Source organism: Trichoplusia ni, chromosome 22, assembly GCF_003590095.1.
Source record: "Trichoplusia ni isolate ovarian cell line Hi5 chromosome 22, tn1, whole genome shotgun sequence".
NCBI classification, from domain to species: Eukaryota; Metazoa; Arthropoda; class Insecta; order Lepidoptera; family Noctuidae; genus Trichoplusia; species Trichoplusia ni.
Window position 1 is genome coordinate 4396013 of NC_039499.1, and position 72089 is coordinate 4468101.

At 35.6% G+C, this 72089-nt stretch overlaps 2 protein-coding genes and 1 pseudogene across 4 annotated transcripts; 2 read left to right on the plus strand and 1 right to left on the minus strand.

The window, feature by feature from the left end:
* The window catches only part of LOC113504669, a 20154-nt pseudogene extending 15111 nt beyond the window's left edge, over positions 1-5043 (plus strand).
* Positions 5044-6787: 1744 nt separating this feature from the next.
* LOC113504600 (ero1-like protein) lies at positions 6788-18819 on the plus strand. Of its 2 annotated transcripts, none has more exons than XM_026886987.1 (2): positions 6788-8429; positions 18631-18819. In XM_026886987.1, the coding sequence occupies exons 1-2, from the start codon at positions 6985-6987 to the stop codon at positions 18680-18682; spliced, it is 1497 nt and encodes a 498-aa protein (XP_026742788.1). In that variant the 5' UTR covers positions 6788-6984; the 3' UTR covers positions 18683-18819. The 2 variants fall into 2 exon arrangements, with proteins under 2 accessions (XP_026742788.1, XP_026742787.1); XM_026886986.1 differs by lacking the exon at positions 18631-18819 and adding an exon at positions 14952-17247 and having other exon boundaries at positions 6790-8429.
* A 3447-nt stretch (positions 18820-22266) lies between these two features.
* On the minus strand, positions 22267-44252 carry LOC113504598. Of its 2 annotated transcripts, none has more exons than XM_026886983.1 (9): positions 44142-44252; positions 33814-33978; positions 30523-30688; positions 30014-30162; positions 29799-29928; positions 27471-29715; positions 27246-27393; positions 26714-26849; positions 22267-24796 (listed from the first exon to the last, which is right to left on the minus strand). In XM_026886983.1, exons 1-9 carry the CDS (start codon positions 44229-44231, stop codon positions 24615-24617), a joined length of 3411 nt encoding a protein of 1136 aa, XP_026742784.1. In that variant the 5' UTR covers positions 44232-44252; the 3' UTR covers positions 22267-24614. The 2 variants fall into 2 exon arrangements, with proteins under 2 accessions (XP_026742784.1, XP_026742785.1); XM_026886984.1 differs by having other exon boundaries at positions 24630-24834.
* Between the last annotated feature and the right edge of the window lie 27837 nt (positions 44253-72089).

Sequence of the window (72089 nt, forward strand, 5' to 3'; positions counted from 1 at the left end):
TTTTATGCCTTCGATGTTCATTCACGTTCTTGTTTTGTTCAGTGGCGTGTGCTGTCGGTACCTTCCTGGACGCTGCTAGTGACACCTGCAAGCCTTGCCCGCAAGGCACTTACCAGTCTGAAGCAGGCCAGGTCCAATGTACTGCTTGCCCGACGATCGCCGGACAATCTGGAGTGACCCAATCCACTGGAGCTCGTAGCGCCGCTGACTGCAAAGGTATGGGCACATGAATGGTGGTACTCCAGATATTTTAGTAGAAGATTATAGTATGACAAATGTGTTTAACCAGTTTAAACTGAACTGTGTTGAAGATGGGAAATTACATAGAATCTTTTTGTACTTGTCCTAAACATAGCTTTAATTAGTTGTATCACAGGAAAAAAATACTTGGCGTGATGGATGGTTGTTTAAAACTTACCTTTGTTTTGTAGAGAGGTGTGCTGCTGGTAAATTCTACGATGCTGAAGCAGAACTGTGCCGTCCTTGCGGTCACGGTTCCTACCAGCCTCGCGAGGGTGCATTCTCCTGTCTCTCCTGCCCCAGAGGACAAACTACTCGAGCTACGGAAGCCGTGTCGGCTGCTGAATGCAGAGATGATTGTCCTTCAGGTAAAATCTAATGTTTAAATTTATATTCTTTGCTTTTTATAAAATATAATTAGTATCTCATATAAACTTATAAAATCACTTAAATGTATGATAAAAATGAAAAAAGAATAGAATATTCTTCTTCCTTCGTTATAAACTATTCTTAGCAACTGCACCTATAGCCGAGTCATTGAGGTTACCACGCCAAACCCACCGTACGCGTCACGTAGGACAAGCATTTGTGTGATACACGAATACTTGTAATGAGTCTGGGTATTGTTGTGCACGTGATCTGTCCCCCGCGATGCAAGGAGTAAGTTCCTTAGTGCGGCAGTCATTTATTCTATATACCACTAGCAGTTGCCCGCGACTTCGTTCGCGTGGTAAGCAAACCAGTAGTACATCATTTTGTACTATTGTCAATAGTATTAGCAGCGTACGCAGAAATAGGTTTCCGATTTTACACCTTAGGTTACATTATCGAAATTTTCTTACGTTACCCTAATATTTTTCAAAATAAATTATAGCCTATGTTCAGCGGGGATAATGTAGCTTCTCAACAGTGAAAGAAATTTTTGAAATCGGTCCAGTATGTCCCAAGCCTATTCAAACAAATCTTTCCTCTTTATAATGTTAGTATAGAAAAACCATCGTATACATTTTCTCCGCAACCTCTGTAACTTTACCGTTGTCCCCAGGCGAGCAGCTGAGCAGCGACGGCGGCTGCGAGGCGTGCCCGCGCGGCACGTGGCGCGCGTCGGGCGCGGGCGCGGCGTGCGCGGCCTGCCCGCCCGGCACCACCACGCCACAAGCCGGCGCCTCCTCCGCAGACCAGTGCTCGCTGCCTGTCTGCAGACCTGGTGAGTGTCTTCATAACTACATTCAAACTGTCTGAAAGATAAAATGATCCCTTTGATGGCGTGTTGGGATACGATCTTATAGTCTGAAAAACTAATTTGAGCTTCAGATAGGTAAACGGAAACTGAAAGATAATTAAATGAAAATATAGGAGAACAAAAAATTGATGTTTTCTTCTTCAAATTGTTTTTTTAAAAGCATAGCAAAACTTTGGTTTCGCATTGCTAAGCATTTCAACAGAGCGACACCCAAATTTTCTTTTATTAAATTTAAAATAAACTACAACACCAGAATTTAATTCCTTATCCCGCGAAAGTCGATTTCTTTCTCCCGAAATATAAATACAGACCGAGACTATTAGCTACTTTAACTAGTCATTGTAAACCCCTGTCAAAACCTTAAAATAGACATCCTGCCAAAAACACTTACAAAATCAAAAATTGCCTTCAAAACAATTCTCGAATTGAATTCGATATCACAATTCCGATTTTTAGGACTTCAGGAATATCTTGTAATACAATCTCTTGTTACCATTTTAGATTGATTGATTGTACAGCCCGAGTTTTGTTTATTAATTATTTTTGTTAATTACAGGCTCATATCTGAACGTGACCTTGAACAGTTGCGTGCAGTGCAGGAAGGGAACTTACCATCCGAGGCTCAACAGACAGTCTGTGTTCCTTGCCCGATCAACACCAGTACCAGAGGCCCTGGAGCTGTAAGTGAAACTCAAACTAATAATATCCCTCGTATAACTTTAGAGTATAATACCACTGTGAGAAATTTGACCACTATATAACATGCATATAACTCCAACTGCTTTCTTGTTTCTCTTCACAACCTGTGGGTTGGTTGGTAGAGAATACCTCTGACTTTCTATTGTACATATTTTGTATTAGAAGTATTAAAAATCACAATGAAAAATGAAAAACCCCCTCAGTGGAAAAGAACTTCCGATGAGGGCACATTTTTGGAAACAGAATCCATATGAAATCGTATTCACTTTGAAATACTAACGTAATACAAAAAAAAATGTTTAACAGCTCATAACATTCAAACCATATAGAGTTCCTATACAGAATCAAAATATAAAATATAAATAATGAATACATTATCCGATTAACAGACTGCGGAATCGGATTGCACAAATCCATGCGAGATGAGCGGCCCGAGATGCATTGTGATGTTAATGCGTATTGCCTTTTGATACCCGAAACGAGCGAGTTCAAGTGCCAATGCAAACCAGGGTTCAATGGAACTGGAAAAGTCTGTATAGGTAAGCATATCACGTTATTAACGTTTATTATACCGTATATGTTTTTTTACAGGGAATTAAGGTTGTTTTTTAATTGATTTCAAAAAAGGAGGAGGTTCTTAACCTTTTTTTTGTTACCTCCGAACTTCAGACTGGCTGAACTGAATTATTTTTTTATTTAACGTAAAGTGCCATTTGGTCCCAAGTCGGTTTTATGTTTTTGTTGTTAAAAAATATATTATGTAAGTTAGGACTTACTTGGAACTTAAAACTTTTATATTGGATATGACGCAAATAAGACCAATATTAAAGCAAATTATTGAATTTAAATCAATTATATTGAACTTGTACCAGTCGACCTTCGTGTCGCCTAAACGTCAGCCGAAATTTGATTACGTTTAATTGATAATTTGTATTCAAATTGAGAGGCTTTTGATTTCTGTCAAAACGCAAATTTGTATAGACTTGTTATGATACACATCTTTGCTGTTGTATTTCTTGAAAGCTTCCGCTTTGAGAATTTGACAGGCTGACATTTTTTCATCTTTGGAGTCAATAGTAATCATTAGATTAAGTGAGTCGCGCAGTTTTAGTTATTACAAGTAAATCTAGAGAGTTAAGTTTTACCTAAAATTTCAGTTGGACAAAAAATCTGTTGTACCTCTCAATGGCAGATAGTTTATATATGTATATATGACTGAATCATTATCATCATCACCATCAGCCCATATTCATCCACTGCTTGAACATATGCCTCTCCAATTGCACGCTATCGAGATCTATCTTCGGCTGCTTGCAATCAGCTGCTGCCAGCCGTCTTGCTTGGCCAAATAATAATATTATCTCCTGTCCTTCCAGATGTCTGCCTGGACTACTGCGACAACGGTGGCGAGTGCGTGAAGGACGCTCGAGGCGAGCCGTCGTGCCGCTGCACGGGCTCGTTCACGGGCCGCCACTGCCGCGAGAAGAGCGAGTTCGCGTACATAGCCAGCGGAAGTCGCGGGAGGAGTCATATTTATTATATTCTTAGTACTGCTTGTATGGATGATTTGTGCCAGGTTAGTAAAAAAAAGTGTTGGATAATTTTGCCAATATTTTTCAGGTGAACTCGATTAGCTTTCTATTGACCCCTAGTAGAACATCCTTCAACCAAGCACTTGAGGCTAAAAACCTTGGACGTTATTGATGATACAAAGATAACTTACGACAAGAATCTATTACACCAACGGCAAAATTTTGACCAAGTGCAATGGGACTCGTGGGGGATAAAAAATGTATTACGGGACGCAATTAAAAATAATCGGATTAACATACAAAAAAATAATCCGATTACAAACCCTTTGGTAACATCTAGGAAATTGGGGAGCTGTAAAAAAAATACGAAACAAAATTTAAGTAAGCCTACGAGTACGTACCTACGTAGCGCGTAGGCATTAAATCCGTAATACATTAAATAACCGAAAATGGGTTATTTAACTCAATTTTCAGGGAGGTTGTTAGTAATGGATTTTAAACGTTTCGATTAAATTTTTCGTATAAATGAAATATTTAAGCACAGTAACTCAATTTCACGAAGCTTGATTATTATGCAGCGGGACTCTCATCCGTGTTATTTTAAAGGCTTGAGCTTGTTTAAATTTAAGAGTAATAAGTAATTTCCATAGTAGAATTGGCAGACACAGACACTTTGATAATATTCGATTAAAGATAAACGCTTTCACAGCCAAAACAGGAGTCTTTGTTAAACACCAATAGAACCGCTTTAATTTACCTAGCAAAGAGATATTTTTAGACATACACGGATTTTTATTGATAAAAAGGTATCCTTAGCGATCAAATCCTTTTAGCTCATGCGTAACTACTTGTGATGTGTATGTTGGTCATCAGGTACAAAAAATCTTATTTGATATAAAAAACCTTGTCACGACTCCCATACCTCCCATTCCCAACCTCATAATAAAAAAAACAATTTCCCCCACAGATCAACAAAGAAGAAGGAACCAAAGAAGACACTAACACCAGCGATCGACCAGAACGGTTCCCAGGTGAACTTCTACTACGGAGCTCACACGCCGTACGCGGAGTCCATCGCTCCCTCACACCACTCCACATACGCACACTACTATGACGACGAGGAAGACGGCTGGGAGATGCCAAACTTCTACAACGAAACGTACATGAAGGAGAGCCTTCATAATGGTATGAATGGGAAGATGAACAGCCTAGCGCGGTCCAACGCGAGCATATACGGAACCAAAGAGGACCTCTACGATAGACTGAAGAGGCACGCGTACCCGGGTAAGAAAGGTCAGTATGTACGGCACTTAGACTAGTGCACACTTTTTTGTTGGAATGCCAGCTTTGCACGGTTCGCTTTGTAGAATTTGGTTGTGGAATTTTGATGCATTGGTTTATTAGCGCTGAAAAAAACAACATGTTGCTAAATTATAATCATCTCTTTCAAAATAATTGTTCTTAATTCATACAATATTTTTTATTATTCTGTCGATTCGTTACTTTTGCTCTGCGCTAATAGACTATGTAGAGAAATTGAAAATTAATTAATCTACTTAATTAGTTAACGTTCATTTTCTTTTGTTGCACCATTTTAAAATATAAATTTTAGGTACTGTTAAGTTAGTTAAGCGACTGTTTGTAATGTTGATAAACAATAGAAATTTATTACTATATTAAATAAAAGTATTTTCATAAATCGGCGTTATAAAGTTTAAGTACGTCCATTTTACAAGTAATATTAAAGTTTATATTTATGCATTTCTATATAAATAATATGTGATTTATTACGCGTTTCACATGCCTGTGTAAATAGTAAATAATATCGGGAGCAAATGTCTGTTTATTGTATTTTGAATCTCTTTTGTGCATTTCTTATGAAACTGCTTTTGTGGATGAATTATATTGTATTGTATGGAATAAATAAATTTTCTACTTCAAACGTCATTTCTTATTTCAATCAAATATTTATTTCCTGAGTCAGATGAATTTATCACACTCATGTGAGTATGTTTGTTGCCTCTGCGCTCAAACGGTTCGACCGAATTCGCTGAAATTTGATATGGAGATGCTGACACGTGTGCTACTCTTATCCGATTTCGTTCAAGAAGTTATGTATTCTGTATTCTGGTTATTAAGTAAAACAATGACAATTTAAACAATAGAACCACTGTCATGGGAAAAGCCTTCGACCTCAGACATGACCAACTCTAGCCAGCCAACCGTATCGAGTGACATCATCGGAAACCAAGCTAGAATGATGCTGAAGTCATTCAATGTAAATAGGTATCTTCCTAAAAACGTCGCCTTGGTTTTTGCAGCCCTTTATTATGATACAGGTTTAATATTTGTAAACAGCTCAAGTCAAATCTTTATTGCATACCATAATGTTACATAGGTGGTAAATTATAATTAGGTTCACAGCTCATTAGGTATATGATGAACCTACTTAATATCTACGTGATTATAATTTCTCTTTCACTGCAAAACCTATGAAGGCATAAACTAAAGCAAACTGTGCACCGTGCATCCGCACTGCTGACCCCAGTGCTGTTCTTTTGATTTCTGCATAAAACGCAAAAGCGCAGCCATCCAGTTGCACGACGTATACAACTCATTATAAGTCGGCAACATGTGAGTTCCATTGATTTTCTGTGATAAATTAAAAGTATTCTAAATCACTATTGTGCTGTGATTTGGTCGAACAATAAAATTACTTGTAAAATGATAATTAAGTAAAATAAAATACTATCCCTTGAAAGGACAACGAAAAGTAGGTATTTCCTATCCAAACAAAATTTAGCTCTATTTCCTTTGTGACTCGAAGTCTCAAAAATGAAGATTTCATATTTATTTTAAATAGCGTGAAACAATTTGGATGTAAGTAATACTATCAAGAATATCACCCAGTAGTCATAACAACGGTTCTGATTGGAGCACGTCATAAAATCTTCTTCAAACGCGACGTTCTATTATCTACGTCTAAATTTAGCATTATTTTATGTTTTACCTGTGGAATCGACCGAAATTCTAATGGTAACTTTTGACATTGACATTACGCAAGGTGCATTGATTTGTCAATTTACCTGTCAGTGTCAATTCAGTCGGATATCATGAAAAGTGCGAGCGTTTGTTTGAGCACGTCCTACCTTTCGTCTTCGATGTATTGCTCTCTACTTTCACCACTTCGTGAATAGTTAATAGTATCAGTTTTAAATGTGCTGTAACAGAACTCGGTCGTCTTCTTAATATATAAATAATACTCATGCCATGGCGACAGGCGCTACCGAAATGGCATACAAAAATTATTGTGTAGTGTTTATAATATTCGCTCTTGTGATAGTTCAAGCAGTCGGTTACGACACTGAACTGTATGAAACAAAGCCTTGCGACAGCAATGCATGCTTTGACGAACTCCACGGGTCATTGGGCGACTGTTCGTGCAATGTTGACACCATCGATTACTTTAATAATGTGAAGATTTACCCGCGACTTCAGAGTTTAGTTAGGAAGGATTACTTCCGCTTCTATAAAGTAAATTTAAAAAAGGAATGTCCATTCTGGGCGGACGATAGCAAATGTGCAATGAGGTTCTGTCATATCAAAACCTGTTCCAAAGAAAGTGTCCCTGGATATGAAAATGGATACGAAAACGAGCATATAGACGAGTCTCCCGCGACGAAATATTCTAAAGAGGCGCAATCTAACTGCAACTCGGATACAGATCACGACCATGACCTGGGTTACTTAAATATGACTATAAGTGCTGCCAGTCAACATGAAATAGCCAAATGGAAGGCCTATGACGATGCTCTAGAGAACTTCTGTGGATATGACGACAAGGATGTGGATGCTGAGTATGTGGACTTGTTACTCAACCCTGAAAGATACACAGGTTATAAAGGACCTTCAGCTAACAGAATATGGAGGAGCATTTACCAGGAGAATTGCTTCAGGCCTAAACCCAATCCATATGAGTCCTTCCCATTTGTGCTGACTTCAGACCTAGGCAACATGTGTCTGGAGAAACGAGTGTTCTATAGAGCTGTGTCCGGCCTACACTCAAGTATTAACATACACTTATGTTCTAAATACTTGTTGTATGAAAAAGGTGCAGGTTTCACATCAGATGGAGAGTGGGGGCCTAATCTAGAAGAATTCCAACGTCGTTTTGATCCCTCTCAGACATTTGGTGAGGGTCCCAACTGGTTGAAAAATCTTTACTTTGTTTACTTGTTGGAGATGAGGGCATTAGCTAAAGCGGGTCCTTACTTTGAGACTGAGGAATATTATACGGGTAATCCTACAGAGGATGAGGAGACAAGGGAAGCGATACATAACATGCTCAGTGTGATATACACCTTCCCGGATCATTTTAATGAATCATCAATGTTTAATGGAGGTAGTCAGGCGGCTAAACTTAAAGTAGAGTTCCGAGAGCACTTCCGTAACATTTCAAGGATAATGGATTGTGTTGGATGTGACAAATGCAAGTTGTGGGGCAAGTTGCAGACCCAGGGCCTGGGGACTGCATTGAAAATCTTGTTCTCAAGTAGATGGAACAGTCCGGAAAGTGATCCAAACCAAGGCAAGCTGCCAGTGCGACATAGATCACATGAGAGGTTACAGAGGACGGAGATCGTGGCTCTGTTCAATGCGTTTTCAAGACTATCAGAGAGTATACGACAGTTGGAACAGTTCAGGGTTATGTTAAGGTGAGATTACAATGTTTTTCTTATTTATGGTGAAGGTTTTATATCCTTTATGTTACTTAATTTCTAACTACCAAAATCTTCAGTATCACATTTATTATGTCAACAATATGTAAAAAATGCAAGCAAGCATACTAAACAACAGCCTATGAGATTCAGTATTAAACTGAATTCTGTGTTCTAGAAATTGTAACATGCAAGGATATTTATTGAGAGTATTTTTCAATATAGTAGGTATTGAAGCAGAAACCTTTTGCTACATCAAATAATGAACAAAAGCTGTATTATCATAATGATAACATTATTTAATTGTCTTATCTATTATCTGACCTTGAAATTAATGGAATACATAATTTAAGTGAAACTACTGTAGCAAAAAGGTTTGTCTGTTTTAATATCATATGATTGGATGTTTGCATGTTGTCAATAATTGTTTTTTTTTTATGTTTGATTTTTTTTATAACATTTGGATTTGGGTTTACGGGATAGATAGCTTAGAAATTGATAGTTAATAAGCACACCTTTTTGTTTGTTAAGTTGGAATCCAATGTGGAAATAACACAACCTTGCTTTTCTTGGTTCTAAGTTCATGGGTGTTTTTATGTTTTTGCGAAAGTCATTTACTGTAACTGCGCACGAAAACGTTATTTTACTGGGACTTAAAGAAAACAGATGTGTTAGCAAAATATGCTAGCTTAGCAAATTAAAAAATCAATTAACTAAATCGTACAATCGTTTAAGTTAATTAGCATTTAAATGATTCTTTTCATTATGATGCCAATTGCGCAATCCAAAAACAGCAACTGAACGCAGCTGACGAAGTCGGCAAAAAAACAATATTTATAAAAGACAAGCCACAAACAATAATCAACTTAATGCTACAGAGTTACAGTCCAAATTAGGTAGCGTTAATGATTTCGAAATTTGAATAATTTTTTAAATTAATTTCTCTACTGACATGTTTTTTTTTATCGACGGCTACACAGTGACGAAGGCATAGGCATTGTGCAAGAATGATATAATTTTGTAGTGTCATCTAAACAGTATTATCACTGTGAACTAGTTTATTCTAATAATAATAAACATACCTAAATAGTGACTTTTACCGAGTGATCATAATTAGAAAAAAAAAATGATAGATAATTAAATTAAATGAAGTCATTCTCATGCACGAATTTGAATTGATTTTTTAGCGTTTTTTTTTCTAGATTTCAGTAACTTTATTTAAACAATTATTTAATCGAATTAAGTCCTATTGATTCTTATATTTGCAACTGTAGATCCAATAATGTTTTTAATATCCGGAAAGTAGGCTATCTAAGTACTGTAAAGTAGTTTCGATTCACTCATTAGTATGCAAAACTATTTTTAATATTACAAATGTAATTTAACGACTTTTTGATTGCTTGCCAATTAACGGTATTGTTAAATTCTTTTGACTATTACATCGTTATGTTAATTTTATAATGATGAAATGGCTCTTTTTCATTGCCAGATCTTATTTAAAATTTGCTGTTTCCAGCGTAGCGGCAGAATATCATGGACATTTACTTGTAATACCTTTATAACTATAATATTCTGACAAATAAATGCACAGAAAATATATTTTATGGCCTTAATTAAGGATTTACCTTATAACAATATTAAAGATACCGTCCGCATCGGTAACTATAAGGATAATTTTTTCACATTCCAAGTAATTTATCAACTCATTGATTGTTGTGTTAAAAATAATTCAAATACTACAGGTTTTCTTTAAAGCTAGGTAAATAATAAATATCATATAGTACTAAGAAAACATCAGTCAAATCTGTGGACCACGTTTCTCGAGTCACGTAGAGTAGGCGTTTAGTTTGTCATCATCCGAAATATGGCGTAATAGCGAGAGTTTGACGGTAATCGCGTGTCTGACTTGTGTCTGCTTGTGAGTAACCGTGACGTGGCCTTTACAGTCCCAAATTATTTTATCACGTTATTTAGCAGACTTGATATGATTACGTGTTTTGTTTTTTATTTATGTATGTAGAAATAGATTCTAGGTGTACAGATATACGATTAAATTTAATTTCGTTAACCTTGCCAATATTTTTAAGTATTTTCTTGGTTTTTATAAAACATTCCAGAGTTAGTATTTATTTATTTTGTCAATGTAGGTACTGTGTTCCACGATTGACGATTATTTTTGTATAACGCGGCTGTCTTTGACAATAATTTTCGTATTTGGCAGATGTGTTGTCTTGTTTTGGCCGCCATTAAACAGAAATAAACGCGCCTACACGCCCTCAAAACGTACAAGCTATGTTCTAGAATATGCATGTCGATTGTAGCTCTAAAGGAGTTCTACAAAAATAAAACTTGTGTTTAAGGAAGAGATATTATTTATCTAAACTATAGAAAAATGGGCTATAATAACTGACAGAAGCCATACTTACATACCAAAACATCGTAAATAAGGATTTTCCCCAATTATTGTAAATTTTCCGAAAATAGTGTAAATACCCCTTTGGTTCAGCAAAACACACTTAATTCCGCTACCGCGCCGGTTCGTCGTTGGCGGTTGTTACAAAATAAGAAAGTCTAATCTTATTGTAATAAAACAAAGCCTGCTAAATATGTGAAAGTGTTGCCAACTTTTGACTATTACATAGCTCAGTTACATCGGCGCAGTTACTGACTCTGAACATAATGGAAAAATTAATACCTTGTGTGTTAATCCATATCTAATAATCCATTATAACACATCTGAGTGACTGATTATCTCAAATCCAACTAGCAGTCTTGCCGTCGTAATGGAAACATCTAAGCATGTTTAGACGTCCCTACAAACCGTCATAATGATAATGACTATGATTATAGACTACACATCTTGTATTATGTCTTCTTTTATTAGACTTTCTGTATCATAAGTCTGGAGTAGTCTGGACGTCAGAATGGACGTCATCGTACCAAAAGCCTTGTAGAAGTTGTGTCGTTTTGATGATAACATAATGACAGGCAAACCGAATGAAATTATCAAGGCATTCGAAAGCAGACTTGTTTATACAGAAAAGCTATTTTATGTCTTTCTCTTTTGAGTTAAAATTATAATTTGTACGTATTTTAGCATACCAACAATCCAAAATGCTAAGTATATTTTCCTATTCTTAGAAAATAATTATCAGTTTGAAATAAAAACCATTTATATAAATTAATCTAATAAGTAGCACTTAGGTCAGAAAATAATGAATATTACACATATTCGCCCATCAGATACCGCTTCCTAAGTGCTCTTGCTACGGGAAAAGAAATATACGCAATAAACTCCTCAACAAACGTTGATATTTTTTCCCAATATAGTCTGCAAAATGTTTAAACATTTTTAGAGACATTTATGAACTTAACCTAAGCGTAGCTGTGACTGCTTTACTAGATCGAAAACTGTATATCTTCTGCATTATTCTTTACGTTGTGGTTTTATAATATATTGCACAATATAAGCTTTCTCGTATAAAGAGAAGGCACACATCTTTAGGTCAACCTTGTCTTTCGAATCTCCAAACGTGTTATGTCTGATCATCTGAAGCCATGTATACTGCGAATTAAATAAAAACCGGTTTTCCTTATTTCGTGCTGATTCTGCAAAAAGTTGTTCAGTTATTTGAAAATCTCACAGCGGACTTATATTAGATTTTTATCACTGCTTATATTGATATCATTTCATACCGATTTATAGAAATAGTGATATTTATCTATTTTATAACGGCATTTATTCTTATCAAGTGATAATCCAAACATTCAATCAATGGAAGTATAAAATCAAATATTAAAACAGTGCATGTTCCCTATCAGTTTTTCCTCTTATCAGTAAGCAATATGGTTTTACATGTACCAATGATAGTATCTAATTGCATGTACAATTGACCGAGCTAAAACCGATAAGCTACATATTTAGCGTAGCCAAGGTTTACTGGTCTATTGTTTTCACTGGCTTTTTAAAATGTGGAGTACTTGATTCATCCTTATAAATGACCCCCGCTCTAAGGAATTTGATCCTTGTGTTGCGGGGGTTTATAAAAATTGAATGTTTGTCTGTGTCACATGCACAAAAACATCCAAACTCAGACCAAGCATTCGTGGTTTACAAACACGCTTGTCCTATTCGGGTTTCGTGGCGTGCTGACCTCAACCACTAAGCTACCCGTACAGTTGGGTATTGGGTGGGCAGGGTATTTAATTTGTAGATTTCTATGTAGAGAGATAGGTTTATAAAATTAGAGATAAATGTATTTCACACTGGTATCCATGTGACATCAAGATGTATTATTTTCGAAAGTGTTTTTGACTATCAAGATCACATTGATTAGTTGGTTGTTATATTTTTGAGCTACATGTGACGATATAGCTCAAGGTCTGGCTTCCTTTTTCCCACATTTGTGCTTCTCCAATGATTTGGTTCGATTCCATCGAAATTGTCAGAAAATCCCGCGGAAGTTTTCAATTCTGGTTCACAATAGACAATGTTTGCCTGAACCAGGATATTGTCTCGACAAAACGTCAATATTTACTCCGCCAAGAGGAGGTTGTATCACAATATATTTGTACCTTTATATCTTAAGACTATAGAAATTGTCGAAGTGGATACGTTCTAGACAGCACAAAACATCGGTCCTCTTCCATAACTTCAGTTCTTTCCTAGGTATTTGGTTTACGAAGTCACACACTCTGTATTATATTTTTATCTGAATCATCAATAATGGGATTCCGAATAAAGTTGATAATAATTAATGCAATATAAGTATCAAGGGTATTGGGTTTTTGTTTATTAAAATATGCGTTGATAAACGGATAATTATCAAGTTATTATGTTTATCAACGGATATTGAATTTCCCGTAATGTACTTACGTGGCCTTTTTTGTTTTGAGCCTCGATGCACATACGTCGATTGATTCTCTATTCGGAGATATCTCGTGCTACTATTTGTTCCTAGAAAAATGCGTATCATTTTTGGCATAACATATTTTTTTGAAACCAAGATTAAGTTTCTTATGTCTTCGGTCGTAATTTAGTTTGTTTTAATTTGTGTTTAGTTTTGCACAACTCGACTCTACAAACATGGCTCTGTTTTAGGTGTAATGATAAATTTGTCTTTGGTTCAATACGAACTTTACATACAAAAGTTAAAATATTTGTACACATGAGTGGTTTTTCTTGATTAAATCTGTCGAAGTGGGTTTAGTACAGTGACTGTTTATTGCTTACACCAGCACTGCTTTTGTTATGCGCTTAACAAAACACCTGATGCCAACATATCGCATCCTTTGTTTTGACGTAGTATGTATATTTGAATAAATATTACGGATAGATAATGATTGAATTTAAAATATTGCTGTTTGGGTTCAAAATAATGCAGATTCTTAAACCCTTTGAGTTCCATGCAAAAAATCCTACTTAGTTTTCCTTCAGTTAGCATGCAATACTAGCACGGATATACATTTTTCATGTTTCTCCTGTTTAAGGTCACAGAAGAAAGATTCCTATAATATCCTGATTGTGGGAAACCCCATAAAATATGGTACCTTAATAAGGGTATTTAAAACCTAAACATAAATTTCATAAGAGCAAACGAAACAGCTGTATCAACAAATAGCAGATGTCGTAATAATCGTAATATTGGTCATTTCCAAGATGATCTGCCATCAATAAATACCACACACAACTTTCTTACTTAAAACTCTTTCAAAATTTAAATCAAAGTAAAACCCTATATTTCACGGTCCTAGGTCTCATAAAAGCAATTTAACAATAACTCGAGGTACGCAGTTTAAAAAAGGCGAGTTCCAAAGATTATTCTTTTAAAATAAATTTTATATATTGTTGTACAAGTGTTGTATAAATCATACGACATTAAGTAAGTAGAGTATCGTGGGAACAGCTCAGGTGTTCAATATTGACAAATACTCGCTTTGTCTGCAAAACTGTTGTCTTTCAAACATTGCATGACAGCTTCTCATAAGGAATTTTACTATTTAGAAACTATTAGCATAGTAGCAAGAGGTATGCGAAAATATGGTTCAATATAGTTCTATTCATAGAAAAACTTAATTGGATTGTTTTTATCATGTGGGTTGTAGTTGACACTGAATTTGAGGCTACAAGTGTCATTTGTCGTTGTGTCGTTTTTATTTCCCATTTATGTCCCGTTTTTTTCTGAAAGGCTGCTCAATTTAGTTTTTTGTAAACACTGTTGTGATTGGATGACCTTAATAGGTACTAACAATCAGTCACATAGCTTACTATGGTCATGCTTCAGTAATTACTAGTTTTTGGATATTGATCAGCCTTCCACGAAACGGGGTTTAAAGTATAGTCGGTATATTGGGCCAAGCATGTACTATAATTTGCGTAAAACATACGGGTTTATTTATACTTTATATAATTAAAAACTGTGGTCAAGCCCAGCATGAAAGGGCATTAAATTCGGGTGTGCACGTTTATATTTGTATAAGATCAAAGTTCTAGTTAATAAATTGAAATATTTTACGCAGCTCGCAAAAGGAAGGAGCGCAGAAGCAAAGCTTATTCAGAACTATCCAAGATATGAAGTGAGAAGAATAGAATAATCTAGAATAATGTTGGCGTTATTAGGAAATGTATTGATGTTCCTCGAACAATTTCCTCCATACCTGTACTACAAACTCGTAAACTAGGATCGTTGTCATTGTGTAAGCAAGATAGCGCATTGCATTCTGCATAGCAGCGCCTCACTTTCACAACGGCAACAGTTCTGTTTTAAGAGCGCGTGGTACAAGGGCGGTGGAGTTTTTATTCTAGACTCGTGTTATGGTTAAGGCAATTGTACTTGCTAAGAGAATTTACTAGTTCCTCAAAGCATAATTAATATGTCTATTCTGACGTTGACAGAGATTTTGATTGTAAATAAATAATTGTTGCGGAGATTTCATGTGTTTAAAGTTCTTCCTAAACAGTCTTCGGATCAATATCTTAATACTCCATTACTTGAAATTATTATTTTTTACTCAATTTGTTTATTTACAAGTCTAAAGTAAAGACAACTGACATTTATGAACAAGTTATCGCCGATGGAATCGTCTTTACAGAAAAGACGAATGGAAGTCACGTGACATTTTGACGCTTGTGAAAATGACAGTTGTCTTTGGTACAGGAATTTTGCGATAACACTATATTTTTTAATATTTGAATTTTAAAGATGGCTTCCTCTTAACGCCAATTAAAAATCATCACAAGACTTATATTTATTGAAAATCCAGTGAAGTGTAGAGCTTAATTTTTATACAGGGTAAAGCTAAACATTGGTAGGTATAATTTATCGATAAATTATAGCAAGAAAATTATCGATAATAACCTATATTTTAGCTATTTTCGCGGTAATTTGACTTATTTCACGGTAGTGTTGACCGTTGCACATAACTATTTTTAATAAATTCTTTGTTCTCAATATTACTCAAAGTAATAAAACTATTTTATTCAAATTGTATTAGTGTGGAAATATATTAAGGCGACTATACACTGAACAATCTTTGTTGTGTAAAGTCGTATGTACATTGTTATGTAGCAATTTTGGCGCCTATTTAAATTTTTTTTAAACCTTAGATGTTCAGCTTTGCCCTACATTTTGTCTGTGTCTAGTTTAAGATAAAATGTTAAGTAAATGTAATATTATTGTGAATGAAATTAATGAGCGAAAGATGACTATGTAAGATTTCTTCTTAAACTATTAATTTGTATTCCTTTCTGGTCACAAAACCTCAGATGAGAGATTTCTAAAAAAAGTTTTATTTGTAATAAAATTACTGTTTTGTTAAGCTAAATTATCTTGAACTATCTTGATACGAATTTGTTGTATTTTTTTTGTAATTGACACATAAAACAATTCTTGTTTTCTTGAAAAATAATTAAGGTTATGTAAAAGGTAAATTGTATCTTGGAACAAATTAACTTCTGTCGCATTAATTGATTTTATTTCTATTAAATTGAACATAAATTTTGTAGGCATCTCAGTCAGTGACGACTTGATGTTAAAATTAATTAATTTACTTATATAATTTGATTTGTTCACTCGCAGAACAGTTGAGAGAATACATTCATTGTGCAATAGCCTTCCCTCCATTTCAAATGGCTTTTAATTTATATTTTAATGGCGACCGCGTTGAACCTTTTATTGCTTTAAAATTTAGAGGCAGTAAAGTTTAACGGCGAAACCCATGTTACCGATATCGACTTGAATGCTCTTTGTTGAATTCAAAATAAACTGAAAATTGTGTGACTAATATGTGGCGAAAATGCTAGAACATATGAGTGCACGAATAAGAGAACTAAGGCGGTCTGTTCTCAGAATAAATGGTCCAATTATCACCTCCAATAAAATTTAAATACGAGGACTCAACAATTTTTGAAAAATTGTAGTTTTTCATGCGATGCTATCATTCAGCGTGGCAATAATAATCATGTAGAAAATTAGTTATTGAAGGACAAAAATCAGAAGCAACACTCGGTTGACAAAAAATAAAACTGTAATTGTAAAGTCTATAATTATTGTTCATTGCAAGGTTAAAAACATTTGATACAATCCCAAACGTGATTGGCCGCATCCCAAAATCAAAATTAACTAAATTTAAAATGTAATGCGTTATCGGAGAATTATTAGTTGACCGATATAGCAAATAGAACGTACCGTTACATTCTTATTGTGTTATTTATTTTTGAATTTGAATGTCATTAAAATGATGATTATGCTTTTGTTATTATAGTTTTGCCTTTGTATTCCTACATGTACGAAAGGTAATCATAGACAAAACATGATTAACGAATCATCTATGATTTGGATCAGATTGCACGGTTCGATTTTGAACAAAATTTGGGATGAAACACGCGGCTAATTTTTTTTATTTGTATGAAATGTTTGCGGGGATTTGATATTTTTGGCCTGTTTATGATATTCATTTATTAATTCAATATTATTGTTTTATACTTTGCGTTTTGAATTATCATAATAATATTCTAAAGTTTATTGTGTGTTGTACCTATAAATAAATATCTAATGTCTCAATGTTATAATGTAATTTATTTACCTAAGTTGACTTAAAATTGTGTCACAAATGTTTTATGTACAATATTAAGTATTATTAGATATAACATATCTAAGAAGCTCTGTTCTAACTTGTTAATTTAAGTTCTTTCGCAGTTATTTGTGATTGTTTCTTAGTACACTTCTCTGTATCGACATGATTATACCTACTTATTTCAATATTTCTATTTCTATACTGTTTTGTTCGTGTATTTAAATCTATATGGAATGGAATAAGTCCGTTGTGTACGTACAAGATATAAAAATATTTATTTTTTGAACTTGTTTTTATTTATTATTTATTTGTCTTTTTAGACTTTTTTATATCATTATTTGTGGTGTAGCGTTTCGTTTTGTTTCATCTGAAGATGTTATTTTCACTTCGATTTATTTTAATTGACCCATTGCGGCATATTTTTGATATATTTTTTTAACCCACATATAGTTGTATTGTCGTTTGAGCATTAATGGCTTGATAATGGATCACATAAGTGATATTTATACACTTAAAACAACGATGACAAAATACTGAATAATATTTTTACTTTAGCATATAGCAATGAATTAGTAAAATCTAGTAAGAAAAGTCACTCAGTCATTACCATTCCATGTAGCGATTGTAACGTTTCATTAATTCTTATCGATACAATAAAATCGATATGTTGTTCAATTTTATTGCCAGTTGTTTTATAATTGAATGTTCTGTATTGTTTCGTTGAAAATATTTAAAAAGTGGAAGTTTGTCTGTGATTTTTTGAGTCAGATATCATGACATAGTTCATTTATTCAATATAATTTATAAATAAATGTATTGACTTTATTTTTTTGTTTTATTTTTGTCTACACTATTTTGAAAATAAAATACCACTGTCCGTCCGTTTGAACCTTTTTAGGAAGGTGGAATCGAGATTTCACGAATTGTGTATTTTGGAAAATGAGAAAGTGCATCCCTACTAATTTTTTTTCTGTAAGTCTGACTTCAAACGATTTTTGTATTTGCTTTTTTGTGTGAATTAAAACCAATTTAACAGCTGTTGTGTGTTTTGCAGTTTTCCTCACTAACAAGATTGTTATCGCTTCAGTTCGTGGTTAAAATTCAAATTATTTTGGTTTTTCAGGTCCCACGAAGCTAAACCAGTATATTTGAAGTGCGCGAAAGGATGTTCGTGAAGCCACGTTATCAAAATTATTAAATGTTAGTGTTTGTTTTCATCCAGTCAATTTTTATTATAATTAGTAGATTAAAAGTTTTTGAGTTGTGATTTCCTTATTCTCGGAGACAAATATAAAGGTAACTTAAAATATGATATTGGCATGTGATTCTCACGACTGGGCAAAGGCCCCTTGTCCTGATGATATAGGACGAAAATTGGTCAGGCGTGCCTTACCTCTTACACGAAGTAAAGCAAGTTTCTCAAACCAGATGATTCCTAAGTACTCCTAATACTTCCAAATACTCCTAAGTATTTGAAACGTACCTACACTCGGAACATCTTCTAAAGGCTTCTACCGTCATCTAAGTGCTAACAATGATGATATTAATATTAATATATGATATTAATTGGATATTAAAATAATTAAAGACCCTGACGTCTGCTAAAGGACATAATGTACCTATGCTACCAATTATGTGGGCCCCGTTGGTACTCGATACTTCAGACTTCATTTTGAAAATAGGAAATGTTATTTACAGCAACAGGAAAAAAATAAAGATAACGTTGTGGTTTATCTCGAGACCTCTAGGTTAGCAATTACTAAGTAGGTACCTAAATAGTCAGACTGTTTATATTCTTGGTCTTTGACTCCAACTTTATCGCGGTGAGGTCAAGTTTGACGATTAATCACCATTCATGGAATTCACATTTTCTTCATTTTCTGTAGAACATCCTGATTATTGTTTACCTCATTTGTTTTTTCGCTTTAAACCACCTCCACCAGGAATTTTAGTAAGTATACCGATCATATAACAGTAAAATGGTATGCCTTCCTCCACTCCAGTCTATTGATGCCGAAAACATATCTTTAATGAATGATGTTCCTTATAAACTTTAAGAGGAATCATTCTTATAGTAAACATACATAAGTACCTAAGATTCTGACATCGAACAACCTAGTTTTAAGGTACCAAACAATGTAAATGCAGTCGAAAAGAGGGGCAAAAAAGGCGTAGAGCGACACTTCACTACAAGGATGGAAGAGGTGTAACGACATCGTAACGTAGTTTAGTACCTAAGTAGATGCTAACATTATTATCACCATTCTAGCCTTTTTACAGCTCGGTCGGCTTCCAGTCTAACCGGACGCAGCTAAGTACCAGTGTTTTACAAGGAGCGGCTGCCTGTTTGACCTCCTTAGGTCAGACAGGCAGCCGCTCCTCCATATCCAGTTACCTGGGCAACACGATACCTTTTAATTAGACTGGTAGTCAGACTTTCTAACTTCTAAATACCCTAAAAGATGTATAAATAACAGCCGGGATGCACAATCCAACAAGCCTGCCGAAATCTGGAGGGACTCGTAACGTAGGTAATGGTATGGAGTACCCATCCATGGACAGAACAAAAACCACAATATCTGTGGCTACAATTGCAGTATTAGTACCTACAGTCATCAAAGAAACCAGCCTGCGTTTACCGTTTACGATACGGAGCACTTGACTGTTCACACGTACACCTCCGTGACGCATGTCAACAATCAGTATTACTGATTAAGGTTTGGCATGATGTTGCTTTGTGCCGGCAATTAGTCAGCTAATATGTGCGACCGGCGACACGCAGGCTGGCTGACCTGTATTAGTGTTTATCTGGTAACAACTTAGCTGTGAGCTGTAGGCAATATTAATAACCTTTTTGTCGCCGTGGTATCTCCGTTGAAGGTGTCAGCAATGTTAGCTACCTCTAAATGTTGTCAACATTAGTTCAGGTTTTTTAGCGTAAAATGAGTTAATACCTACACACTTGCAAACTTTTGACTTTATTTATTTATTATAAATATAAATAAACGACTGATTTATTTGCGTGGTAAAATTGATTTGGTAATCTTTTGTGTTGTTTTAAACTTGTAGTCACGTTTCATTTTAAACTGAGTTTTATGACAGAAAGTCTCACTTTGTATAAAATGCCTGCACTAATGTAATTTCGGGCCATGGCTAGATATAAATCAGTTAGTAAGGTCTCATTACCCGGATTGAGGCCATTATATAATCACGATATCGAACTAAGTTGCATTGTAATAACATTAACTTTCACTTTTATAGCTTCCATGAAGGCAATTACAAAGCCCTAATTGATACCTAGATCTAGATTGAAACCTACCTATCTATAACACTTTTAGCACCTACAGATAATGTTACAATTTCTTGAAAGTTAATGATTAAGCGTGATAAAAGAATGATTGGAAATCTTACTAAGTATCTAGCCCCGATAATCTCTAGGAACTCAACACACAACAATAACACATAGTGACGTCATACATTCAATGACGTAGCTAGTAGTCATTATCACAAAATAACTGTAATTACGAACCCGCTGCCCATTACGTTCAGTTCGACCTAATTGCTACATCGTACGTAAGTCTCTTATCAGCATTTATCAATGTTTAGTTAATGTGGACCTAAAATATGCAAAGGTAGCTCCATGTGGGCAGGCTACCGACCGACCTTGTATTGAACTTTATTTATTCTGCTATTCTATAATATGTGACCTATCGGCGTTTGGCTGGGGACGAGTTGACCTACGTGTTTTATTGATTTAGCTCGTAGTTTTGAGGTAATATTTGCGAGTATTAGTATTGTATAGTATATATTTTATTTTATAAGTGGATATATATATATACCCTGGCAGAAAAACTTTGCTGCGATAAGGGAAGGTAAGCAGAAAAACCAATTCAAAATGAGCGTCACTCATAGTTTGCTAGTTCCTTCTAACTCTGTTTCGTCTCAGCTCGCTGCGTAGATTAACTTGAGTTGTTTTAACACAGAGATTTCGTGTAATTCGTGGACAGAAGTAGGTAAAGTCGCACATTGACTGAACATGGAAAATTTTTGCTATAGATAAGTATGAGGGTACTACGTTGCGCGCCGGGACTATGTGCAAACTTAACTAAATTGTGACTCGTCCACAGATAAACCGATAAACCGGTTTTGTGGAGCACTACATATTGTAATTGTATATTTAACAAATAAAAATAAAATAATAATAATAAAATACCTACCCTCACTGATAATGTTTAACATAAAGCCTACATACTTGTTATGCCTCAGTTTTGATCTTACCCACTTTTAAAATACACAGTTGTAGACAGGTACCTCGCCGATGCCGATGTTGACCGCAGTTTTTACCACCAGAGACCTAGAGACTCTAGATTGTTATACTTACCGGTACTTACAAAAAACACATGAGATTTTTCAAGGGTGAGCTTAAAATCACTTCCATGTACTGAATCACGGAAAGAGGACAGTAATTTAAATATATTGCTCAATTCTTTATCTGTGGTAAATTACTTGAATTTGCAAAAAGAAAAGCGATTACAAAAGTATTGTATTATTTTCAGAATCAATGCTAAAATAATAGAATAACAATTTGCTAGGATGTAAGTTAGTATATTTGTAAATGTCCCACGGCTGGGCAAATGCCTCTTCCCATCAGAGGAGAATTTAGAATTGACGTTTGTGTAGGTACCTACTGAATGTTGGCAAAATTCAGCAACAGGATAACATGCTGAATATTTGAGGGATATAATTAAAACAAAACTTATAATTTGGGAACGGAATCGTTTATTGAACCCATCTGTAATAGTAGATAATTAAATTATACTGTTACTCTACACATTTTGTACTGTTCAAAGTACCTACCTATGTCAAGTATTTCTAGATCTTAGGTTAAAATTTACCGACAAATGCACCCAATACCGAACAAGTACCACGTTTTATTTTTACCATAACATTTCCAATTGTGCTCCAGAGTTCAGTGGTAGTTACCAATCACAGTACCTTTAGGATCCTACGATTAAATACATGGACTACAGCCATGACAAATGTATATTCGTTTTTTTTTTAATTTAATGACGGTGACACTAATAAATGACAAGGATAACGGATTGGTCGTTTAACAAAAATAATTGTTTACATTTGAACAACGTTACATACAACTACAGTTACTGCTGTTTCCAGTTTATTCTGAAGATTTAAGAATTTACTTGTAGTAACTTACTAATAAGGATTTACACATCTTGTTTGGATACAAACACTGGATTACAATATAATAATATGTTTACAATTGTATAAATTCGTTACATTACATATCGAAGATAAATTTTAAATGAACATTAAAAATTAAGATATACATTAATTATGTCGATAATAATTGTTTTTACAAGTTACATTCACGAAACGTCCTAAATTCCTTTATCCATGCATCCGTGTGTGTATCCGAAACAACAAAGGGACGTCTTTTAAATTTCAAATTAGGCATTACATCGTAGCCATTAGTAGCTTACACTAAATAAGTTAATATTTTAGATAATATCGATCGAGTCGTCGCTTCGTTTACATTAATTAATAATAGGTATAAATCTTCCTTTATTGTCTTCATTCTTCACCATTAAAAAAAAAGCTGGGCATGAAATAATTGCCAATCGAAAAAGGAACAGTGTTGCAGCGTAACAAGTGGCGGCGAAAATAGTTTCGTGTAAAATTGCTTTGGTTCAGCCATTAAAATAACAATATAATTAAAGTGTACATTTCTGTCAAGGTTCATAACCGCGTCCAAACAGGATAATTTTATGGATAGCAAATAATAGCGAGACGCTACGGTCTTGATAAAAATAACAAGCGTGTGGTAATTGTAGCACAGAAAATGTAATTTCTTACATTACTCCGGTATTTAGTCTGTTAGACCTGTTTTCTACGTCTTTAAGAACGACCGTAGAAAAAGTAATCATACGAAACATGTTGTTACACCACGACCGCTTGTTAATTTTATCTAAACAATAAAAATAATAGGGTATCGTTGCCTTAATAAATAATACAATTCATGATATGTACCTAGGTATACACAGAAAAGATCGACAATACGCAAATGATACAAATAAATAGCATATCGATGACGTCGTAATAATTATATACATACACTTAACATATTTTAGTACCCTTCGATTTTAATGGATCTTTATAAACGGTTATTCGATTGTTATAGATGACTATTCTTTAACCAATAAGTAGTTACTAGATCGATAAGTAAATAGTAATCGATATTTACATAAGTACCTATTATTATGATTATTACGCTGCGATCGCGCGATCGAGCCGGCTGTCCCTCTCCAACTCGTTACTCAATACGCTTGTGCGAAAGAGAGGTGAGTGGTCGATGCGCGCGATCCAGTTTACGTGTGGTGCACAGTCTGCTAAACAGAACTCCACCTAATACCTCCGACGTTAACGCTTCGTTCGGTTAGAAAGGAATCCATTTAAATGTATATGAAAATAAGTGAGACTTACAGTATATACAAAAAATATCACATTACTTCGAGGCCGCAGCTTTCAATCACTTAGTCAATTAATTATTTCGTCTTCTTACCTAAGTTGTCGGTCGTTGGTACGAAGCGTAAGCAAGTTAACGCAAGAAGTAATCGATTCAAATAAACATAGTAATGTTGAAGCCGTCTCCGCCCGCAGCCCGCGTCCACGCGGCCGCCATCTTGCCAAGCGGCCATCTTGCCAAGCGCAAATCACTCATGAGCCTCAATCGCGAGGCGCGCCAGTCGCTTTAACATTATTGCTGAACTAGTCAGCCGCGTATCAACTAAACAATTTACCAATTATACATATCATCGCATCCGTGCCTTGACGTTAGTCTTCCCACACCCACTAACGAACATCTAGGAAGAATTTGTTTTAAAAGACTAGGTGCCTCGTCATAGAACTACTAATCCAAAGTGAGCACTACGACACCTACGAGATCTAGATTTCGAAGCAGAAGTATCTAAAAAGCTGCAGCCCGGCGCGAGTACCGGCCGACACGCGCGGCGTCACCGTCTGCGCCGCCGCGGACTATCACAACGACATAGAAAAATATAACGATCTGGGACGCGTTTTATTGCTAATTTAGGTACAGTCTTTGGGGGCCTCCGGGGAGGATCCGCCGGAGAGGTCGTCGAGGAAGTCGAAGGTGGCGACGGCGGCGCGCTCGGGCTCGCCGTAGCGCACGAAGAAGCCCTCGCGGCCGAGGATGGAGGGCCGCCGCAGCCGCAGCAGGCCGCCCCCCCCGCGCACGCGCAGCGCCGCCGCTGCGCAACACGAGCGTCAGACTACACGCGGGCGCCCTCTGGCCGACAAACACGCGTGAGCCAGCGCCACGCCGCCCACACACGCGCCACACCTCACCCGAGCGAGCGACTCGTCTTGACACGCACGGCCGCCATCACTCCGGGAGAGAGATGGAGCTATACTCACGTATAGCACCGCCTCTCTTTACGGAGCTCTCATGGCTTTGTTACGTTACAATACGGGTCAAGGGCGCGCACACCATGTCACAAAACAAACTAGTCTGTTCAATGCTTTGCATTACAAGGTTACTCTTCAAAATACTGTTAAGTGTGCGAACCCTATGAATTCTCAATTTTTCTCAGCTTTCGAATATATTTATTGAAATTAACTTTTAATTTTCCACCAAATGCCAAGATTTTAAAGAAAATAGTAATTTTGAATAATAATTCAATTTCTATAGTTTTTTAAGAGTTGAGAGTGAGGCGTCGCCTGCCAGATGACGCTCGATTCTGAATGAGGCGATAGAGTGAGATGGTGCGTGTGAGTGAGAGCGGAAACGAGTGACGTGGCTGGACGTGACGACAGACAACATGAAATGACATGACACATAAGTCCGCACAGATCTCTCATAACCGGAAAAAGAAAATCTAAAGGTTACCTATTTATTTAATTTCTGTTCATACATGCAAATTCAATATAAAAATCTATTTCTATTGCGATCTAAAATCTGTGCGGAGTAGAAAAACGTCAAATGTAAATAAAATATTTTTCACTTGGAAAGTTAGTGTTAAAATACAAAGCTTCCAAAATAAATTGCTCGTAATTAGTATTTTAACTACTAATACTACTACTAATAATAATTACTTTGTATTTTAACTATAATAAATATAAGCTCTTGTCGAGAATTGCAATATTTAAGCTAATCCATAAAGGGGAGGTAGAAATTAGGTAAAATAAAATTACATTTAACGTTTAACATAAAAAAGCAGATAAAGAAAAATGGACAATGTCACAGAACCAAAAGAAATGAAAGAGCATTTTTGCTTGATTTTATGGAACATTGCAAATTAAAATATTGAGAAAAGACGGAAGGGAAACTTTATTATTAAAAAAACATATTAAATGTAGCAATAATAGATGTGCCAATTAAATTGGATAACGATAAGCTAATGAATAAAAGACTTAAACATTATTTGTCTCTAAATTATCCAATTCAAATGACACATCTGTGTACTTCCATGACTCTTGAACAAAATATCTTCGATTCGTTGAATCATGGTGCAATAACAGTACGAATTTACGTATTGGACGGTACCCATAAAGACATTTTATACAGGAGTCATAGAAACAAAAACAGGCTCTACTCATAACACCAAAGTATTCAAGTATCTCATTAAATTAGCTAAAAACAGGGGTTGATTCATTCACGATTAAAATAATAATACATATTTTTAATGGAAGACCTTGTTTTTAAAACAGAAAGATTTAATTTAGTGTTGTGAGGAAAGCCAGTTTTCAGGCAAGTGTTGTTTCTACAATAGTTAATCAAAGTCACAAATTATATAGAAGTGACAAGTCTATTAACAAAATAGTGAATCGTAATTAAATATTAAGTTAAATCTCTGTCATATATTTTTATCAATATCAACTTGAATAGAAATATCACTTGCAAAGGGAATAATAGGGACATCAGAATACAAAATATATAATGTTTTCAAAATGTCAAGAATAAGACTCGAGGACCTACATCCATCTTTTCAAGCAAGACTGTTGCTGATGTGGAAAAGAATCTTGAAGTGTACAAAGAGGACGCCATCTTGTTCCTATGTGGAAGTGAGATGAAGCGCTACATTGTACATATCTACGTCTCTTTCACAAAGCAACAGTATTACTTTAAGAGGTGCTTGTAGATCCTCTGGCCATGTTGTGATAGTTACCTGTCTTCTGTCTCCGGGAGCGATGCAGTCGATGCAGACGGGAGTACGGCGGCGGCGGCTCGGCCGGGGAGGAGCCGCACGACGACGGCGACGAGTCGCTGGACGCCAGCATCACGTCCAGGAGGTTGGCACGGGCCTGGAAATTATTGCAATTGGGATGCATTAGACATAGTAATGATCTCCCTTTGCGGAAGAAGTTATTTGAGGATTTCCCATCCGAAGAAGATATATGGAATGATGACGAATAATATACACATTGCCCTCTGGTCCCAGACTATACAGAATTACAGGCCTTTAACTTAGAAAACCAGACAAATGATTAATGTATTTTATGTAGACGATAAAAAAGATAGTTAAAATATTTTACCCATAGGCCAATTTCAACTCAGCTTACGATTCATTTAAGGAGATTTCATCAACAAAAAGAACAGAACTTAGGGTGGTTCTTTTTTTTGTTTTATAATTCATTCGAACTTCTAATAAATCTCAAAAAAATGTAACAAATGTTTATAGACAAACAAAAGATGTCTACCTTAGGATCACTGAAGTCTATGTCCTTCTCGACATGCACCCAGCCCGTGGGCGCCCACAGCGCGCTGTCCTTCTGCGCATGCGCCTTGTCCCCCTCCTCTGCCTTCACCTCGCTAGTGCCTGGCGTGCTTTCACTTTGGCGAATCATTCTGTAAAAACAAAAAAAGTGTTCAAAATAACATCTTCAGCGAGAAAACCAAAGGACTTTCGGTGGTGGTAATCTTACCTGTTGAGCTCCTCAATAACATCTTTCGAAGTGGCGGCCTCATGGAAACTCAGCGTGTGTTCTTGTTTCACAATGATCGGTTCAGCGATCGATCCCTGCGCAGTGCTAGGCCGACTTCTATCAACAACAGGTATCTTCGACCTATTTCTGTTGGGGGATGACGGTGGCCTCTTCCCCCCCATCAAGGTCGGGATCCGGCTCCTCTCTCGCAGCCGCCCCTCCTTGGCGTCGTTCCTATTACTTACTATCACAGTTTCAGCAGTAGACGTGCTTGTTGTGTTAGATTCAGTCATTTGAGGAGAGCTCGTCTCTGGGGAGGACCCCTCTTCCTCTTCAGGGACAGGAACTAAGGCGCCTGTGCTCCTCCTACAGGCATTCAAAACTTCTTCAACTAAGGATATCTCTTCGTTGCTAGTGTACGGAAAACTGGACGATTTCGTTAAGCACTGCTCCACTTCCCTCTCCATCGGCGATTGCTTGTTTAACATGATGTTGACCGTATTTTCTTTTAGAGCTGAATTGTAATCTACACTTCGACTAGATTCAATATCACTCGGCTTATCGTCCTTCACTTGAGAGAACGGCGGCAGAGAATGTTCTTCGACGTCAACTGATTCAATCGTATCTATGCTTTTGTTAATTTCATTTTTTCTTTGGACTTTTATAAGATGACGTGCATCGATTTCGTTCTCTGCATTTTCAACTCTAGAAAATTCGTCGTAGTAATCTTCGGACTCCGCATAGGGATCCTCACGTTCGATGAATCTCGGCGTGGACCGTGGCTCGGATACAGTATCACAAAAGGCAACTCTCGGCCGGTCGCCGTGCAGGACGTCACACGAGTCGTTCTCTGAGAAGCTGCCGAAGGAGTCAGGTCTCTGCCTGTCTTCCGAAACTTCGCTACGGGGACCCACCGAGTCATCATCAAAGTCCGCCGCAGCATACGGTGGCGGAAGTTCCCTGATCTCTGACAAAGGCCTCGATGACATGGAATCAGACTCTTCCCTATCCCTACAATATTTTTGCTGTTCAGCAATAAAATGCAGAACGTTCTGCAATGCTACCTCTCTATCTTGCAAAGCCATTGCTTGTACATCGTGGATTCTCAAATGACTGCTCGTGTCTGGTGCCGGAATACCTCTGGAAGAATTTGACGCCAAGCTCTTTGTGCTCTCATATTTCACGAGACGATAAAAATCTCTTGTGAAGTCTAGACCGACGTTAGCACAGTCACCGTCTTCACTCAACGCTGTGCTAGACCTTTTATCAGGTGCGTCTGAAGCACTAGACCAAGACCCGCCCGGAGAATGTGTTCCGTTGCAGTCCCATCTTTTCTCTGACGTATCAGGGTCATCGGCTATTCTGCATTCATCTATTTCTATAGTAGCAAACCCACAATCATTCCACAGGCAGTCGCCGACGTCTTCTTCCATTTCCAACGCGTCGTCTTCTCTGATGCTCGGTAATGTTGACAAAGATATTTGGCCTGGCGTCGTTATTTCTGCAAAGGGTGACTGCCTATCCCTGAGATCTTCACATGATAATGATAAACTCCAGTCTTCAAGTTCAGCTCTGTCGTATTCTAAATCAGCTAAGTCTCGGTGTCGCTGTTGTAGAGCTGATCTTGCGTCATCCAGTTCCAACCAGTGTTGAACATAGTCGGCATCAAACTGTGAACCATCGGCGCGCTCATCTACTGTACTCCCCCACGACACCCTTTCAGAGCTTGTCGTCGAAGCAATAGCTGCTCGTCTCAACGGTCGTTCGGGAGATGGTTTCAGATCTAGGACTAACACACCAGAGCTAGGCGATGGGCTGTCTAGGCAGCTGGTCGGGCAAGTTGTTCCAGCGATGAGTTTCAGGCAGAGATGTGAGTCGGAAAAGCTTCTGACTACATGCTGAAAAGGCAGGACCGGTCGTGACGGCGGGTAGCTGCCTCGAACGCCGGCAAAGGCGACTCCTATGGGGAAGTAGATATAATCTGCTTCAGCTAAAAGTCTAGCGTGTCTTCGAGATTCCCTGGGGTTGATGGAGACAATAGTTTGGTTGTCTGTTTCGTCGGACGCTTCGTTAAGGTCGGGCAAGGCTCTGTCGGCAGCGTGGTCGCTCTGTCGTGAGGCGTCGGCTTGCACGTCACTGGACATGGTGGAGTAGCCCTCGTCCTTGGCGCCGCTCTCGGGGGACTCGGCTCCCGCCTCTCCTACTTCACCGCTTTCTTCTTCAGTTGCTTTATCTCCACTGGCCCCTATAAGAACATTTGTTTATTAGTTACAACACTAGTTAGAAATATGTCATGTTTTTGTTGTGTTGTTTATTTTGCTGTGTTACCTCTAACTGGGTCGGTATTAGGCTGCGGCATGCTGAGGCTGAGCGTGTGCGGGCGGGTAGGGGGCGCCCACAGCGTCGGGTCCACGGCCGACAGTGCCCGAGCCAGGTTCGCTGGCGTAACCTCCAGACCCTGAAGCGGTAGCAGCAGAGTGATATAGATTGTCTACATTAACAGATTTTAAAAAATACACATTTAGTTTGTGATGTTAAATTACCTTTAATTCAGTCCAAATGTCAGCGAGTATCTGATGTCTACGCTTGTCGTCGTGACTGAGGGGGTGAGGTTGCGGCGCGGGCGCCGAGGGGGGCGGGGAGTCCCGAAACGAGACGAGCGATCCGCACGAACCCACGTCTACCAAGTGCACTGGAAAGTTACAGAAGAAAATTATTTTTACAACTACTTAACTACATATGTTTAAGGGGCAACGTTAGGGGTGACGTCGCTTACAAAAAAAATAAGGTGAAGGGGTCATTAAGGCACACCAATAGTTTAATCGGGAACATCACACGCACAATGGGTGTCAGGACTCAAGAATCAGGAGAGTCGAAAATTAAAAAAAAAATATCGACCACACTATGGTAAATGGTGTAAGTGGTGGCACACTGTGATAGCCTAGATTCCCTGTTTTTCTGCCTTTTCTGATTAATCTGTACGTCAACGAGTAGTTACTTTCTTGCAAGACGCTCTGAATAGTGAGGGCTCTAATAATGTTTCCAAAGTTACCTTGTAGATCCCTTGGCGTGTGCGGTGTGATTGGCGTGTGCGGCGTGGCGGGCGAGGGTCGCGGCTGCGGGCGCAGCTGCCGCACGAGCAGCGCGCTCAGGGCGCGGTTCTGTGCCTCCAGCTCGCGGATACGTGCACGCGCGCACCCCAGCTCTTCGCGGACGCTCTGTCAAGTAAAATGGGGAATTGTGAAAATATGGACATCGAAATCAACAATGTTCCAATCTCCATTTGGTAGATAGGTGTCATTAATGTCGTTATTGTTATGTGAAGTAGAGTTCTAATTTATTAAAGAACTATTTAGAGACATTGCTTGTTGCACATGAAGATACTTCAGCCCTAGCACTCGTATTATTAAAATGAACACATCGGTATAAACAGACAGTTACTAGTAAATTGCAGTTATAAGTTATTTAGTACTACTAAAGTGGAATTAGTTAGCTCACTCTTATCAGCAAAATCTATTCATTGGACACTACCAAACACAGGGCTTACTCGAATAACCGTCCTATCCTGGTTGCAAGCGACCATCCACAACAAACATAAACAATCCCCCAAATCTTGCACAAAATCTACGCAAAATACCGTCGAAATCTCGAAATATCTATTAAGAGTATTCCTAAACAGCTATCAACGTGAAAACTTTCCGTACTTACCCCCTACCCCCAGTCTCGTCAAAACGTCTACGAAATAAACGCGTACATTTTAATTATGCTTCATTAGTTAAATTAAATTCGAGTTGGGTAATTGACGGGCAGGAATTATAGGGGATCTCCGGGATGTAAGATGAGGATGTTATGTCTCTTCGATCTACGCAGAGGTGTATTTTGGATAATATATACCAACATACGTGTAGTATCCGGTTTAATAATCTTAGAGTAAGTGCGTTATTAATGAATAATTAAACGATCTAAAATATGTAGGTATTTGATAGAATAGAAGATCTCAGTGTTCTTGTTAGAAGTGTGGACCTGTAAGTTAGAGTGTGGAGTGATTGACAATTTGTATGTATAATAATATTTATTTACTTTCATGGTGTACGTTAATAAACCGAATTATTTAAAACTGTAACATAAACTCGTCGACATTAAAACATAGAATATGCACAAATAAGTTTTAATTAAAAGATCTCCACAAACTTTGAAAGTTAATAAAGCATAAATAATATTAATGGAGTAGAATTATACATTTTAAGTGATTTTCATTAAGACAGAAAGGATTTAAGTGTAACGAGTAATGTCACTCTGAACATTCTGAAGGGGGACGAAGATAACTTATTTTGGAGATAAAATGGCGGGCGGTCGCAAGAAACTCTATTAATAAACGGCTAATTTAATTATTTTAAGTAAACTGTGATATTTATTTTGGGAAGCTTGAAACTTTCTTATTTGTGTGTTTGTATGTCTTAACGGGTTTATTATACCTACCAATCTTTTTATATGCTAGGAAACGGCTTATTTCCATTTAGAAAAGTTTGCATTCATATCAAATCTTTCGAGAAAAATATGTTCTCTTTAAATTTAATGTTAGAGGTTATAAAAGAAATTATATCGTTATGCTTCTTCAAAATATGGCGGAAAATTGTATGGCTAACGATCACATAGTTTTAAATCATTCAATAAACATAAATTTCGTGTAATTTTAATGTAGCGTCTTTTTTGCCTATCAAACAAACTATTTATTTTACAATTTCCCTACACTACAGAAATGAGTAAATTAATTACTAGAACAGTAAATTGCTACCCAAGAGTAATAGAGCATAATAAACACAAGTCACCATCTCAAATTCCCACATTTACAACCTAACTCTACCCCGGAGAAACACATGCTCTCTTTAATTACTCATCCATTACCCACAATTATTAAGATCTACATACGTATAGGTCTATATATTTATGTTATGTGATATCAATAAACTGGATATGAGCATCCATCACTTGTAATCACTGACGACGTTGATTGCTAGATAATTATCAAGTTAATTCCATAGCAGAGTTGTACACTGGTGCGGGGTAATTGATTAGAATATTGATGAAATTCGTAGCACGTGTGAGAGGGATTTGCGAACTGATGACTAGATTTTCATCAGCTCTTTGGTAGAAATCTTGTTAACGTGTTTATTTTAATGTAGAAGCCGTACCTACTTTGTGAGGTTTGGTGATGTGTTTCATGAGACTATATTATAGAATCTTTAATTAAAATAATTCATTTTATAACCTGATAGTAAAATGCTCCATCGAAAAAACGTTTTATGACCAAAATTTAAATTTTCCAACGTTACGTGCAAACAGGGGCGTCAAACTTTCAAAAACGATCAAAAGCGGTCGTGTTCTGCAGACGGCGCCATCTTTATCAGGAAAGTTGGCGCGCGTTCCCGCCAAAACTACAACAACATGGCGGCCATTCACAAACTGGATTTAAACACAAACGGTCGCATTATCGGACAGATTATGCCCAGATTATAGTGGGCCAGGCTTCTGAAATTATTACGGTGCCAGCTAAGGCCGAAGTGTCCCATTTCGTGCGATTTATGTGCGAATGTAGGCACCACATAATCCACGGGCGCGGATACAAGGGCGACTATAATTATGAGAAAACAATTTCCGGGATGCATCTTAATGCTGGCGGGGATTACGCGTATAGACATTTGTTTTTTCCCAGATTAACATTGTCGACTGTTTTCCCGTTTTAATGTTCTGTGAACGACCATCACAATGGAAATGAACTGGGTTTTTTTCCACATCAAATGCGTAGCAAGAAATTGTAAAGTTTAATGAACATCAAAATCAACTGCCCATTTGGTTCCGTATGGAAACAGCTGTAAACCATAAAATAAGAAGCGATTTAAAAATAGAGAATAGCTTCCGAGTATCCAAACAAACTTTATGTATGTAGTCAATATAATGTTTCCATTCTACGAGAACGCTTACAGCTTTGCTATCTGATGAAAAGAAGAATACCTAAATGACGAACATCCTAGGGCATAATTATAAAAGCAAAAGTTAGCAAAATTTGCGTGTTAGTGATAAACAAATAAATATTTGCAGCAACAATTCCCTCGACTTCTGCAACTTACCTTATGCAATTTTTAGCTGTGTACAACTGAGAAAGCCAAAAGTTATCCCAATTTTTAGATAGTCGTACATAGTACATGACAAAATCCAGAGGCAACGGGGATGTCGTCACTTGATGATATTGAGTAGTGATGTGCCTGTTTTGTTGTGCTCCTTTGGAGAAAGTGGGTTAAGCAACCTTTTGCCAAGAATGATGTGCAATCTGAAGTTTTCTGACCTTTTGCGAGAGCAGCGCGCGCACGACCTGCTGTGCAACATCGTCGAGCCTGCGCTCGTGTTCGCCGGCGCCCAGCCCCGCGGACAGCGCCGACAGCTGGCTGTGCAGCCGCTCGTTCTCACTGCCTAGCGTGCTCAGCTGGCTCTGGTAGTGCGCTGCCGATGCCTGCAATAACACGCATGCTATAGGCCTTCCCGAAGATGATGAAAAAAGCTAGCTGTCCGAAGGTTTAACGTGTTGGATTGGATGGATTTCTCAGCGGCCAGGATTAGAAGTATCTGTAGTAAGTTAGTAACTAAAGTATGTGAAGTTACAAGGGCTAAAAACCTAACTTGTTGGAGAGACTCTGAATAAATATGAGGGACTTGTACTGGTCCAAAGTAAACAAATTATGAAGGTAACATTAATTTTCATCCTGTCGATATTGTTTATCCAAAACAATTTGTTTACGTTTTCTTTACTCGCTTTCAAATGAGGCGGCATAAAATTATAACTGTTTAATAATAACTTGACGCGAGAAAAAGGAAAAAACAAGCTTTTCCATCGCCCACAGCAATATTTTTTCAGTCTCACTCATCAAAACGTCACGGCCACTCCTGTCGTCAGAACCGCTTCACTAAAAAAATACCCCCGAAAAGGGACCATCGTTCACACTCTTAATTAAGCCCGCGTTCTCTCGACAAACAAAACCAGTGTGAATTGACCCACTCTGCCCCGCGGCGCCTGCACAAACGACAACACTCAGGAGCATTTCAATTCGGAGTCACGGTTCTACTGATATTTGATATGCTCGCGTACTAACCAAATTAGAGGACTTTCAGTCTTAATATTTAGAAATAAAGTCCATATTTAATGTGATCTCAATACGGTGCGAGGTTTTCATTAGTCATCAAGTGAGGGCGAGACAACGAATCTGTTTGTCTGTATGTCTGAAACAACACGCGGTTGATAAGCGTTGAAAGGGTAAGCTGTGAATGGCGAGGCGCTTTCAATTTAGCCAGCATATAATTATGAGCACAGTTTCTAGGTGAAAAAGTCTAGACGCGTTTTCATGATATTAATTGAATGAAGGGTTACTTACAATAAATGGAGAAAGATTTATTTAAAATTGTGTGATAATTTGATTTAAAAACATTTATGTTTTGTATCACGTTTGATGGCTTGTGTCAATGTCACATATTGTTATGGAAACCGTATTTTTTTTGCAACATAAATGGCATCGAAATAAATTAAAAGAGGTCAAATGCCTACTATGAACTTCCATTTTGTTTTCATGTTAATTTAAACTCCACTTAGTAAAAAGAACACATTGATTGACAGTCGTATTAACTGAACGTTGAATAAAATAATTTATGAACCCACGCCATTTTGCCATCTTAATTTAGACAATTTAATTGATATTTTGAATTAGAACCGCAGATGTTTTGAGATCAGGGTAATTAAAGTGAAGAGTATGCTTGATTGCTTTCCTATAAGACGGGGTGGAGTGAGGCTGTATTAATGGATACTATTTGTTCTTATCACAGAACTGAAATGAGTTTGGTAAGTAGCATAAAACAAACAATATGATCTGAAACTCCGAATAAAATTCGGTAAACTTACTTCATATTGAATATCATATAACCTTCTTTGACTAAATATTAGATTTTATCCGAAACGTTTCGTAAAATGTAAAATGGAATGCATTCGCGGCGTTGAAACTGAAAAAAAAAGAAAATAATCTGGCCGGCTTTTTTAAGCATTAGAATTTGGCATTCAGCCAATGTCAAATGCTTTCCTTTTCTATAAGTGTTTTACTAACGTTTTCTATAAAGATGTTGGGGTTTTCAATTTCATTTCGTTTCTAGATTTTTTAATATATATTTATTAACATAAACTTAGAAAAATAAATAATTTTTACTACTACAATTAGTTAAGATATTTGTGGTCTGTGGTCAATCGCTCCAATGTTTTGAAGACCAAGTCGAAGTGACATCACTTGTCAAAAAATAAACGTTCCCAGTTTAAAATTAGGATCTGTGACTAAATTTTTATGTTTTTAAATTATTGTGTTAAAAATACAACAAAAAGGTTAGCTTAAATTATCATACAAATGAAAGTAACAGACTTAATTTCGTTCACCTGTATGTGTATTGATGAAAACTACACGCAACAAGTCGACACGAAAATTGGTCATTTATAAAGAAAACAACATTTATTTATTAATTGCTTGTTGTTTATTACGCGTCCCGTAGTTAGTGACTTAGTTATGTTTCTGTTATAACAGCACAAGTTTTAGTGTAAATCACAAACGTTGACATTGGCCACGATTTGTCAACTGTCAACGCCATTTAAATTGTATGGAAAGCCATTACTTAGTCATGACTTTAATGTAAGTTTTCATGAAATTCTTAAAAGGCTGTGTATTAAGACAATGTTACTAAGTTTCGTGTTGTTTGTTCCTTGGTACCTAGATTAACAGCGGCTTAAGTTTTTTTTTTAACACTTTTATGGTTTAAAAGAACGATTGATATATATATATTTTCAACGAAACCCGCTTTATGGAAACTAATCCTTGTGCAGCGAGGGATTTATTAATATTGAAGTCAACCTAGACTAAGATCAATTCGTGGCAAAATCACAAAAATGCTAGTAGCGTTTTGCATGTTTAGCGGCTTTGGCGTGATGACCCTATACCAGGCAGCTGTCGATGCAGCAATTGCACGAATAAAAGACTGCAATATATCTAATTACTTGATGTTGTATCAAGTAACACAAATTATCAACCATCACCATGGCTTAAAGATTTCACTTAATTAAGCATTAACGTCTCTAATTTTCACGCACCATTATAATCACCGAAGCGACAACAAATCCGCAACAGTGACAAGCCAACCACAAATTAACAGCAACAAAACATAGTCATCAAAAACTTGCGAATCACAAGATTAATGACGAAAACGCAAAATCGATACTTTCCTCACCCTTCCATTATTTCACATAACCTCACTGATTGCATTCACGACAATAACAAGAATTAAAGCTGATTTAAACATGGAAAAATCGTTTAAGTCGTCATACATTGGCGGCTATGTTCCTCCGGCGTCCGGCTCCTTTGGAAATCTGAGTTGTATACCCCGCAATGTATTGGCAACGTGCATGAAATATTCTCGTATTGTCTAAATGAGGCTTAAAGTGCGGTCATTTATTACGGCCTGTAGTGTAGACATCATTAGCTATGTTCGGTCACGCGGAACTAAAGAGGGGGTGTATAACCGATGTAGTTTCTTTCTAATAGGTTGTATTTGCCTCTTTGTATTAGAGAGAATTGTTTCATATATTTTGTAGTTAACTAGAGGTTTTAGTTTTGTGTGTTAGCCTAGTATTTGTGTTTGTTTTTTTGCGTTTTTGGATGTAAGGAAATGAATGTGATAATTATGATTAATGGGAGTATTCTTTTGCACAATAGGTAAGCTTTTTTATTCAACTACACACTACTTAAAGATAGTATACAACGGTTTCGTTTTTGCAATCATTTCTGCAATTGTTTATGTAAATTCTGCGTAATCTGATAATTAAATCCATCTCAAATTACTTCTAGTTCTTGACATTCCTCATTTTCGTCTGTTCCCCGGTGTTACAAAATTTCACTTTTTCAATTCATACCTATCATGTTACAAAAACCAAGATCAAAAATGTCACAACTGAAAATCAACATTTATTTTACACATAACAAGGTTATATCTAAGTTATTCATTTCATTTGGTAAAGATTTATTATTCCATCAATAATTCATAGTACCGGCGTCGCTGTATAGATGGCGCTAGTTTCCAATTTAGTAGGATTATCTTATCATAGAATGCGGCGAGTTAGTTTGGCATCCTGTGGCCGTAATAGCTACCTAGTGTGTCTCCGTTGTTTCATAAGTTACGGCTTTACAAGGTTACTTCTTAGACTGAAGAAAGGTTAGTTAGTACATACGTCCTTTTTGCATAAGAATATTATATTATGGCATTATTGAAAAAAAAATTTAGTAAATTACTTACTTATGAAAAGACTTACTGAAGTATTTCATTTCAATCAAAGACACACAGTACATAGGTCTACACTTAAACATTATATGGCTTTGTTACCAAGGTAATTCGAATACATTTTACAGAAAATTTGGAAATACTTCTAAATTATATACCTGAAAACATCCGGAAATGAAATAAGATTGTGTCGTTTCGAAATAAATATTCAGACATGCAAAGTGTCATATTTAGCTCTTACAGCATACATACAATGATACTCAAAAAAAGCTTGTATGTATAAAAACTATCATTGCTGCGTAATCACAATTTCCAAAACATCTAATTTCACAATATTAATTAACAAACCTGCCACACCAAATCGTATCGCACGGTTCATTGGACACGAGCTAATTGGTTTCGTTAGCATAACTATGGTGGGCCGGTGGTAACGTAATTATGAAGACGCCTCTGTCTGTTGCGAATAACTTGCTGTCTTGCAGTTAAAATGCAACGGTTAACGTTCCAAGGATATTGCAATCTGGATTCTGGATGTTTATCATATTACGAGATGAGATTTAAGCTTTAGCGGTTTTTTGATGTTGTCTTTCTGTACTGCTGTTTTTTAATTGAACTGAAAACTAATTAGGTTTTATGTTTTGGTTTAAGTTTTTCGATTTATCTGATTATTTCTAAGTCTTTGGGTGACTGCATAATGCTCGTATTAGTTTCAATATTAATTTGGCTGAGGAATGTTGAAGACTTGCAATTTCTTTATTTTTTACCGCACTTCTTGGAAATAAAGTGATTTGATTTAACATATTTCAAGTTTGTCTTGTTAAATTTCAATTACTAAATCATTAACATGATCATAACATTGTTTAAAGAAAACATTAAATACTCTGGATTGTCATGAACCAATTACCCCGAAACAAAAAATATCTCACAAATCGTGATCTCTTTTTTTTACGAAACCGATGGTAACCCAAATACATAAAATGTATAGTGCTGTCCTAACTTATGCAGACTGCCATTATATGGGTCGTCCCCGGAAATAGAGCATAAACAAGCAACTTAATATAACATGTTTATCTAAGATATTTTTCCTCGTCTATGGATGTCGCTAACCGCCAACGCGGCGCCAAAGCGAACAATCCTTGTCATTATAGTAACATCTTACTGCGTAAAAATATACAAAAAACGGCATTTGCTGGGGAAATAAAGGAGACTGTATTATTTATTTATCTTGTGGTTAGAACGTTATTTTAACTGATTGTTAGTGCATATTTGTAGGACCGTTTGCGACACTGTTATAAGAAGGATTATGTTGCGATGAGATTTTAGACACCATTTTGTTCAGTACGAATATGGTCGTATCTCTTCAAACGGCAAGAGAGAAAATAATTTTCGTCAAATATTCTTTTACACGTGTAATTTGTAAAGATTAGGTTCATAAGAAGGAGTTGTTTGCAAGGTATTGTAGAGCATCTCTACGATTTAAAATTTTAATAGGTAATATTTTCGTCTGTCTCTTAATATTCATATTGTCTCATGTATATCTTTCTTATCGAGATATCAATTAAATTTAGTCGGCCCATAAAATAAATTACAATTGTATTGTCTGTATCATTCATGAGAAACGCCCTTTCATTTTAATTCATCACAACAGCATCAACATACTAGTCATTCGTCATTACTTATACATATATTATGTTAATCCTTAAAAGGTACGTTTACAAATAACATAACCGACTAACAGACAAACACAATTAGTAGGCGAGTGTGGGGCGGGGGCAGTCGGGGGCAGATAAATGCACCCTAGACCCCTGCGGGGCCAGCAGGGGTGCAACGACAGTTTTAAATAATATCTACCTACAGGTACAGACAAATAACAGTTAAGTTTTTAATTTATTGAATGTAGTGAATGGGGTTTGAGTATACGTTTGAGTCATCAATATTTAGGTAATAGCAATGGCAATCTCTCCAAAAAAGGAGTTTTATATTTCGAGTTGATGTTGAAGTTGTATGTCATGCAATCTTGTAAGTCGTTATAATAAAATAAGGCTTCGTTTGTTTTTTAATTGCTTAGAACAAACGTATGAATGAGCTTGGCTTACAAACACGATAGTCTAGTATGGTTTTCACAGTTTTCATCTAGAAAGTGTTTTATCTGTTCTTTATAAAGATAAGCTAATAAGACTCTCCAAGTAAACTTAAAATCAACTATCGTATATAATTAAATCAAAAGTTAAACTTTTAACACTGAAAGACTGTAGTTATTTATTAGTCAGCTTAAACTATCGATTTTGAACCGCAACCCTATCGGAGTGCCCTCGGTTACTGCGCCCTTGCACTTCTGCGGGGTAGCTGAATTATTGTTTAGTGGGGAGGGCTTTTAAAGCGGGAAACCCCAGCTATTGTGCATACCCGATTTCCCGGTAGCCGCCATTTTAATGTTCTAGCGTAAGTTTCTTTGAATGTGTGTGTGGAGGTCTAAGTGATGGCATTATGATGTACACAAAAGTGACCAATTTCAAAGCTATGATTAATTTTTACCTTTTTTTCGAGGAATATTAATTCATCAATAAAAATGGCTGTGATGTTTAGGTAGTTTGCTAGCTAGCTGAATTTTCAGATTTTCCTTATATCTAATGATTTTAAAGCAGGTAGTTTTTAAAGCAGGTACCTTACTAGATTAAAAACTTCGTTAAAACTCAACTCATTGACAAAAAAGAAAACTTATTATTTTACTATCTACCCTTCATATTAAACCTTTAATCCATTCTATACCACTAACTCCATAGCTATTCCGAATCCGCTCACAATTTGATCCACACTCACATTTTCAGTGTGTATAACATTAAGGCGTCAACACACTCGCATGCGATCGCAGGGCTTTTATTACTGTTCGCTGTATTTTTCTATTGTCATCATGCCGGCCAAAAGGGTAACTACCAGTGTCATATTTAGAGTGTGGAACTGCTCTTTTTAAAGTGCCTTTTTGATCCCGAGTGTGCATGAGAGAGGTTTTTGTTTTAGTGAAAGTTATGGCGACATTTTTTTACTTTGGTTTTGTAAGTGGTGATGCTGATAAGTTTTTTGCATTCGAGATTTTTTTTTTGTTGAATGTAGTTTTTTCGACAGAATTATAACAGTTTTCGGAAGTGCTACCTGTACCAGCTAGGCACAGTCTTCATAAAGTCAAAATCAAAAGTTTTCATCTGGAGTAGGCCGTTTTCCAGGCAATTTTTAAACGTTCGAGGATTGACTAGATGTACTTTTCCAAAATTTCATTCTTATGGAGAAGAACCGGCAAGACACTCCATAAGTTTCTCTTTATTCAATATGCTCATTATTTCGGTGACATAAAGCCTTAAGCCTAAACAAAACAATTCAAGCGCGTTAATATCTTTAATAAGTAGAGCCTTCAAAGTGAAGCGCGGAGCATTCACGAAGAAAACAACAACAAACGCAGCCTGTTCCCAATTGGACGCCATTTAAGGACATTAAAGAACATTTATCGACCAGTGGGGGACACGCGATCATTTTTGGATCATAACCGCCCCAGATAGACGAATTAATTAACGAAACAACCACTATAACTTGATCCCTGTCATCCTAACGGCTTCCTTTAATTTCATAATTATCGTTTTGATCTCGCGGGGCGAGGCGGCTCAAACCGGTTCTGGTTGTATTGTACCGGCCATAGCTGGACGTTCTTTGAGGGATTATGGACGGATCGCGTCCGAGGGGAGACGTTTTTGCGTAATTAGTGGTGCAAGTGGTTTTCTTGATAAGTGGTGATCTAGTGCAGTGGTGTAGTTGTAATGGATATTGTGTAAGAAGATTACGTTTGTAGAGTGAAATGGGAATCCTGTTTCGGGCTTAGTTTTATTTTCTTTCCTTTTATTTTCCTTTCAGAGGTAACTTTTGTACGAGTATGAACACTGTTTATTACAGTGGCATGACCCTTATTTGATGCTACACTATTTTGTATTTAAAACTACGCAAGTGACTATGTTTAGTAATTATTATTCATTTATCATTAACTCATCCCTGTTCACTGCTAGACATAGGCCTCTCCCATGCTATGGTTTAGTGACTAGCATTGCAAAATCTCCCTCTCCTGACCTCTCAATTTTTTCAGCAGAAATAGACGAAGCTATTATTTTAGATTTATGAGCACTATCGGAATATCTTTATTCATTCTACATCAAGAAAGCACAGTAGCTTTTTAAACAATAACCTATATTAATGTCAAACGTAACTTTTTAAAGGAAAAAATCTTTGGCATTAAGTACAAGAAATTCATATTCATATCTTCATACCTCTGACCATCCACACGAGGACGTTCAAAAGACGGTACAAAGTATAGGGGTAGAACACAATGGCGAACAGGTACGAATACTACGAATATCATTCAAAATGTGACGGGAAATGGAAAAATCAAAATTCTCATCCGCTATTCAAAATATCAGATACGTAGGGGAACGCACAATGACCGTCGTACGTAACGGGACGGAATATACACGGGCGAATATTTGAAATTCCTTTTTTGAACAGGTGAAAAAATTTGTTTACTCCTCGCGTCTGGTTAGCTTTTTTATTTTTGAGAGAGTTGTTGCATTTGTACAGTCATGAATTTGAGAAATATGGAATTAAAATTAAAGCGCCTTAAATGTGTCTTACATGGACGTATAATTTATTTATTTAACAGTAACTTTATTTAATCTATTTGTAACTCTATCTATACATGACGTTTTCAAAGATATATTTGAGTGCAATCTGTCTATTTGTAACTCTATCTATACATGACGTTTTCAAAGATATATTTGAGTGCAATCTGTCCTATTGTAGCTTAAATTCAAACAAAACCTAGTTTTAATTAAAATTCGTAAAAAATGTTATATTTGTTTTCAGTATTGCCAACAACTTGTCAAAATACAAGCTGAGAGTAGTACGCAAACAAAAAATATGTAACAAACTATTTCAAATACGGGTTGTCAAATATTGATACATTCATGTCAACGTTTTTTTATCTAAAACTATTTCACTGTTATTAACATGAAAGTACATGATTATGATGGATACGAAAATTTTTATAGGGTTTTATTTTGCTCTTGAAAAAATATATTTAAAAAGATGTAGATCTAGATGTACCTGTTTAATTTATAAGAATCTCTACTAGCAGATCCACGCTTGAGAAAGAGGTTGAGAAGGGCAGGGCAAAACATTTGGTACAAAGCAGAGGTCTGCTATACAGAGGGATTAAAGGATTCAAATTTCCCTAAATAAACAAGGAAGCTATGGAAGCACTAGTTTTGCGGAAAACCTTTGCGGAAATTAACGGTTAGATAAGCGAATAATTTACGGCTTAATTTATCAATATTGAAAGATATGGATACTTCTATGAAAATGTGTTAAATGGTCGTGTTCTTTCTTCGTCTCTGTTTCGAATATTAGTTTTATTTGTATTAAATACAAAACAAAAACGGTTACCCGTAAAATCGGATCGGAAACAAACATCACGGATGGAAAGGTCCATTGTATGTCTGTCTTATTCACCATGAGCCCAACTCCATTGGAAAGTAGGGGAGAGAACAATACAGTAATGAAATATTTTGAATATTTGTATTTGATTCCTCTTCAAAAGTCTATATTTCAAACGCCAGTTTAACAAAGACTCGTAAAGTAACCTTTTTTAATACAACCCTAGGGAGGCGCAGGCTCATTTTACACTGGACAGGGGAAATAGCAGGGTATTTTGTGAATTTTTAATTCCGCAGTTTATAGGATATTTGCTGAAGAATTTTCCCGATGAAGATAAGTTTTTTATAGGTATTTTATGGGTTTATACACGTGGGTTGGTCTCGATGTCGTAAAACCCGTCTGGGACTCGAGATGCCGGTAAAGATCGATTGAATTGAGATAGTAGCATTGACAAAATCGAAGCTCATAATTATTAAGAAGTAATTTAGAACGACGTTTTATATCCCATTGTGTCCCAGTGCTGGGTAAAAGTCTTCCCCAAATCCTTCCACGATTCTCTATCCTGGGCCGCCTGGTACCAGATCACTCTAGTTTAAAGATTAGACCTTTCCGCCACCACTTCCTAGGTAGCCCACAAATTACTAAGAATGTAATTTGAATACTTTCAGATCAGAGACATTTTATATAGATTGACTTAGAAATATTTGATAATACATTTATAGTATACCTACATGCGTATAGGTGTTATTGTCTTATATAACTAATGGGCAAGACTCTTCGTATTTCATCAAAGCTTTTCAAGTCTCTGAAGATCAGTTTATAGTACAGTTAATACAAAGTTGAGCTTACCTCCAGTGCTGATGATAAAGACGCCTTCTCCTGCTTCAGAGTTTCCACGCGGCTCTTGTATTGCAGCAGCGATCGCACTGTCTCTTCCATCCTGCAACAATATAATAAACATTAATGTAAGGTGACTATGAAAAACAATTGTTGACTAATTATCTCTTTGTAAATATTTAGGATCAATGATGTAATATAATCGATCCCAAAGAGGTGTAACTTCATTAGTTTTATGAATATCTGTTCATTTTCATAGTACAACAATTGTACTGTGTTTAGAAAAAATGTATGGAGCAATTTGTGACCTCAAAAATGTAGGTTCTATTTTAACTGCATAACCAAAATTCACATGCACGTCATCATCGGCCTAGCCTTTTCCCAACTATGTTGGGGTCGGCTACCAGTGCAACCGGTTTCAGCTAAGTACCAGTGTTTTACCAAAATTCACATGCACGTATGTGAATACAACATACCTAACCTACAAATTAATGGGAAGATAAATTTCGAAATGTCTATTTTAAGTAGAGTTATTTGTCGCTGTTGGTTTTAAAAAGAAAGTGCCTAAACTCACATTTTCCTTTTACGACAAGTAGTCGCATGTTATTCGGATATCTTGTTTAAAAAATAATTGAGTTTTTTCATCAAACCATAGATTGGTCGGACCCTTCCTTATGCGCGACCCGACACGCACTTGGCAGGTTTATTAAATCTTATATAGGTTAAGTTGATGCAAAATATACTGAAGACAACGCTTTTTATTTTAAGAAGTTTATTTAGGTTGCTCTTAATTAACCAACGAAGCGAAAGAGGTTTACATTTTTCTAGTTGGTTTGTAAGCAAATAGAGTATGACACTAGGTGCCTGATATCACCCATTGAAGAAGAACAATGTAAATTAAAGATATTATAGTTATTCTATCCTACATACTACAAATCTTTCGCCAGTTATCCGTCATTCAAACATCTCAATCTGATTAAAAAGAAACGTATTTCAGCGAAACAGAATCAAAAACAAAAGCTAAGCGATCTTCCTGAACACTTCATTATGCAGATGGATCAAACTGGCGAGCTAAAGATTTGCATGTACTACGTCTGAGCAGGACAGAGTACACCGCCGTGCAGATAGATAGGGACAGAGCATGTGCACTTGACGCATGTCGGCACTTCATTAGCGACTGATGTCCGTTCGCGAGAACGCATCAACGTGGAATGACGACTAAGTGAAGATATATGGGAGTTGTTTTTTTTTGGGAATGCTATTTTAGATAATAAGCTTTAGGATTGCGGTAAAGACTTTTCTTGTTAATATCTTAAATCTTAATCTGTATTTTATATTGAAATCTCAATTGGTCGTAGATTCTATCTCTGTATTGTAGCAGGCACTTTATATTTTGTCTCTATTTGATATAAATGCTTTTTCGTTCGTAAACTGAAATCACATCTTACAGAAACGATTCCGAAACTTATTTAAATCAAAGTAAACATCCTTAATTATGAAAAGGCTCTTCAAGCCACAATGCCACTGTTTTAATCTCAGAAATTAATCAAGACTTACAATTTTAATACTTAATTCTGACGAAGCGGTATTATGGTTTACATCACAAAAGCTCAATCCTTGAGCCGTCTTATAAGATAATTCCCAGAACAAAAACCCCTCAAAATGATTATTCCACCCTCTTTTAATTATTAATACACCGTTGAGAGCAAGATTACAGTGCTGGAGACGTAATGGGGTATAAAGGTTTGCTACACATTTTTGTTTAGTAACTGGAAGTTGAGAGAACCGGTCAAATGACTGCAAATCGTCTGTGACGATGTTAGCGGGTTCCTTAATACACTTTTATTTCAATAGCGGATAATAAAGAGATTGTTCGATAAAAAAGTATTATCTTCTATCTTATTTTCGTGTGATTACTGATGTACGAAGATAAAAGTCATGTGTTTTTCAGAACAAAGACGTTTGATTAATAGAAGTTTGTCTAAGGTGTCTCGGTGAATAGATACGCACTATTGGAAGAGACGAATCTTAAGTTAACTTTAAGTGCCTCTTCAATATTCTATAAATACATGCAATTGGTATAGTCAATAGCAAATTAGACAACCAAAAGCAAATCTGACAAAAACTCCCTTCATTCGTTTTGAATTTCTCATTTTGAGTATCTACTTTTGCTATTGACTTGCTTAACAGTGTCTTCGTGACAATCCGTTTACGTACATAAAGAGTGTTAAGATATGTATATGTTAAAATACTGAAAACATCAGTCCAATAAAACATGGAACAACTCTTTTATTTTAATACTACTAAAATAGTAGAGCGTAAAATTTCAACCGTGATTTAACAGAGGACTATTAATCCTTACAATTGAAGTGAAAAATTGGGCCGATCTCGGTCAGGATTCCCATTATTAACTCCACGACGATTTATAAAGACCTCCTTTATATAAAACTGGCAACGGGATTCATTCAACAGATACTGAATAATGGAACTTTTTCAATAACTCTGCATAGAATGAGTTTTCAGGCACCGGTTGTATAATATTCCTTTTTTTTGCAACTGGCAACATCGGATTCTAAAATTTTTAAATTAGAAAGTCATTTTTCTTGGGAAGATTAAAAATATTTGAGATTTGATATTTAGATTAGGAAATCTATCTTTTTTGATATTCGTACGTATATAAAGTCTAATTGGAAACAGATGTCAAGAGTCTTGACTAAATGTTTTTTTATACAGAGAAAAATGTATGGGTAACTATTGCTCTATTACTCTAATTTTTCTAACAAAATAACATGAATATTCATGATAATACCTGTTGATTGATTAGTTTTAAGTTGCAAAATAACTTGACAACAACAACCAAGCTCAATATTTTACAAAACACATCCTCAATGCATTTTTATCTAAATTAATTTTCTAACTAACATATCAAAACTCAAGTAAACTAAATCAGAAAGCTCAGCAACGTTACGAGTACATTGTGGAAATAAAATTAATCACCCAGAAATTAATTTTTGGGCCAACAATTGAACCTTTTTTGCGTATTTCCCACGTGGCATATCTAGTTAGTTCATTCGGGGGTCGATTACCTTACAGCCTTATTACACCGTAATTTAATGTTTTGTTTTTTTTCGTCGGTGTTTTTTTTACGTGGCAATGTTTTACTGCGGCCAGTCACGGCAGTATCGACCGGGGTGTGTTCCTATTTTTGATTAATACCTGCATGGTTCGCCCGAAATTTGTTTTTGTGAGATTCGTGAAGGAATTCACTGGTTTGTTGGATGATAGCTTTATTTATTTTAGAAGCAATTATTGTAGGTAAAATATTGTTATAGAAAACAAACAGCTGAGAGTTTTGTCCCCTAAAACAAGGGATTCAGACATAACACATTAAATTTCCGTTTACAAAAACAAAGAGAGACAAAAACCACTCGATCCCTAAATGCTCTTTTTATGCAATTTTACTACGAAGAGCTAAAAAAAGGAATATTAAAAGCACGTTAAACAATTACCATTTTTTACCGAACTGGGCAAACATGGCGGGCCGCGTCCCCTGGACCGACGTCCCCTCGCGACAAATTACGTCGCATTCAACCCTTGACCAGATGAGAGCTCGTAAATCTTATCTATTAAACCTGTGTAGTGGCGTGGTGTGCAAGCCAGGAGAGAATCACATGTGGCAGGATTTAAATATAAAAGAATCCAAATAAAAGGTTGTTAACCTTATATTTATCCTATTTTCTGTAGATGAAGAAGAAACTCATGAATGGTAGGATATGAAAAAAAAGAAGAGTTATATTTTGCCTATCTTTTAACCAAGTTGAAGTTCATTCTTAGGTTCATCTGAACTGTATACAGAATGTTATATGGGGTCTTTCATTTCTTCATCTTTTTTTACATTTAGTCAGTTATGTGGAGAATTTACAGTCTGAACATTCGTATCTGAAACTTTCAGATACTTACGAATGTTCAGACTGTAAATTCTGTCATTTTCAGTACAACTTTTCTGATTCGAAAACTATACAAAAGACGAGGTATTTCTAAACAGAACTTGAGTGCAGTGCAATACACACTAAATAAATCCATGTTTATACTTTCCCGCTATCGCTCGTATTTTGTCCTACATCCGCTGTATCGATGTATTTGCCTAAACGCTTGGATTACATTCAGACCACGTGCCTCATATTGTCGCGGACAGCAGCTGAAGCGGAAATAATTACTCATTGTACAACACTTACTGCGGGCAGCCGGGATGATACGCAAATGATTACCACCAAGTATGATAAAAAGTATTCAGCGTTTGTGTAAAAAATATTAAAGTCTTTTTAAATTCCGAAGCTTTGATGTTTTTGTCACTAAGGGGATACTCATTTGTTTACTATGTTTGTGCTAGCATCAGTGGCGATCATAGCTAAGCTAATCTGTTTTATGTAGAATTAACTTATAGGGTACGGAATAAACTTTATCTACCATATGTCGTCAATGAGGCAAGGCACACATAGTCCAAAAAATAGGTATAATACTGTATTTTTTTTGTAAATTTATTATTTCAGGGTACCAAGGTTATGATAAGAGGCATAACTCATGATACTTCCAACTTTAGATAGGCCGGTCAGCTTCAACAGATGCGTCTGATAAAACCTCGCACAAAACATTGTTTATTAACACAAGCCACGAAGTTCATCACAACAACGTGAAGGATATAAGCTCCGAAATTCACTTTTGTGCTCCCCATCGTTTTAACTCCCATTCAAAGGTAACGCTTAACTTAGCATGAACGTTGCCTCTACATTTTTAATAAAACGAGAGCGTTGCGACGCACCTGCGTCGGGGTTCTGTTTTACCTATTGACAGTTATGCTCCTTTTTTGACAGCGACACCTAGTGGGCGAAGTGAGAACGGCCTTTGTGAAGGAAAAATGCGAAATAATTGACAAACGGCTTGTTTTGAAGCGAGACTGTAGAGTGCCTTTTGATCTTGTGTTTGTGGAGCTAACGTTTGTATTGACTGTTTTTTGTTTCTTATTTCTTGTTTTGTGTCAGACATCTATGAGTGATTGTTTAGGCGTGGTGTGAATAAGATTAAGGGTGTTGAGACTGACTGTTGCTACTGATTTTTACCGCTGTCAAACAAAAATTTGAAGGCAACAAGGCACAAGTCGAGTTATTATCAGAGCTCCGATTAAAGTATTTCAAAGCGAATTGATTTTGCCATTTCCACTTCCAATTAATTGCCCAAATCAATAAGCCAGCAAACGGAAAAATATATTTCGTGCTTCTCAAACCAACATAAGGTGGTCAGCGGTATTGCTCAGCGTAGTACATAATAGTACCCAATATTTCTTTCTGCGACACCCAATTAGGGTCGGGTTTGCGATAACGAGAGGTCAAAGGTCACACCGGATTATGAAGACCTTTTGTTGGTATTCACGTGAACGAAAGTACTTAGAATCTTACAGCTTTGCCTATTTAGGTTGAAATGCCGCATATATGTGATTTATGGGAGGTGACGTCATTGGCGTGAAAACGATAATTTCGTTTTCCTTTTGTTTTCCCTATTCTTAAGTCAGTGGTCCCCTAGACTAGGGTTTAGGGCGCATTTATGAGTCATTCGTGCTGACTCAGTAATGTGGGGTATGTTGCTGTTAGCACTCTGTTTTGCAAAGGAAATGGCCCCATAACTTATGTATATATTTGGCTACTAAAGTCGCTATACCTAATAACATAGCATGTGATACTAAAAGTAAATAGTTTTTTCTGTCACTTTCAATTAAGATCCTTGTTCGCCAGTTAATCCCTACATCCATTCAGAAAATAAACTCTCCAACTATTACCTTACTTTTCTACAAAAGAGGATGTTTATATAATAACAAAAAGTCATCAATCTTACTAAATCAAGTAACAAACTGCATAAATAATGTTAGGAAAAAGCGCTGCCGTAATTAATCCTTATAAAGTATGCATTTGACTTTTAATTTCCCATCAGGCAGAACTAAACGTCTGAAGGGATAAATAATACAGTGTTTTCAACCCTTCCTCGCCTGCCCATGAATAACTGAGGATTTTGGTCGATAGCCGCCATTTTTCAGTACTTGGTGGAACAAACAGACCGTGTAACTCAAATATTAGTGGGTCAAGGTAGCCTTTGAAAGGTGTTTGAGGAATTGTGTTAATGGGGAAATTGTGTGGACGAAGTTTGGACGGGAGTCGCAAAGGAAATGGTTGTATAAGGTTTTTCTATCGCAGACAGGACTACATATTTAACGTACCACTTAGATTTTTTTTTACGGAATGTTTATAGCTCTCTTAGATAAGTGATGTTTAAACACACACACGCAATAATATAAGTTGCAGATATGAAAGGAAGTCACAGTCATGCTACTGATCGAATCTGCATCATTTAGTAGGTAATGAGTCATTCTTACAAAAGAATAAAAATATAGAAACTAATCTCATTTATATACACTTGAGTGATTCAATCAGCATTCCTAAAGATATCACCAGCCTTGAAGTGTCTACTGCCAGCTAAACAAAAAACATTCACCTACATTCCACAACAAACTAAGGGTTGTGAAAATAAGGTAACAAAAATGTCATTTTCCTCGGACTTTTTCCGCAATTAAAATTGAATTAGTAAGGTTGTGAAAAGGTTGTAGAAATAGTAGGTTGTGTTGCACGGTCGCTGTTAGGGTCTGAATCGGCAGAACAATGTGCGGACAATAGCACAACGGGTGTAAGCTCATTTACTCGTATAGAGCACGCTTTTAGTCGCACCAAGCACTCGAAAATGAGGTGGGGTTACAGTTTTAGCGATTTTTTTATGTTTGAGTAAATTTTATAAGATTTGTTGAATTTAAAGTGAGGGTAAGAAGAATTAGTTGGTTTGTTTGTAATTTCTTGTTAACAAAAAATATAATCAGGTGCCGTCTCTGAAGCCAAAATATAGTTGGATACAAATTACAGGTGTTTTGTTATCCGTTTTTTTATTTATATTAATTTGGCTTAAATGGAAACGAAAATTGCTAAGCACTTATTTTAAGTCTTCGTTTTTGTGAAAACCAACTCAAGTTTCAAAATTTTCAATAATAACAGCATCACATGGTATTTGTAAGACATTCCCGCTTCAGCTTATGCCTCAGCCCCGACCCTGTGCCATATTTGCCGCGTTAGCCGTCAGCTACTTCTTTCAGCTGACGCTGTGGATATTGATGTGAGCGATAAGCGTTTTATGAGGCGCACATGTGGCTTTTTTTGCCACTTTTAACAACACCTGTAAATGAGGTTTTCTAAGTTTATATGTGCGTAAATTGCGAGCTCGGTGAGTGTGATATGGTTATAAGTGTTATACAGCGGTGCTTTGTCAGGAACTATGTCACAATATGGCAGTGATGTGTTTGTGAAGTTCGTATGTAGGTTTGGAGAGAAAAATGGCTGATCTGACGAATTCGTTCTTTCGGGCTGATTTGTCAATTTAAATCATCCAACGCAAATAAAACATTCGAATCAGTCGGGGTAAGGTAAGAAAAAAAATTATGAGGTTTATATATAAATGATTTCAAACTGAGAAATATCTATGAAGTTATATAAGGCGAATTGAAGACATGGTTATCGTTAAACATATACACCGCTTTCTTTTTTAATGTGAAAGAATATAGCACTTTTGATACATTAATTTTCGAGTAACATATTCCCCATGCTTATGCATATCAATGTTATGACATTTACATTAAAATTGAATAATGCATATTATAACAAAAGCCTGTCTTCTTATTACCCTTTCAGAAAGCCAATAGTTGCCAATAAAGAGAACCAATAGAGCAAAGCGACCATTTAAAGTAGACCCTCAAGAATTCATTGATTTGTTTAAATACAATGAGATTTCTTCAGCCTCGGAGGTCTATAGTAACTGGCGATAAACTGGAATCAATTAAATTTGACAATGGATTCCATTTCTGCATGCATTACTTTATGAGGGATATTATGGCAAGTTATTTTGCAATGGGGAATTATTTAACGTCCGTCAAGTATTTTAACAAGTAGCTACGATAAAAAATAATAATATGTAATATTTATACGTAAACACACGAATTGAATAAAACTTTAAAAATAAGAGTTTCGTTGTTTTCATTCTGAATGTCTGTCCTCTTTGCCTTATTTAATATTTTTAAAATCCAATCATAATCCACCCGATAATTTTATATTTTGTCAAATTACCTCGTTTTCCTCCAAAAAAGGTTTCTAGTCCTACCCTACGAAATTTAAACCTTTTATCAAAGGACTTCACAAACATATAAATCAACACAGTACACCACTATCACAAGACAACACATCCCTACCCCAACAGTAGGTAGTTGCGACAGTATTAAGTACACTTACAAATCATCGTGTTTCCAATATTCCCTAATATGACAGGCTATAAGTCCCCTCACCTGCCTCACACATCTGCTGCATAATCTATGACCAGTGGCCACTTCGGATGAGGATCACCCGCGATTAGCCCCTAATAGCCATAATAGCCATAGCCATAAATAGGGCTATGAATTTGCGGCTAATTTATCGAGACAGATATTTGTATGAGTTCGGTCTAAGTGGGTGATGATGGTGGTTGTTTATTAGTTATTGATCTAGGTTGTTTAGGGGATTATATGGTATTGATCCAAACTACTAAAGTACCATTTGTGATACCTATGATACTTGTGGTTGATTTAGAAATAAGATGGAAGATAAATGCGATACGAAATGAAATTTTCCACTTTGTGCTTGTGATATTTTTCAGGAAGTATACCTCTGCTTCCTCAGGTTTTCCCTTTGCCCCGCAGTGGGACAGTAATGGCTAAATAAAAAATACATCTGCTGTTTTGCTTACTGAGATAGTTTTGATTATTAGTAGAGTTTTAATTAACGTACTTCGCAAAACACTTTTAATTGCTAGAGAAGAAATAGCAACATGTTTATGGTTACTCACAAGATACTTTGATCCAGATATTTTCCTTCCTTGTATATTTTATTTAAAAAAACAGATTCCCGCACTTAGTGAATCCTTAAATCGCGAAATTAAAAAAAAACTCAAGTTACATAGGCAAAGAGACCAATAAATGCATTCGTGAATCACACAAACGCGGGAAAGCAACTCGTCGAGGGACGGCTTGACATGTGTCTTGAACAATATTGTGCGTACACCTTAATCTCCAAACTTAACTATTTAACAATACAATTCATTCGACAGACAGAGATAGTATTCAGTACATAACTAACTGGTCGCCGAACACGGGCTTCCACTCAGCGCCGGCCATTTCCATAGCCGATTGACTTATAGTCGAGTTAAGTGGCCAACTGATTTATCGACTTCGACTTCCATTGAATTCGGGACCGAAACTGTTGAATTGTAGGTAACAATGGGATGCTGTTAATCTCTTTATATTTTATGAAAGGAGGTTTTAAGCTACCAATTGATGGGATGAAACGAGTGACGAACGGTGTGAGATGAACGTATGTTAATAGTCATTGTTGCTGGCTGTTAGATCTGGTTTAAACTGGATTTTTATAAAACAAAATTCTTAACAGCATCATATCTTATTTTTTATTGATGATTCTAATTCTATGACAATACCCCATAGCATGAATTTAAGGGCTTAATTGACAGTATACTTCAGTCGGCAACTTAAAAGATTTAACATTTTAAAAGATCATTTTACATATTTAGATCTATATTACAAAACAAAAAACGAATGCCTATAACTGCCAGTGATAAAGAACGTATTCTAACTCCATTACGCGACACATATTGACGACTAGATTCACGATTACTATGCAAATTGTAGTCACCCAGTTTCCCGCCTACCGTGTTACAACTATTTCCCGTTTTTCCACCTGTTTTTAACGCCACCTGTAATTCAATAAGAGGCGTGAGCTTCTTGATTAAACCATTACCTTCGTCGTTCAGCAAGACGTTCAGTTAAATCGCATTAATAAAACGAAGTAACAGTTAAAGTTGAACCTTTCGTTTTTGTCACAGTTAAAGCAATGAGATTAGACGCTTAACTTATTAAATTTTAGAACACGTACTTGTCCGTAATATGTTTTATGTTGATGTCGTTAGGGGTGTTACACACGAATTTTAGTAATGATGTAATAATACGATGGTTGGTAATTTAAGTGAAATTATACTCAATCGGACAGTAAAATTTTTTCTCGAAGAACATTATTTTCATGATTTTGTTGTCAGGAAAATTTTATATTACAATAAAAGTACCTGAATTAGTACCTACTTAAAACGATTCACCTTGAAAAAATGGTTAGTACCACTTACAAATTAGTACCAACGAAAAATTTGCGTGCGTAAAATATTTAATTATTTATATTGCTCATAAAACTTATCACAAAACCTAATACTTAAATCTAACATTACCACGTTAGCGACCTTGATCGCGTATCACGAAACGCACGACAACGCAGCGCTCGTGTGGAACAACTCTTATTTTACAGAACGGTAGCCATCTTGGAGAAAGTTCCCGAAGGATTGCTTTAGTAATGAGTGCCCGTAATGTTGAGCATTTAACTAAATGTGAATTAGTGAGAATTTCTTCGCATTCGTCTGAGTTACGTATAAAGCTCATGTGACACGTTTTAGGATTAATGTTACGTTTAAGACTGTGAGTTTTGCTTTTGTTCACGTGTTTTCATTTGTTTTGTTTTGAAGGTTTTGAGTGTAGAAGTTTTTGGCGCAGAGTTAAGCGTAAGCTTAGTGATTTTTTTATTATATAGGAATAAACGACTCCTGGATCGAGAAATTTAATCTCGTATGTGATGCTTTGTGATATATTTTTCTATATATAAACAACACTCGGACTAAAAATGGGTTTTTTTTTAAATTCAAGTCTGTTTTTTAAATGTGTCTTGCCTTTTGCAGGAGATATCCAGATTCTGAATAAGCGTTTATGGAGCCTTTTGCATAAGACATCCAAACCCCGAATAAGCGTTCGTGGATCAAAACTTATTTATTAATCACAATATAAAAAATGTACTGTCTAATGTCTTTTACTTCAAACACATTTTGCCCATTTATTATTAAACGACAGCAGTGTAGGAAAGAACAGTAATTATATCATAAAGCGATTATTTCCACCATTCTTAAAAAAATGATTGACAAACAATTTACTTCACAATCACGGCTACACAGCCCTACTCCATAATGCTCGGGAAAATGGTTTTCCTGGACGTTTTTCCTCTCTCACGAACCGTATTGTCCAAAATATATAATATGTTAGTGTTGCACGAAAAAAATGAGGTTGTATATCCGACATACCAATCGTCTGTTCTATCACATATCTTGAATAAACAACGGGACAGGTATAACATTGAGTTATCTCTGCAAGAGTACATTAAAGTTTGATGACGTCTTTTTGACAGCGGCATCCTCGAATTGAAACTAATTTTTGGTGGCGATATTCGGGTTCCATTCCCATCCAGGAAAAATTTTAGTGTGATGAGCATGATCATATGTTCCGTATCTGGGGGTAATTTATCTAAATTATGTATGTAGAAAATATAACTATGTAGGTATATCACTTGTTAAGTACTCGTGATACAAGCTTTCCTTTGTGTGGAATTTGTGGAAAATTGTTATTGTAATTAACTATTTAACAAGAATGCAAATGTCATCATGCAGAAGCAAGGACGATGATAAGGCATTGACAATATTTTTATATATCTAAATGTAACATTATTTTGATAGAAATTTCCTTATATAATACGGTGGAGATACCGAGATATAAAAGTTATCCGCCGAGCGGATGTTACGTCGACTGAATGGCGCCAAAGATTAGTCAAGCCTTCCGAAGCTTTTCGAAGGCTCTTTTTCATATGGAAATGTAGTGAAGTAACTTTTCTAGATCTCGTGGTTGAGTGATGAAATGCCTGATTTATAGTTATGGTAATATGTCATAGGGTTAGTAATATATTTTTATTTAATGTTACTTTCTGGATTACATAGCAAATTTGTTTTGGTTCACATTGTTTCTGGAAGTCTTGTAATTTAAATAAGATGTGACTACGCCAAAACCTACCGAGTGTCACATGTCGCGGATTCAATCACCTATAATTCAACAACCAATAACCAATTTGTATAATATACTAATGCCCTTTAAAACGCTGAGTCTCTGGATGTCTTGTACATGTAATTTAAATGTTTGTGTAACCCACAGCGACAAAAGGATCATATTCTCAAAAATATAAGCTAAGCTATATGTTTTATTAAAGATATTTTTATATATTCTACAGCGGCCGTATGTCTTGGCAGACCTCACCTGCCTAATAACTTAACCAAATAGGGGACTATTTGTGCACGTGATTAGTTTAGCTTTGGCACTGTGCTGACATTACAGATAGGCTATATATACCTATATAGGTATGCATATGCATATATAGTAACCATTACATAACGTTGACATTCTCATCAAGTTTGCTACTCACTATACAAATTGGTACTGAAGTAGGGTTGTCATGTCGTAACCGAAATATCCGAAAATATATCGCAAGCTTGTGCTGATATAACAAAAATAAATCGAAATATGTGCTTATAGCATTTAAGTAGGCTTGTCAGTCAAATCTTATTATTTAATAATGATAAAAAAAATCAGAGGGTGCTTATTGTCAAAAATGAAATAAGAACTATCATTAGTAACAGATCTTATTTTATTGTCTTTTTTCGGCGAATTTTAAAGCCGAAAGTAATAGTTTTGTTTAAATTATTATTCAACTATTTGCAAAATACCTAAACTACAAAAATATCCGCATCAATATCCGAAAAGTTATATAATCCCATCCCTAAACTGAATAATCCAGCTCTATAGATTGGTCCTGGATTGGGTTACGTCTGGTCTCGGCGGCCATTAAGCATCGTTTATGGAGATTGCTTCATCCCCTGTCTTCAGGCCCTCATTAATCATCAGCTGTCAGTTGCGACTTTGAAGGCGCGTGTGAAAGTGTCTTTAATATGATGAGAAGTAAGTTTTAAGATGATTTAGGTAAAGATGTTTGTGTATGTATGTCACGATGTGATTACGATAATTTGGCATTTAATATCCTAGTCTGTAATTATCTCGAGATATTTTAATTAAATTATATAGGTAGGTAAAGATAAAGTTATTGACATGCCCTGTATATAATAAGTCGGATATCTTACCAAGTGTAGTAAACACCATTTATTTACGCATAATCTTAAATTATAAATACGCTTTTTTATAAGAATATATGTATACCTAAAAAAAAGGTACTGAAAAGTACCAAGCAAGGAATGAATAGAGATATTGTTTTATTTCATAGTTACTCATATGTTCATGACTACAAAAAATATAATATAAGAGCTCTACATTTTTAGTACTCTATATATTTAAGTGTAGGTACACATTTATGCTCCAAATATTTTTTATTACCAGCTCATTCTAGATTAATCTAGGCTTACTGGCTTAACATTACGTTTCAGTGCCAAATGCTTGCGTGTTAACACCCACGCAGGCGTTTGGATAGCCTATTTAATACTTGCTCTAGAATAATGATTAATTCACATGTGAGATTAATGCCAATATTTATGAGAATAGCAAACAGTAGGGTCAATCTTTATGTATTTATATTATAAAATATAGCTGTCTTACTGAATTATATGTTCAAATATTGTTTTCGAAGTTTGAAGAAGGGTCTTCAATTGTATTTAAGAATAAAGCGTAGATTTTGATAACGTACAGAATTTATAGATCAGACAAGCTAAAAAACGGGAAATAAAAGAATTTTAACAGTCTTAAGAAACCATTACTTTTCAGAATTGAAAGCTTATAATAAAGAAAGCCGCGATAATCAACGTTCTATAAAAAGAAACACAAAAATGTTACATCCGCACTTGAGATGGCCACAAAGGCTTTTATCGGCGCATTGACAACAATGGATCGAGGTCACGCCTCCTACAACCAGTCAAGAGCTATTGTTCGTCTAGTAAGACGCCAAGTATCTTAAGATGTATCGAAATCTTTCACTTTTCTGTTGCCAACCACTGAAATATACTTTTTATTTCTAAAAATAAACACGTGTGAAACAATATTGAGCATCCAGGATACATACAAGATCAAGTGTGTTATTTAAATTGAAGCTTTAAGGTGTGTTATTAAGATTTGAATTCAAATGATTCAATATAATCAAGCATACATCAACACAAATCAAACGATAAACGTATCGCTACGGCGTAGCGGCGTAGACAGCTACATTGTTCGTAGCATCGCCTACGTCGTAGCAAGGGCAGCATTTACGGTTGACTAAATCAGTTGCGTAGAGCTCAGTGAGCTAGCATGGCTACGGTGCATGACATTTGTCAGGCCACCATGATTAATATTATTCAGGTAATGTCAATTTGGGAAATGTATAAAGAGAAGGTAAATAATTTATATTAGTAAATAATTATGTAATTGTAGAGACTGAAAAATTATGAGATGCCAAAGCAAAACAATCTTTACACAAAAAATATATATGGAAAAATGTTTTGTTGTTAACTTTCGTAGTTATTATTTGTAGTATTAAAAGTATAAAGTTTTGCAAACTCTGAACAATCTCACCAAGACACCGCAAAACGCTTGCAGCCTCACAAACATTAAATCCATAAAACCATCAACCACGTTCATACTTTATCTCGTCATATTTCACCGACGTGTGCTCCTAAGAGATCAATTTGAGCATCATTTTTCCCCGTCAGTCAGTGTTCGTCATTAAGGTGTTTCAGCATCTGTCGGTGCGTTGCCCCCGAACCTGATAATATATCACGGCCTCCAATTGACGAGACAAGGAGGTTCGAAAGCGTGGATGTGGAAGATGAATGTTTTTTCTTTCGGTCTTAGGTTGGGTTTTCTGTTGGAGTTGTTAAAGAGGTTATTTTTCGGGTAGGTGTTGAAAAAAAGGATTGAAAACTGTATTTGATATAGTTTTTTTATTCTATGAAAATGCGGAAAAAACGCCATAAACCCGTTCAGACTAAAATCTATGTATCTGATCGTTAATACTATTATTAAAATCAGAAAATATTTGAGATGTATCGAAATTGTAGCCAAAGAAAATAACTCGACTCTACATTGCAAATAAGTAATAATCAAGCAAACCCAAAATGAAACAGATAGTAATGTGGTAAACTCAAAATTCATCCATAAACACAACCCCACAAAACTGCCACATCCACTCTTCCCACATGGGAGCCATGTCACAAATATTCAGTAAATTGTATGAAGCATTCCCCTCAGCGTGTATCAGACGTTTATTCGGCGCGATATTCCTCGCTCTGACGTGGAATGTCTTACACGATGCTCAGCTGTTCCTACTTGTATTAAAATGAGCGAGCTTGCTTTTGTTTTGGAGTAGATTAAATTCTAGTATGCGAAGAAGAACAAATGTTACATAATGTACAGATGTACATAGATTTTGGTTTTTACTTGCTTAAAGTGCTTTATTCTTCAGATAATAATTAGTTTGCTAACGTACTTACTTATATGTACATATATTTTTAATGAATAAATTCAAAATGCTGCGTATTGAATTCCGGAGGCAAAGGACCGTTGTGTCCTACGAGATGTCTGAAGGATCAATTTTATTGGTATTTATTGGGCACAAGTCCAAATTTTAGGTTGCTATAAAGTACGGCATTCGCGCAAAATAAAAAAGAGATCCGCGCAAAGATATGGAAGTCAAGACTTCTTGTGTCGATCATGAGATGAAAATTGAATTGTGGTCTCAAGTGGTGGCAAAATCAGGAGTCTTAGTCTGGTGAAGGCCTGTTGTCGTTGAAAAGAGTAAGAAAGGGAGAAAATCCGTTACACAAAGTATGGGGCGCTAGCTCGCTCCTTAATAGCAGCAGTCCGTTATTAAGCTTCTAGGAATCAATAGCCAATCCATTAAAAATATGTTAAAAATATTCAACAAACAATTTTCTTTTACTTTTATGAAGTATAGTGTAATAATAAACAAAGGTTATTGATCTGTCACTTGGTAAACGTTACTGTTCAGTGCGTTTTCTTTTATATTTTATGTGGGTATAAATCCCTGACAGTTTCACGGGTTACTGCGTGGGGTTCCACTGCAAACGTGAGTGACACGTCTTACGAAGAATCGCAGAAAAATATATCCAGAATAATCTCTTATTACACTTTAAAATTTGTTTAAAGGACTGACCACAGAATTGAATGATTCGGTTCAGAATTAGTTTTCTTTTTCAATCACAAGCTCTTTGTAGAGTATCATATAATTACGTGGAACTATGCCATAGTAGTAAACATGTAAGCCTTAAGGCAATGGCACTAACATATGATCGTAACCAACCTTTAGAATGTGTTTTATAACGCTGTCAGTGCGACCCCACCCAAATATTTATGTAAAAGCTTTATGAGTCAATCCAGTGAGTTACGCTTGATGTTATTATGCGTTCCGTTTTTATGTTACTTTCATTTGCCAACAGGCACGGCATCAACTATTTTTGTACGATCGACGCGCTCGTAAAACGAAACGCGACGTTTGGTGTGGTGTCGCATTGAATTTTATGGGAATTAAGGTATCTATTTAGTATACGTTACGTGGGATCATATTTTAGGGCAGCCTTATGACAGACATGGTGGACCTTTTGGATTTATATGTTGTGGTGTAGTAGGGCAGGTTGTTCGGTTTTGGATATGAACCAGAGACTTTTCTCTCCTTTTTGACACTTGTGTGATGTAAATTTTTGTTGAGCAATTTTTAGAAGCGCTTTATTTCTAACGACTGCTATTTTTTATTTTTATTTATGTTTATTGTTTGTAAGGCTGTGTCACACGCGTGCGTGAATAAACGTATTTTCTTTCTTTCTTTCTTTCTATTTACAAAAATTTTAAAGTTAATTATTATAGATTTTCTAAGGAACTGTTTTAAGTAAATAAAAATGTAGTGCTCGTGATTTTCCTATCGATGACTTATAGTTACGATTTAACACACTAAACACGTGTAATTATAACTTATTTAGTTTCATGCAGGTTGACAATTCTACGTGTAACACAAAAATTCTAATAATTTATATCATTCACTGCAAAAAGTACTCTCCCGCTATAAAACGAAAACAACCTCTCTTTTCACTATAACTCCCCATCTATAAAATATAAGTCTATTTCACCCTCGCATCATGTGTCGTGATCCAACCAATAATGCCCGTATTCGTCAAAATTTACTCCCGATTAACTCATAAAAGGAAGAAGTTGCGTGAAACTGATATTTACATCGACACGCCAACCAGACCCACCACCGCGTCTTACTGTTATAATATTGCAGTTGTGGAAAAGAGATGCCACTCTACACAGTGTACGGTTTCACTATAAATAAATAAGTATTCAACAACTTTCACACAACGCCATCTAGTCTCAAACTAAGCAGAGCTTGTATTATGAGTACTAGACAACTGATAAACATACTTATATATTTCTAAATACATACATAATATAGATAAATTACACCCAGACACAGAACAAATGCTCATACACAAACATTTGTCCTGGGTGGGAATCGAACCCACGACCTCCGGTATAGCAGTCAGGGTCACTAACCACTAGACTAACAGGCCAGTCAACTTTGGCCCGGTCAACTATGGCAATTCTCTAATTTTAAAAATTTGATGCAATGTTGTGTCTGTTTGACTGTTTTTTGTCTGTATTTTATCAAAGCTGCTGATCAGAGACCGAGCTCTGTCAGATCTCTGTAGAATTAACTACAGAACCTATCGTCAAGTTATTTTGTAGTTACCTCGTAACTAAGTATATTTAATTGACTGTAAGATAAAACTTTGAGGTCTTTATTTTAAAGATTTTTCTGCACTAGCCGGTTTTTAGATTTATGTTTCATCTGTTTTTCTACAACAATTTCTCAAAGAACATTCTCTATTACATCCACAAAGGCACAAAACATTACACTAATTAACTTTACCGTTCCATAGTCGTATATTAAAGTTACGATCCTTGAATATTCCTTTCACAAAACCTTATCTTCGTCAAACGAGTTAATAATTCATTACCTTACATTCCATTATGACAATTGAGTTATAACATTCTACAAGCAAGATAAAAAGAGCGAGAGAGCAGTATGTACCTATATAGCTCCATCCCTTTCTCTCTTAATACTGTGGGCACTGTGGCCAGTCAAGAGATTTACGTTTTCAGGTTTATCACCTTGACCATAACATTTGGGAGCTTAAGAGATATAATTTACTTCGAAACTGGCATAAATTTGGCCACTGTGCGAATGTGATAAATGAGGATTTATGGAGCCCTCCGAGAGAAAAGCCAGGCTTGTTTTGATGCTAATTATGTTAAAATTGTTAGTGGGATTCGGGTGGTATTGTTCGTAAGGGCACTACTTAAATGGGATGAATTAATTAGACGGTTTCAATGGACACGTAAAGTCTGTTTTGATTATTGTTTATAGATTAAGGTGTATTTAAACTGCTTAGGCCCTTTTCCGTACTGGGAAAGGCTTTTGCAACTGATGGATGAAGCAAACTTAAGAAAATCCAAAGGCCTCGTTTTTAGCCCTTGAAGATCTACCAAAAAGGTTTGGGATCAAATTAATAAATAATTAAATTAATGACTATTATTTTCCAGTACATGAAAATAATTAAACAACTAGGTATGGATGGAATAGGCCTGTTGACAAAATTTGGAAATATGTTTAAAACTATAGTTTAGTATCTATTTTACCCCAAAAATATAATATTTTTATAAAAATATGCGTTTTACGTATTTATTTTGCGTTTATAAAAATTAATTTCAAATTGACATTTGAAAAGGCCAAGACTGTCATGGCCTCTTGAATGACGTCACACCTCGCGAAACATTGGAGTTTGTATATGTTAGTCAAGGAGATTTTTTAACAAATAATGCATTCCTCTTATTATAAATACTGTGCTTTGGTAAATCCTGATTCCATTATGTATGACACAAACTTTCTATCAATCAACTTAATTAACAACAATAAATTGCTAAGAAAACAAACTAAAAGCACATAAAATAAACTGATCACTTCGGACGAAAATGACAATTGATTGACACTCTATTGAAAGTGACAGCTACAACATTGTTTTGCGAGGCGTGACGTCACTCATCTCTGATTGGTGTTTGAAGTCACGTGGTTGAATGCCTAATTTTACTGATTTTATTTTCCAAAAATATTATTAATCGTATATTATTTTAATAAAAATAATATTTTTTCATTTACTGCATATCATGATTAATCATTAGGAAGTCTAAGCCACCCGATTTATTCTTAGTGGAAACAGGCCTATTCTACCACGTTGCCTCTAGTTACTTTCAAAGAGGATTCCCAAGAAGATTTTATTCACCGTGGCAAAGATTAACTAAGTATGAAAGGGGAAAAATGTCTTTTCTACGTATTCTAATTAATGTCAAGACGCGATAACTTCCCGCCAACGGAACGATGTTACGTTTCTCTGTCGATAGGGTGACCATGACCATGGTTTTGAAGATGGGATATTATCTATACATTGTTTTCATTAAGTATTTATTGTTGAAAATATTTTAGTGAATATATATACATATTGATATGATGCGGGTTTTTGGGGAGCCATTTGAGTCGAATCTTATTTCAATATTTTCTGGATAATATCGTCCACTAAATGACAATATTATGCTAAATGCAGTAACCAAATATTGTTGGGCTTAATTCAAATATAAAGCGAGGACAATTTATTTAGCAATGAAGCGATCATCTGTATATTTCATTTTCATATCATTTATCTAAAGAAATAAATTTCAATTTAAATTTCCCTAGTAATCGAAACACATGGTTTCCTTGGTTCATGGTAATTCGTTTACGTAGTGAAGACAGATTAAGGAGAGCCAGTAAAGAGATTTGCTTGGAACTCGGATACACGTGATGTATCGTCTAATCTGATATTATAATGTAATTTACTTGTTTATTATGACTTTAGTTTAATTATGTTAATGGAGGTTTCATTTTGTACTTTATACTTTTATAGAAAATACGTCTATGTATATGTAAACGCTGGAATAGTTAATGTCACAATCACAATTCAAGAGATTTCATATTTATTTATTGAGTGACAATTGATTTTAAATCGAAATAAATCAGTACAAACGGAATAAATTGAGTAAATTCAAAGGTTTTATGATTTGTATACATTGTCAACGAAATCATATTTTGAAGTCTTAAGCTCTGAAGCCGATGTCCAGCAGTGGCTAATAGTATTAGCAAAGAAAGTATAAGTCATATTTTCAGATATTCAACGTTAAACACACTAAATGAAAAATAGTACCAGTAAGAGGCAAACAACAGCTGCACACAGCACAATAAACAACTGTCAAATGCAATAAATAAACAAAACCAACATCACTAAGTATCAGGTAATTGATTCTGGCTGTTTCCTACCAACTCAGAATCAATTAACCAAATTAAAATCACTTCAATCAACTAATTAGCAACCACATCAGTGCAGTGACAGGATTATTCAAATGAAATCAACCCCAAACCACGACCAATTTGATTTGAAATTGGATTTTAAAAAGGACCTATAAACCTCTTGACGTAATTAATCTTAGAAGGTATTTTGAAAATGGAAGGTTTAGAAAAAAATTACGATTGAAAAAATGAGTATTGAAATGCTCTGTTTAGAATCGATGATTGTGGTGGTTTAAATATAAGTGGTAGCGGGACTGCAAGGGGGAGGGGTTGGCACAACCTTTGTAAGACTATAACTGGCACTGGCATTTTACAGATTGGAGCCGTGTCTTATTATCCTAAGGGTTTAGATTCAATCTATATTCAATGTCGCCATTTTACTTATCCTACTACAGAAAAATTGACAACGGACTCTTATAGTCCGGTGATACATTGGAAGCCTGCGCTCAGACTAATTGCAAAGACCTATCCACTTTATTCAAGATTTTTTCCGCTTAATTTCCCCTCTTGGGCCACGTAAAAGGGTTGACTAACCTGACAGCTGCAGCATCAGAACAAGTAATTAAATATTTCATCTGATTAACACAAAGGACGTTACGGAAAGCTTAGGGGCTTGAGGCCTTACTTTTAATTTCTCCTTAAGGGGTCCCAAGATTTGCGAGTGACGTCACGAAAAAAAGATTTAATAGGTAAGAAAGGGTGGAATGGACGTGTCTTGAGTTATTACGCTAAATATTAATCGGTTTTGACTTCTTTCGCTTGGGGACAGTGAGGTTCTGAGGAAGCTATTAATTTTGTTTTTTGTACATCAATAATGCAGTCCTTGTGACTAATACGGGGCGGGTTTTACTGAGTAATCTTTGTCCAATATTTTTCTCTTACTTTTATTTTTTTGTTTGGGCATGTAGTATACAAGTTTGGTTCGATGTTACTAAATTCTGTAACGTAGTTGAGGCAATGGTCAGCATTCATTACAACCAGTTTTGTTTACATAAATACAGGGCACAAGAAGTCCGAAATTATAAGTCTGTCAAAGCAACAAACACAAAACGCATTTCGACAAAGATTTAGATAACATTGTCACAAGAAAAAAAAACAAACGCGACATGCTTAAAAACTTTTTAGTGTTAATTTTGAACAAAGAAACTTAAGGATTTTATGAAGTTGTAATGAATGGACAAAGGGAACCCACTTCCTAAGTTTAGGAGTTCCCGAGGAAAGGGCCGGCCCTTTCATTACAGTATTCTAGTTGTACCGTTGTAGTCGGCTGAGATAATTTCTTACAGCCTATTCCGCTTCAAGAAGGGTTGCTAAGACGAATATATTTTAACTCGAAATGGGGACAAAGTTTTTGATGAAAATTCTTGATTAAATTTTTGGATTTTTGTACGCTTTAGAATGTTGATGAAGGGAGTTTTCGTCTTTTGTGAAGTTTAAAGTTGCGTGAGAATTTGAACTCTTTTAAATGTTTTCGTATTAAGTAAACAGGTATAGATTTACTAGTTCTATTCGTTACTTTTCATTGATGATAATGATTAAACTTTATAATGATGCAGACAAATTCAAAGCCCTGATTTTTTTAAAACCTAGTTTCTATTCTTTTTAGCAGCATTGTGAACCGACATTTCCTATTGATGTCCAAACCTTTTTGGCTTCAACTGGCTAAAAACTTTTTGGTTACATTATTTTTCAAAAAACACGACTCTTTACCACTCTTGCAAGCCTCATAAAGGTCCAATATATCAAGTATTCGTGTTTGTAGCCACCCTACCAGGGCGTGGCCGTATTTAATCACGGCGCAACGCCGGCCGATAAATCGTGGCAAACTAAGAGACTTCTATCATTTTATGCGATCCTGGTACCTTATGAGGGAGTTAGTAGAGATATGGGGTTAATGGTGCTTTAAAACTAGTTGTGTGTGTGTGTGTATATGAGATAGATGAATAAGACGTTTTTGAAATATTGCTGTTTAGAGTGAAGTTATGACAAATTTAAATTTTTGTTTAAGTTAAAAGTTGTTGCATATCACTGAGATAGTCTATCATAAAGTTTAAGTAGAAAATAATGTCATTTTTAAAGGAACGCTTTACAAGACAGGTGGTCGTTACTTAAAGTTCATGAAACAATATGTATGTTTTACTTAATTTTCTGCCGAGTCGCCACATTTCATTACCTGAAACAAAAAAAACATCACATTAATTTATGTTGAAAGATAAGTGAAAATCATGAAGGAAACTTGAAAATACTTGTATCAATACGCTTATTAAAGTACAAACTTAAAGTTTATCTATAATTCTACATTCTATTCTATAATCTATTTATATCATACGTCAGCTGTTGAAAAATAATTCCCTGTCTCCTTTCATCTTTGCAAGCCAAACGTTGAATAGAAAATTTATCCAACATTTGTGTGAAATCAAACTGGAGCCAATCAAAATTATAATAACTGTTCAGGTGTCGACCAGCATAAAATGACCCGCAGAACCTACACAAAGACTCTTCAGTGTTTACGTTCATGTTATTTGAGGGAGGCAGGGTGGGTCTTTATATCCTGGTCAAATTTATGTACCACGGTTTCATTGAAAGAGATTTTGTTACGTTGACATTTTATTACGGGATGAAAGGTGTTTTAATTAACGTTCAAAGTTAAACTGAAGCTTGGCTTTTTCATAAATTGAATGTGCATGTACGGTACAAGCAAGTTGGCGTACTTGGTAAATATATGGGGTAGGGCATAAAAAAAATTGGAAATGTTGTTAAGATTGATTGCAAATGATTTTGATCATTAAAGTGATTAAACATAAGGTATATTTTTGTTTTACATGTTTTCTAAGAAGTATTCTAAAAAGTTTAGAGTCCTGTTTAGCATAAGTAGAAGAATATTTCTTTCGAAAGATGTTTGCTACAATACTAGATGTTGAAACATTTTGTGCCGATACGCAGAATAAAACCAAACTTCTTTAAATGTATTCTAAATGAATATTGCATTTGTTTGGCAAGAGTATATCTCGCGTTTTAGAATGTCTGCACTAGTTTCTGTTATTTTAAGATTTTGAATCTTCAGTAAACTGAATTCAAACTAAGATATTTTAAGTTTGTATATTCTTACCTAAACAAATAAATAATATTTTCACACAATTACTAACGGTCAAGAATTTCGTTGTTCGTTTTCATTAAATTAATTAATGATTGTTAAACTCTCACATACAATTTACGATACTAATAATTAAATAAAATATAATAATATTCATTAATAATACACGTTTCATTAAGGAAGCCCGACAAATCATAAACAAAATCGCTCTTTCATAAAGCCCAATAAAAAGCATCCAATCTAATATATTAAATAAGAATATTCGAACCCTCTTTAGCGAAAAATTTCCTCCATTTAAGTCTAATAAAGTATTGGAAAGCATCCTTATTGAATTATAAAAAAGCAGTTCTCTTATACGGAGTCTTCGTGTAAAGAGGGAGGCCCATGGGAGAATAATTACTTCACAAAGTTTCGTATTAAAATTCAGTTTATTTTGCCATTAAGCCATTTGACGAGACATAAAACGTTTTGCCTAAATATTAAGATTATGCTGTATATTTAAGAGAGTTTTTGATTTGTTTGCTTTGGTCGCAATTTATGAACGTTAGCGTTGTTGTATGTCCTAGCGTTTTAAACAGGTAGGAAAGAGATTCGTAGGTTTTATATTTATTATTATTTCGATAAGTATTCTTGATATAATTTACAAATATATAAATGTCATTTTATAATTATTTGTACCTAGTTTTAATTTAAAGCAGATTTCTTTCAAAGAATAAAATTCTATCAACTACAGTAAAAAAGGGACAAATTCTTAGACAAAAATTACACGACACGTTACTTCTGAGTGACTTGCTCTCGTTCAATCCCCTCAACGAAACAAAACATGGCATCATCATCATCATCATCATCATCCACAGCCTTTATCCTCCCACTGCTGGGCATAGGCCTCCCCTTTCTCGTGCCAATTTCTACGGTCCGGTACGGTGTGCTAGCCTCATGGCAAACATGGCATGGCTTCAGCCAAAATCAGTTCAGCTTTAAAAACAATCAGTTTATAACTTAAACCACTCCATTAAATCTCTCTCGAGAGATTAGTACCTTATTTAGTCCCCATTCAATATTCATGGGTTTATTTAAAACTCGGCTACATTTATAGACTTAAGAAACTATGTCAGATTTTGTATCGAAGTTTATAATTTTAGGTAGAGCTCCATTAAAATTCATAATAATAAATGGGCTTAGAAACTTGTGGACTGGCTTTGTCGATTGATCGAATTCCAATAAGTTAAATATTTGATATTATTTTGACCGACTTTTAGGTTTACCGTGGCTTTTGTTGGAGTTGGAGGATGATGATTTATTAATAATAATTTGAATATCAGAAATATATAATATTTTTTTGAAAATTTGCTTTATTTGTAAGTGTGCGTCGATGTTCTTTTGTCTGGACTTTGCATGATAGGTAACAATTGGGTAAAAAGCTATGATTTTTTTTTGTAATAAAAATATTTTTTTATTACAAAAAAAATTGTTTTCTTGTGTTCTAAGTATTAGAGTAAACCAATATCTGCATTTTTCTTACTACAATCTAAGTTTAATTTAGTCAAATATGCTGCTAAACTGCATCATACTAAAATCCCTATTTGTAATATAATCTGCCATGTTTTTAACAAGTTACATTAACTGTACTGTAATACATTCTAGCTTAGAAAAACAAACAGAGACCAAGCTAATTGGATATACGAGTAGCTAATGCGAGACATGTTAAGTTGGGTTTAAATAGAGCAACTCATGCAACCTGAATTACTAAGTACGACTAAATATGATTAATTGTGACAATTACAACATTTCTTTGTAATTTAAGACGGTAACATTTTAGTAAAGGCTTCTTCTTGTTTGTTCAGGACATGGTCTTTTTAGGAATTTTGTCTCATACAGCAAGTTAAACAATATGAACTTAATTTTTCACAAATTAATTAAATATATTCTAACATATTGTCTTTTTATAAGTTTAAATTAGACTTAAAAGCCTCTTTGGTTTTTTAAACTTCTTTATCTTCAGTTACTTATTGCTTTTGGTAAATGGTATTTTATACCCAAAATATTATTTTATAGTCCAAATGAAAGAAAAAAAAACAAATCCATAAACAGTTCAATTGCATTCATTATTTCATTACAAACAAGATAATTCATTGTCACAACGAAAAACGTAACTTCTCAACAAGCTATGAAATAAAATTATCAAAATAAATACTCTTAATATTAAAATCTTCGTCTATTAAAACATAAAGCGTGCTAAATGAATAGAGTGACGTTTAGAATATGATTACCAACCCTTCTATGTGCCGTCTATCATGATTATAACCCTACCGAGTGCTTCCCCGCGTAAACTGTGGTACGTGATGACACGTAACTGTCATTAGGTAATGGTAAAAAAAAGTTTAATTGTCACTTGTCAACATGTAAGTACTTAATACACGTTGCGGTATACTTATTATAGACGGCACGGATAGCCGAGTGGTCACTGCGCCAAAGATTCGTAGGACAATCATTTATATACCGAGTATGCTTGTTCTGAGTCTGGGTGTCTTGTGTATGTGATTTGAATGTTTTTGAAAACAATCACGATATAATATGTATTAAATTGATAATGCGAGGTAGATAGCCGTTCAGGCAATATTGTTTAACTATGCAGGCAAAGAAAGAATGGAAAAATAAATGTTTTTCAGTTTGTCTGTCCAGTTGAAACTGTCAGATATACCATAGTAACCTGGACGAAACCATTGGAAAATAAGGCAGGTTTTTAGATAAAAACGAAGTAAAGAAATCTCATAGAATTTGACTTTAACCAAGCACAATAAGCAATAACGACAAACAGTTTCAAAAATACAGTTCTATCAAAAGAATTTCTTAGCTACGTATCTGAAAGCAGGCAATTTAATTTCATGCATCCTGATTCAAAATGGCGTCCCTTATAAGAATCCTCCCCTAAGCGTAATATCACATTAGGGAGGTAATTATACTCATATTTGTGTTTCGGCCAGCGAGGGCTCTTACAAAACGGCCTTAGTAGCCCTCCGCCTCCTTGCTAAGCTAATTTCATTTGAATATATGGAATTATTTTTTATTTGGACTTTTACTGTAATCGGATTGCTGTTTTTAGCATTTTTTTGTATGTTACCTTTGCAGAGAAAAAACTAAATAAAAAGATCGTTTGAACGAGAGTAGGTTGATTTGACTCCTTAGACAATAAGTATCTACTGCGTTGACTGTGATTTGAACTAGATTATTTTCTTTTTTTTTAATGTTTCTGACTGCCCTATCTAATATACAGTTAGTTTGAGAGATGCCTTGACAAAAGAAGTTTCTAGGCCACAGTTACAATTTTTATGTTCCGGGGCGTTTTGAAAACATCCATCATATATGGGTCACACAATTTAACGATGTACCTTAACTAACAGACTGTTTTTCCCAAATCACCAAACATCAAAAATAACAAAAAAGAATACTTAGTCAAAAACAAAATCTCACCAACATTCCCACACAAACCACAAGACAACAAAACTTCTATAACCACATATGTACATATATAAAAACAAAATAACACAGAATCTGGGCCACATATCCCGGCTCTCCGCATAAATAACGTAAATACGTTAAGCGGTAAGAATAATGTTTGTTGGATAAACTACTTAGCAACCGAGATACTAATGTGGCTTACATTTTTTGGGATCCTTTTCCAAAGGGTAAAAACGGAACCCAATTATTAAAGCACCGCTGTCTGAAAGTCTGTCAGTCAGTAAGTCACTAGGCTGTGTCTCAGGAAGCGTGATAGCAACTCGTAGATAGCTGTATTTTTTAACAGATGATTTAGGTATATCTATTGCCGCTTTAACACACCAAATACTAAAAATAAAGATCGAGGTTAAGCAGCCCTCAAATCTAATTGTTTCTAATATTTTTTTTCTTTTTTACGGAACCCTCACTCTCTCGATTCCGAGTCGCACTTGGCCAATTTTATTTAGCTCTATTTTTCTCGTGTTCTTTCGTAAATACTTAGTTAGAGAGTTAAGTGTAGGTTGAAAGCTAGATTTATTTAGCACGTTTATGTTGGCTAGTTATTTGTGTGTAATTAGTAACGTACAGATGTGCTTGCGGATCTTGTTTTCGTGTGGTAGGTATACAACCTGGGGGCCTAATGCTACTACAGTAATATTTTTGCGGTTGTGGAAGAAACATGCCTGTCTGCCACCATGTCTTTCACTTGAATGATAATGAACCTCTCCGCGACACAAGGATAAATTCCTTACTGCAAGAGTTGAAGAAAAACGAATCGCAAAACCAAGAAAATCTTTATCCCATTCCTAGATTTTTTTTGTTAGCTCTTTTATGGTAAGTACCTTTCCTTATCTATTATTGCATAATATTTCTAGATTCTTAAAAAAAATACAA

What these genes read in the sequence shown, in the direction of transcription:
- LOC113504600 (XM_026886986.1), top strand. Translation starts at nt 6,985, where the DNA reads ATGGCGACAGGCGCTACCGAAATGGCATACAAAAATTATTGTGTAGTG. An exon ending in CAGTTCAGGGTTATGTTAAG is followed by an intron (nt 8,430 to 14,951) that starts GTGAGATTACAA and finishes TATTTTACGCAG; the next exon opens with CTCGCAAAAGGAAGGAGCGC.
- LOC113504598 (XM_026886983.1), bottom strand. Translation starts at nt 44,231, where the DNA reads ATGGAAGAGACAGTGCGATCGCTGCTGCAATACAAGAGCCGCGTGGAA. An exon ending in GCGCGCTGCTCTCGCAAAAG is followed by an intron (nt 30,689 to 33,813) that starts GTCAGAAAACTT and finishes TTTACTTGACAG; the next exon opens with AGCGTCCGCGAAGAGCTGGG. An exon ending in TAGACTTCAGTGATCCTAAG is followed by an intron (nt 26,850 to 27,245) that starts GTAGACATCTTT and finishes AATAATTTCCAG; the next exon opens with GCCCGTGCCAACCTCCTGGA.